This window comes from Daktulosphaira vitifoliae, unplaced genomic scaffold, assembly GCF_025091365.1.
Source record: "Daktulosphaira vitifoliae isolate Bord-2020 unplaced genomic scaffold, ASM2509136v1 Scaffold_3, whole genome shotgun sequence".
Classification (NCBI taxonomy): domain Eukaryota; kingdom Metazoa; phylum Arthropoda; class Insecta; order Hemiptera; family Phylloxeridae; genus Daktulosphaira; species Daktulosphaira vitifoliae.
The window spans coordinates 31,213,151-31,285,239 of NW_026099574.1; the positions used below are offsets into that span (position 1 = coordinate 31,213,151).

Here is a 72,089-nt window from a genome sequence, read left to right on the forward strand (position 1 = left end):
CAGTATAGGGAGTCACGGCACAGTAATGGGAACGCGGTATAGTTGAAGCAAGTATAGATAATATCTAATAGTGATTAAAATAACTATCTGAAAAAACGCTTCGATGAAAATCCGTAGATAATGTTTAATTTTTAAAAGGTATTATTAGATTTTTCCAAAAGCAAATCAGCTCTTATTTCCTTAATTATATTCTAATTACTGGTATGATTTAAAATATAAGAATAAATAAATATTACAACAATTAAATTTTGTGTAAAATTGAATTTCAATAATTTAGTTATGTAATCTTTGGAGAAATGATAAAAATCAAACTATGTAACTATGCCAAACGTATATCAAAACTGATAGTATAGATTTATATAAAATAAAGGTAACTCTCTTAGTTCGATTATGCTGACCTTCATTAGTTAACTATTATTTCATACACGAAGTCAAAATTATAATTTATCATAAGCTATTGATAGCTAGAAAAATTTAATTTTTTTTTAGAAGGGTACGTCCTCTTCCTTTTGATAAATAAAGATTTGATTGACACTTCAAGATACGAAAATTCTCCCTGAAAATATTTATAACTAACAATTACCATTTTGTTTATTTTAAAAAAAGGGGAGATAAATAGGGGTACATATATAACTTTCTTTTATATAGCCATGACGTTTAAAAAATAATATCATTAGGTTAACTTCAGGGGCTGTGTACATGTAGAAGAGAAGTAGTCGGTAAAATGTTTTTTTAACTTATATTATACAGGGTGTTCAATAAGTTCGGAAACACCCATTTTTTAGAGCCNTAATATATTCACATCTTTAAAGACCAGAGTATTTTCTAAACATTTCCAAAAATTATATTGAAAACTTTTTATGTAATAGTTGATATTATTAATCCCCGCTTCTGTGGGCAGATAAAGAGTCAGATTTTAAGTAAATTTATACCTTATAAAAGGGATATAATACATAAGGTATTTCTAAAAAAAATTATTTGACTTCATTAGTTTTTCAAAAAGTTATGATCATTTTGTAAAAAAAGTTTTAAAAGATGTCAAAATTTACCGATTATAAAAATTGTAAATTTTGGAGGATTTACACTTTTTACGGGGAACGAAAAACATTATTTCAATTTTCGAGGATAAATCTTTAAATACGATTTTTGATATTTAATATATCGTTCAAGAATATCAGTTCAGTGAAAGCTGAGAAGAAATGGTAAAAAAAAAAATACACCATTGTAAAATTAACTTCTCAGCTTTACATAAAAACTAAAAAAATATCATTAAATATTTTTTTAAGAATATTTAATCAAACCTAAAAATTATTTGAAATCATAAAATATAAATTGAAAATATAGTTTGAATGGTTTTTAATAAAAACTAAACCATTTCAAAAATCATTTCTTTGATTTATTACATGAGAAAATAAAAAAATAACAGTATTAGGTAAATATAAAAATATTATATATTTATAATTTATAAACTATATAAAATATTATTTATATAGTTTTAATAATAGAATAAAATAAACTATTAATAAAAAGATACTATTTCATGCATTTTGCTAATGATTTATTAATTTTTTTTCATTAAGAAAAGGAAATTTAGGTGACAGTGTATTTGGCCTAATCACTGTGTCATTAATTTATAAGATAGATGCTCTTAGTCTTGACGTTAATCTGATTACTTTAATCAGAATAAAAATATGAATCTATCATGAAGCTACTTCAAATTGCTTCTTAATAATGACTGTTATGACAGTCTACAACTATTGCTACCTAAGATAACTAAACAGTAATTTTCTTAGTTGGATAATTTTCTAATATTTAATCTACTAAAATTTGTGTTTTAAATATTTAAAAAAAAAATATTTTACCCATATATGAGATAACGAATCTGAATAGCATTTAACCACTTATAAATATAACCAAATGAATCCAAAAAAAAATTTTTTTTTAATTATTATTTGTTTAAAAGAAAGTTTCAAAAGTTATCTGTATCATTATGATAAAAAAAACTTGAATTTCTTCGGGAAAAAATTTATAACAACATAGTATAATTGTGTAATCGAAAAAATGTTCGTATTATTATTTACCCTCTTTCGAGACCGCAGTTTATAGTGTATACTTATTTTTTAAATCGCTGCTGATTGAATAGGACCACGTACGCGAGATGCATCATCATAGTTGACACATAATTCTTATTCCTTCACCGTTCATTCGTTCTTTACTTTATTACTACCCTTATATTGGTTGACTTATAGTAAAACCTAGTGCGTACTCTTTAAATGTTTTTTTATCGTACTAACTATAGAAACGCTTACTTGTGGGTGACAGACTAAGCAATAGCAATTAGGTACATTTTTTATCAGTAGACATTTACTATAAAATAGCTCAGGGACATCAATAGATGATAATGAGAAGTATATTTTTACCCATTAAGATCCATCTGATGTTTTATGTACATTTTCTATCTAAATATATTAGTTAATAATTAACTAATATATTATAATAATTATTATTATTGATACAAATTTTACTTATAAATATTATTTAATTGTATTGATTAAGATTTTTAATCGGCTCAATAAAAAGTACCTTAGGATAGTATAACGAAAAATCAATTACTATTGTGCATTATAATAGTAAATTATTTATTTAATTTTGCTCTCATAAATAAATGTATAATAAGAAATAAAAACATTATTAAACTGTAAGATGTATTTATTGAATTAAAAACATTCTATCTCTTAAAAGAGTAAAGTACTGAGTATGAGCACCCGTGTGATATCTAAGAACAACCATTATGCGATTATTTTTAACTGGGATTATAAGAGCTCGTTCTAGAACCTCAGTGTAAGTTTTTTGATCTAATACTTGACCTTTAATGTCCTGTTGTTACATTACATACACGTAATGTTACCAGACGATGAATAGGAATTGAATTGAGTGCGAAAAATATTTATGGTAATTATCGTTGTCAGCCGCGTGTCCGCATGATATTTAGTTCAGTCCAAGGAACACGAACAATATACCGCTAAAGAGTGGCAAGAGCCCTTGGAAAGTCTATAGAATATACTCCACCAGCGTTCGCCACATAAATTTAATTGTATTTATCATATATTATTCATACATATTGTGCGTATAACTCTGTAGACATCAAAAGTACGTAATGTTTTTTCGGTCATTGGACATGTATGAAACTGCAGACTTAAAGGGTCACGCATAATAAACTAACATGTAAATAGTGAGAAAACCGCAATCAGTTTAAACATTCACTATTATTGAAAGTAAAATTATTTTTCAACGAGCTCAGAGTTCATGTTTACCACCCAATAAAGTAATCGGAAATTTAAATCGTTTCCAATTAACAATGTTACTAGACGTTGACTATTGACATCTTCGTTTTTTCGATAAAGTAAAATAAGTTGGTGATAATTTTAACAAACAATAGAATGAAATAAATTTGTTTAATTTTCAATATTGGTTCATTCGAGTGTTTTTAAATATGAGTAAAAGTATTGGACTAAATGGTATAACGAATTCTTACTTTATAAGAGAGAAAAACAAATATTTGACTTTTTATTGAAACTAATGCCACTTTTTTTATCGATTTAAAATTTGTTAATAAAAATAACTAAGAGTACACAGTTTTTATATTATAAACAAATTATTTGATAAATTAAATCATAAATTATTATATTAGGTATATTTCTATTAAAATTCATTAAAAAATATTATTTTATAGAAGCACAATAGTCAAAGTAATCAAGTACGAATAAATTTCCTTAGTTATAATAAACCTAATAATTTGCACATTTTGTAACTAAAATAGCAAATTAACTGTGAAAAATATTTCAAAAGGACTTTTTTCTGTCAAACTCAACCAGTTATTAGTGTTCAAGTAAATCGTCATAACGAATATAGGAGTAAATAAAAAAGAAGTATAAAGGAAAAAATTATCGGTAGGTAGAACGGCAATCGTCTTTGGAGGGTTGAACCCAAAGAGGCGGCAGCGGTTGAGTTGGAAATAAATGAAAAATTAGCCGATGAAAAGTTTGTCGAATCATCGAACGACGGAATAAGGTGGCTGCGAAATGATTACTTGAAGAGGGCAGTGGTGCTGACGATTCTTCAGGTCGTGGAATTAATTACATCATTAGACATGATTGTCACGTCTTAGTGTGTGCTTCGTGTTCAAAGAAAAAAAAAAGAACGGAGGTTTGGTCGGATTTTGGATTGGGCAAAGTTGAAAAAAAGAGTCATGGAGTAGAGAGTAGAAAGAGTAGTTAAGACCTAAGACGACCGGCAAAAATGTTCTACCATCACAGTTTATTTTTTCGTCTCAATAAACTTTTACCGATCAAAAGAACTTTAATTAAAAGAAATCCAAAAACTGTCGTTTACTATGTAACCATTCGGCTTAATTTAGCTCATAAATTTTCCACACGATTTCGTCTTTCGGTTTTGTAATCACATGCGGCTGTTTCGACATCTAAAAATGTCATAATACAATCACTATTGAGATATTATTAGTTAAACTATATACACTTATATATTGTAAAATTAAGCAACCACAATTATTGTTGCACGACAAATTACGTTTGTACCATTTAATCTCCGAAGAAAAAATAATAATTGTAATAGTAATAACAATAATAATAATAATAATCATTTATCACTATTATTTTAAATAATTTAATTTAATTTGTTTAATATTATTGTATACGTAGATATTAACTTAGTAGTTATGAGTCAATTTTTGCATACAATGTGCTCATCATCAATTAGGTCAGATCTTCGTTTATTTTTATAGAATTTAATAGAGTAGCGTTATAAACGATTTGAAGTGTGCACTGCTGTCGTATTTGACTTAAGTGCGTTAAAAAAACCACTTATGCTGCATGCAAATTTTTTTTATATAAATGTTAGTTTGTTTAAATTACTTGTTCCTAAATAAAGTATAGTAACGGAATAATCTTTTTTTAACTGTTTGCTGAAGATTTTATTTAAAATAAAACAGACAATATTGAATACTTTAAAAATAAAAACTATATCGTTAATTTGTAATTTATGATATTTTTTACTTCATAAAATGTCTAATGTTAGAGAATTATTTCTTTTAATTATATAAATATTTTTTCATAAGTTAAAAAAGTCATGGCGTAAATAACATGAAAAAGAATTGATGTAGAAGTTGTTTCTTTAAATACAATATTTCGGTTTATTTGTTTAGTCATTTTTCCATCCAGTATTGTATAATAACAGTATATTATTTTTGTGGTACGTAATGGATACGTAGAGTTTTTTTTATTGAAAACCAATACATATTCCATCTCTTAAATTGACTATAAAGTGCTATTATATTCTATAATAGTGTTTGTTTAAGAAATTATGTTAGTGCAATTTTTTAATGTTAGCCACTCAATATCCCCTAAGACAATACTGAGATGTGTGTTTCTGACTTTTTATGTTTTTTTATTCTACTAGATTTATCAGTTATTATGTACTTATCAGGTCTATCCTTTATTCTTTATTAGGACGCAAACTTTATTTATTTAAACGACAACATACATATTTAAATAACACATATAATGACAAACGATTTAAATAAGAAAATGAATTGACGATAATAATTTCTGACCTATTACTTCAGAAATTATTACCATTGGAAAATACATATTAAGGGCGACGTAAAGGTACGACTATTTTTATTACTATTGGACATATTTTTCGTCTCATCTCTCCTCATTCCTAGGTATAAAAATGTTGATAACATTCGAAGTACTGAACCAAAAGATATTAACGATCAGTCATTTTAAATGTTTAAGATAATCAAATATGAATATTACCTATAAAAATACTAATATTGTACCCTTATAACAGATAATTATCTGTATTAATTATTAAACAACTGTAACTTAGAGGATAGATCTAGAAAATATTAAACAAACTTATAAACCAAGAAATAAATATTAAATTCTCAATAAATTTATTATTTTAGCAGATATTGAATGGCTAATATTATAGTATCATTCTATAAATCATTGAAATAAGTATTCGAGTAGTTCCATTAAACAATGAAAGTTGAATAAACTTAATTTTTACAATTTAAACGTAAAAATAAAATACTTAAGATTAAAACATTCAATTTTCACAAAGAACTTGTGTAGGTAGTAATATTTTAGATTCTTCTAAATTCAATTTTATAAATGTAAAGACTAATTAAAATTTTAAAATCCTACTATTTTATTTTAAGTTTAGTGAAAAAATTATATTTTCTTCGTTCTTAAATGAAAATTATTATATTATAATGTAAAATTAATACTTTGACAAATTTTAAATAGTCGACATAAATCATAACACTTAATACTAAAATGTTATTTTGACTAGACAAATAGCGTACTATTACTAATTTATATTTGATGATTGAATATTTTTTATCAAAAATGTTGCCTACGTCTTCAATTTTCTATGTAAGATGGTAATGTATATTTATTATTTTAATACAATCTCAAATGAATAAAAAAACTTGGTCAAACAACTATAGCGTGAGTAAAAAATAATTTTCTATGATAATAAAAAATGTAAATTCTGCTTCAGTAAAGGTTATTAAAATACTATACACGTGCCAGTCTTTAGACAATTTGTATTAATTGATAAAGATTTGTTTATTCTAAAAAAATAATGATACATATATAAGCTTCTGTCGTTTTTTCTGCATTATTAATTAACTTTTCCTTATCTATAATGTTTTGTTTCCGATATACAATTCAAATAAATCCTTGTTTTAATGTGTACCTACTTAAGTAGTTAAGTGCTGATGAACAAATTTATTATGATTATATTGTTAAAAAAAATTACTAACATATGTTCAAATTTTAAAAGAAATTAAGTGGCTAGCGTTAAAAGAATCACACTGAATATTTTGAATTTTAAACGATTATTGGTCTACGTTTAAGTTTCTCTGAATAATTATCCTTCATTCTTATAATGAAACATCTATCAGGATACATTAAAATAATTGAAATTAATGTGTCAAGACCTATTAGCTATAATAATTATTGATATTTGTACTTCAGTTCTTGTTTTTAAGCAAATTATTAATATTTCCTATTGAGACTAATTGTAGTTGTACATATCATTGTATAAGTGCGCACGGCTGAAGCAACTGACGTTATGACACGAGGCGGTCTGTCTTTCTGTAGGAGGGCGGTGAGAGTGCGCATTACACATAAAGAAACGCCATTGGTCCAACTCGTCCCTTTCTTGTCATAAACATTCCTGGAACCCTAAAATTTGAGCAAGTCCTCGTGATCTGAATGTACAAGTTCAACTGACAGCGAACCGTCTAGTTGTTATTTTCAACGTTTTTCTACCTTAAATATCTCGGCTTGTGTCTAATTTTTTTACCTTGAATAAGGTATAATTAAATAGTATATAGTAATTAGTTAAAAATTAGAACGAATGACAGAAGACAAAAATTTAACTCCGTTTTCTATAGCGGATATATTGAAGAGAGATCATGACCACAGTGCCGAATCAGTTGAAAACACCACTGGAGCCCTAGATATGACCAATAAAAAAGGTTTTATAAAAAAAGGTACGCTACAATAAAAATAATGAAAATTATCAAATTTTATTTAATTTTATTTACAGTTAAATTATCTAGAATCTAGAATTAAATTAAAATAACGATTTTGAACCTAACAAAAACATATATTTTTAATAAAACCAGCTATGTGTAATTATTAATCTACTATCTAACTAATAAGCTACCAATAGTAAAATTTTTTAAATATTTGTCTTGATTTCTGATCAACAAAACTAACTTGTCTATACTGATAAATTGTACAAAGTACGCAATTACTTTTTTTTTTCTTTTTTGCTTGTTACTTCTCAAAAATGTAATATACTAGAAAAATATATATAAATAAAAATTTTCAATAAACCGAAACTTGTCAATTAATAAATTATAGAGGCAACTGAATAAGTCGGAGCGGACTGAATGATATGATATCAAATAGATGAAAACCAGTATTGAAGTCTAGAATAGCTTAGAAATATATTTACAATAGGGGGTTCTAATATTGTAATCGTTTTAAATTCTACATTGAACAATAGTCATCAATTGCCTCTAAATAGTGGAAAAAAAAATTTTACTTTATCAGATTTTTTTTAACATTCTTTATCTTTCTAATTATACATTAAATTTATACCTAAACAGTGTAATTTAGAAAACGACGACCATTTTATCGTTAACTAATGATTCTTTCATAAAAATATATAGATTGAAATTTGATTTTTATGAAACATGGTAAATATTAAGTTTATTATAATAAAAATTATCTATAAAGGTAGATTTTAGGGGTCATCTTCGAAAGTTAAATGGAAATTTGTTATTATTATTTTTTTTGCTATTAAATGGTGAATGGTCTAAATAAAATGTTGACTTGTTGGTTACCAATGTTGTTGCATTACTTTTGAGATATTATCATTCAATTTATTATTATTCTAAGAGTGATTAAGTCCATCTTATTTAAAACTATATCTGTAGTAAAAAGATAGTATCAAATGCAAAATATTGTTATTATTTAACAGTATGACCGCCAGGTAAACAAAATTTAAACATTAAAATTAAATTTTTAGTAATTTTATAAAAGATATCAAATTAAAAAATTATAAATTATACTTAAGGTAGTATATTTATTATAGATATTAAATAGATTTTTTTTCCAAAGTATCATTTTTGATTAAATTTTTTTTTTATTATTTAGTTAAAATAAATGTCTTAAATACATAAATACTAAATACAGTTATTAAAACAAAAGATATCTTTATTTCCACGTAAAAATAATCATTTTATTTTTAATACTCTGCTTACCCATATACGTTACAGTAGGATTTTCAGGGAATTACGGGACATCAGTACAAGCCATAAAAAAAATTAATACCCCAAAGAGTTTACATAAACATTTCGAAAATAAATTAAGTTATGGAGGATAATGTTGGATTGAGTTGGATGGATCTAAAAATTATTTAACCACCTATAAATCGAAAAATAAACACTACTTGAATAATAAAAAAAAAAAAAATTCCTCTAAATTATTTTTATTTTAGCAGGAATCTTGAAATGAGAAATCAATCAGCCTTTTTAAAATATATTGTCACCTTCATAAAAAAAGCGCGTAACGTTTATAAAAAAAATATAATTTTTGTATAGCTAAAAGGAAATGACATTTTCCATGGAGACGACGATATTATGTTTAAGCATTTTTGTCAAATTCATTTCAATTATTTTTCTCACCATGTCCACAATTGATATTATCAAACATTGCTGTAATAAAGATTACTATGTTAATAAATATCTGTAATTATGGTACGACGATTATAATTATATTATCTATATTATTATTAATTAGTAGATTATTTACATTAAAAGTTACAGCTTTGTTAAAAAAGTAAAATATTCGTAGGTTAAATCACTAATCGTCTATACAGATATCCATTATACTTTAAAATTTTTAAGTTAGTTTTAAAGAATAAATAGTTTTTTTTTAGTTTAATAAAAGTTAAACAGATCAACCACTTTTTATAAAAATTACTTAACCGGTCACAAAAAGATTTGAATCAGCACTTTTATAATACAAATTTTGAATCAGAGTTTTATAATTATACAGTTGGGAAGACTATTTAATTTGCTTAAGAGTAGATTCACTTAATACGTAAGAGTTCATTATGAATCGTTCATTATAATTGGAGTCGCATAAAGAAGGGTTAACCATTTTGATAAATTCTTTAGTAAAAGTTTTATGGCGCTGTAAACTATATTTTACCATAGCTTACAATTGACCTGGATTACATTTTAGTTAACAATCTATTGTTTTTCGTTTTTTAATCACAGATCATCGTATTTTGAAAGCCAACGTTTTAGATAAATTAGTTAGAACTATAGAAAATCAAATATTTCTGTTAAATGAAAAATTGAGTAATAAAATTTATTAAGATTTAAAGATACTGTTTATAAACGAGATATTAAAAAAAATGATTTTATTAAACAGCTTTTTCTAATTTTTTACAAATGAAATTTTTATTAAATACTGTTAACGAGAATTGTCATTGAGATCGTATTTTTAAAAAGTAATAACAATGAAACTTTAATATTTTTATTAGATTTTGATACCACGGCCGCCAAATAAAAGTAGATTTTCATGAAATGTTAATTTTAACTTAACCCTTCACTTATTTAAAAAGTTATACTAAATAAATATGTAATACATAACTTGTAACCAAAGGCGTCAATGTAAACAATACGACCGTAAACCTAGGGGTTTTTTAACTTACCATAATATTGAAATTTTTTTTTTACACTTCTACTGAATTGGAAAGGGGCCTTTTTTTGTGTTACAAAATTTGTAAACGTACTCTACTTGTAACGGTCCATTGATCTACACAATCAAAGTCATATAGGCACCACGCAATGTTGTCAAAAATATAAAACAATGAGCACATTAAAATAAAAAAAGTGGTTAATGGATCTTACGAAAACCCATCGTGGGAACGTCGTTTAAGTGTTATTAATCAGTTAATCACCACTTGTTGTAATTTAGATGCACTACCGCCGCATGGGATTCAGTGGTCTGCACACTTAAAATAAAAACGATCATGTACAATGGCCGTCCGTGTCCACAGGAGCGGCGACCGGATGAACACGACCGCTGATCACTCTCTTACTTGTAACGGTTTCAAAAGTGATTTCAAATCTGTTCATCTCGGCAGGAGTCCGCGTGATTATTATCCACTTGAGGCTGTGCCGGCTTAGGCGTGTAATAACGATTGGACGTCAGCTCTCGGGGTGACGAGAAGTGGATAACACTGTACGCGAGACAGGCTGGCGAGGCAGGGACGATTGATAATTCCGTAGGTAAACAAACGCAGCAGGGCTCGGTCGCGCGTAAACAAACAGATCACATATGATGATGATGATGAGGCAGACGGTTTTGTTTGTAAGTCAAGTGATGCATTAACGCAGGTTTGAGAGAGCCACACGCACTTTATAATATCTTATTACCACCGTCACCCCACAATCACCATCATCATGTTGTTTTAAATCAATTAGACCGATAAATGCCTTCCGTTAACCAATTGCGCCCGCGTTGGAGTCGTCTCTCCGTAAACACGTCGGCTATCGTTGATTATTGTAATCGAATAGACTCAACACTTAGTGAATTGAAATCAATAATAAAAAAATCCATCGGAGCGTTTGACCGATTTTGTTGGAAGAACCTCTCTCTAAATATTTATCGTAAAAAAAGGCGGAAATAGAAGAAATAAAAATGTTTTGGTAACGTTTAGAACCCTATTTTTTAATGATCACTATAGAACAGTTCTACTTTACTTTATAAATAACACGAGCACTGGGTTTTATTTTGAAATCGATGCATCAAATAATGTAATTTTATCGGAATACTGAAGTGAGTTTTCTATGGTTTATATTAAAAACAGTTGGTGACATTGTTCAATAGATCCACGCAATTAAACTACTTGTTAGTTACTAAATATTAATATCCCAACAAAGGAAACAATAAATGTACGTTTTATTAATACACCACTATATAATATGCATATAATACAAATTAAATACAAATACATCTTCAATAAACTTCATATACAGTTTAGGGAATCTACTATAATCTAATTTATGTAATATTCTAAACTACTTTTACTTTTTTTATATTATCTGTTGTGGCTTATATCCTTTAGATATATAAATAGTACTTAGTCACTCCTGTGTATATTCAAAGATTCGCGAAAAATATGTTCATAGAGTATTTGTATGGGTTTTAGCTTTTTGATATTTTCTGTTTTTGTACACTTATTATTCATAATTTTTTAAGGAAATGAGTCATTTTATTCTCGTAAATAATTCAAGAAATTTAACTTTAATGTACAAAAATCAATGTTGAGGAATTTAAGTTACGATTACACTGCTCTAAAAATAACTGTTGATCAGAATGTTGAATTAAATATTATGACAAATAGAGCTATATTTTTCAATTTCTTAAAAAACTCGATAAATAATAGTTATTTATTTATTCTTCGTGTCTGTTTAAAAATCACGCAATTACTTTAAAAATATAAAACGTAATATAATTTTCTTTTCTTTTAAAACCTTTATTTATATAAATAAATTTATAAAAAAAAAAAAAATTGGTCCTAATCCCCTCTTTTTCTTATAAAATTGTGTTAAATTTAATTTGTTTAATTGGAAACATATGGAAGTTATAACACTTTTATATAAAGACTAGAGAATAAATACGGATCTAATTGTTTTTATCTCTAAGCATGTCTACAATGGTAAAAAAATGTTGATAATTTTTAAAATACTTGTTCAGAAGCTGTTATCGACGAGTTATTTTTTTAGTTTGATAATTTTTTTTTTTTAACGAATTATACATAATATTTTCAAAACAAAAGTAAGTACAATTTTAAGAGGGTAAAGGAGAGTCAAGATCAATTTTTTTCTCAAAAATTACAAAACAGGATACTATTCACTTTTGAATAGGAAAAATTATATTATGTTTTATATTTTTAATGTTAAACAATCATTTTAAAAAGAAGTTATAAGAACCGAACATTTCATTTCAATATTGTATTTATTTTGGGAGTAATTGAGTGAGTTATGATAAACAGATCTTCTTGTTTAATATATCAACTATTGAAAATATTTTCAACCGCATTGTCATTGTTTGTAGTTCACTATCAGACGAATATGATAAATTATCATTTTAAGCCGTCAATAAGAGTCATTGCATTAACTTTTTTGTTTAACAAATGCGGCAAAGGATCACAGTAAAAACGTATGCATATTAATAGATGCATTGTTATTAGATATTATAGAGTAACGATAGCCCTTCCATTAGTGGTTTCGTAAAGGCGTGTGCTATGCGCGTGTCAAGGTAAAAGCCAATGCGGCCTTAGTACAAGTGGTGCAAGTGCACGTCACCTAGTACGACACCAACAAAAAACCTTTTAACGCTATTAGCTGACACTGTAAAGATATGTTTGGTATAATAGTCTGCACGTAGTGGTACCGAGTAGTACGAGTATAAAAAACGGAGGTTTTCTAATCATAAAATTAGCAAAACGCGCACATCACAATAACGAAAAAAAAGTTCAATCTTTCGTTGGGCACATTTTCGGATTTAGTCGATAGAAACTATAAAACATAAATATAACCTATTGATTTGTTTAAATTAAACCAAGAAAATTATAATAAACATAATTTTCTATCGAAATGGTATCATGAGATTTTTTTATTAATATTTTTTATGAACAAATTAAATATCTGCTTTGTGTTTGCCAAATAAATATGTATTTATTAAATTGACAAGTTATTGTTCGATTTTTCGCGATAATAATACTCCTCAAACATGTTAATTCAAACTAGGTCGAAAACTATTGAACTCGAGTCACCCATAAAAATGCTTGGAATTTTTATTCCAACAACATTAATTAGTAAATTTGAAAGTTATTTGCGTAAAAATGACGAAGAACGTTAAATAAAAATATAAAATTCTGATCTAACCACCATTTAAATAGCAATACCATTACAAAATTTACATTTACATTATACGTTTGACATATTTGTCCAATAAAATACAATTCGTAGTTTTTAAACGCTAAATTTATGGAATAAATATGTTTTTTATACTGAGTAATACTATAATACGGTTAAGATATTTTAACAAACAAATTATTTTTGCTAGACGAAATAAAATACCAAGAAATGGAATATAGAAGACGATTGGAATTTTTAAACGGTGGAAATTTCGTTTTTAATCGCGCAGGACTAGATGATCATAGAAATGCCTTAACCCGATTTTTGAGAAATCATAACGAAAGACCTTTGCACGTACAACAGCGCAAGAAACGTTCTCGAGCGGCGTTTTCGCATTCTCAAGTAAGTAAATATAACACTTACCTTTCTTAATATGCACGAAACATGTTTCTAATAAAACATGTTCAGTGAAAATATCGTAGAAACTGAAGTTGAATGTGTTATAAAAAAAAAAATGTCTTATATGTGAAGTGCACTAGTTGATTTAATTTTTTATCAAAGGTTTTTGAATTGGAACGGCGATTTAACCAACAAAGATATCTATCGGGACCAGAGAGAGCGGACTTGGCTCATTCGCTAAAGCTTACTGAAACTCAGGTGAAGATATGGTTCCAGAACCGAAGGTACAAAACTAAACGAAAGCAGCTGCAAGTTCCCGTAGACCAAACGATGGCAGTCAATACATCGCCAAAAAGAGTGGCTGTTAAAGTTTTGGTTCAAAACGAGTCAAAATCGAATAACTCCATGAAGACGTACCAACCTGACAAAGTCGCAACAGCGGCCGTCATAGACTGCGATGCCGGAAACGATCCACACAGTTATTATCCCACTGCATTCTTTCCGGGCCTGCACGTCAGTCTGCCAACTACGCCCTACTACGGTTGTTACCAATACCGACCTGTTATAACGGCGGCGGCTGCGGCCGCATATCTCCGGGATTTCCCCGGCGGAGGTCGAGTGTCATCCACCACAACTGACGATCAAGAGTCATCGGATGACAGTCAGGGCTTCGTTAACATCATCGATGAATGTCCCACGTCTACAACAGCGTCCGAATAATTTTACTTCATCGATTCGTTTTAGTAACCATATGAGTGGTGTAAACACACGAATAGGTCTTATTATTGTTATTTCTTTTATTTTCAACTGTCATTTTGACGATAAACGCGTGTTTAGGTATTTGTCACGTTATTCATTTTTATGGTTTAAACAAAAAGTAAAACGTCGGAACGTCTTTTGTTTTTAAAACATATATTTAAAACACTTAGTCTGTTCACTATTTAAATTTCAATGCAAAACATTTTATGAAAACGTGTACTCATTTCAAAATTCCGACTGGTTCTGTGCAGTGACTGAATTTGAATTCATAGATGAATTAAATGGACGATTGCGATATCACATCAATAATAAAGGGCACAAAATACACGGACTTAAAATTAAATCGGTCTGTCAGGTTTTTGTCTATCGCGAAACGCCTCGTTAGATATTATATTTTATTGGCTAAATTAATTCGATAAAATATAATATTTCTGACATTCTGCAATTTTACATTTAAATTGAATAACAATGAGCAGTAATTTTAAGAACTGGGCATTATATAAATCTTATTTTCATTTATATACTCTTTATTTTTAAACAACGACATTCCGCAATTTCCTTATCCTCTCATTCTCAGTAACACACAAGAGAAATGTACTGTAATAATATAATTAAGAGACGATTTACAAAAGATAAATTTAACTTCTTTTTAAATTATAGCAAATGAGTATCACGTTTATGTATAGAGAGAGCGTGCATTGCATAAAGATGAATCTAATCTATTATCAAACCTCTTTAAAAAAAATTTGAACCCAAAACTTTTAGATTACACAATAAATATTAAATCATATTTCACTAATCAACCTACATTTCTAATTGTTGTTTATTTAGAAAAAGGTAATTTGAAACAAAATACGAGTGATTTTTATAGTTAGTTGAAAAATTGTTTTAATCGTCAAAAATAACCCCTTTGAAGAAACTCTAGGTACGGTGTTTTATATTAACTCTAGAACATTCAAGTTCTAAATTTCAGAAATACTTGAAATATTAATTAAAACTTGAAAAGAGTCGATCTCATAAGTATTTGTAAGTGTATATTATTGTAAGATAAACTTAAATATATCTAAAAATTTAATTTGTTTTTAGATTACTATGTAACTTCTTGCATTCTATTTTTAATAATTAACTTTAGAATATTACTAACAGATCATGTTAATTTTATACCATTTTTTAAAAGTTTTATTTAAATATTTTGTTAATACACGCGTTAATTGTTCAAAAATGTTGGATTTTAATGTTTTTTATTTACACATGTAGAAATTATATTAGCTTCGATGTTATTATATTGTAGCTGGTCACAGTGACAAGGTAACTTTGTAAATTATAATAGAAATAATTCATTTGTAAAGGAGAAATAATAAACTAGACAATATAAAATCTGTCCCTTCGTTATTTTGAAATGCGTAATATAAATGTTTTCCTTATATAATTTATTTCTAGGTAAAGTTAAGTATATTTTTTATACACTAGATTATACACTAATTACATACTTATTATAATACAATAAAATTTAAGTTACAACATAGCAAACATTGTCAAGATTCAATACTATATGCTTATTTTATATTTTATGATCTTCGATTAATTTCTGTAACAATTAAAAATATGAGTGTCATAGGCGAGTAATAAATAATAAAACTACCGAAGACTAATTACAGAGTATATATTTAGCGAGTATTATATCAGATCCACCAATTAAAAATTATGTAATTAAGGGTGTGAAGAAAAATTTTCATGCACGATTTTAACTTTGAAATATTTACATTTTTGAAGTAATATCTTTCAGAAAACATATTTTCAGTTATATTAACTCGTTGCAAATTATCAAAAATTATTACCGTCTTAATAATTTTAGTCTGAGTGAATTATTTGAATAGAAAAATACAAATCGACTTTAAATTTGTTGTATTTGTAGCTGTATAATTGTTGTGTTGGGTTATAATTTATATTTGTCTTTTCACGACACACCGTTTGACTTTTTATTTTGATAGGACGTTTTACCACGATTATTTCACTTTATAAATAGCAAATATTATATGTGAGCTAAAAATTATAAGGTTTACAAGGATGGAATTCGAAACGGTTTAAGCTTAAAAAGTAGTATCAAAAATACATAAATAAAAAGTTGAGTTTGGGGTTAAAGTCAGTAGTCGGCACGGGTTAGCATTAAAACTGGTTTTCATTTGACGATTCATATTAGACAATATAGATTCAAAGTAAGATTATGATTACGAATATTAAACATAGGTTTAACTGAGCTTAACTCGACTCACCATATGGCGAATTTGGTACCGACATACTATCGCACCCCGTTGATATTACTGCTTCTCATAGTTAATATACTAGAGAACTATCTAAAAGTGAAAACACGTGAGAAGTTTGTTTGAGAATTCTGATAATACCAGAACATATAATACTGTAACAATATCCTAGATAGCGCCACTACATAAATCTATTAAAAATTATCACTTTTTAAAAAAAATTTATATTTATAAATATTGAACAGATTATAAATAAAACTGTTACACAATAAGTTAGATTATACAGAACTATGAAACGATGAGTGAAATGCTCACATTGAAGCCCCTTAATAATGATAATGAAATTTAAAAAATATATAATACTTAAGCAAAAACAAAATACAAATATAGGTTTAATTAACGAATAATTTTTCTTATTATGATAATAGGTTGGGTTGGACAACGAGTTGGATTTCTAACAAGGCTACAAATTGAAATAATTTTGATTTTTGTCAATTTTTCTTATATCAAGTAAATTAGATCATCTATATTAAAATTTATTTAGTACGTGTTGAAAAAATTATTACAGAAACTAAAAATACTATAAAACACTATCCGAAACCATAATAGACATACAATTTGACTTCAAAAAAATTTAAAAACGAAAAAATAATTTTTGATTTTGGTTATTAAACGTTATTAAATCAAATTATAAGATTGGTTAATGTTTTTAAATCGCTTTCTACAAATATTAATCTTAGAAATTCTTGAAAAAAATTTGATCTAGGTCAACTAACTTACTTAGATATGGTAAAATTGTCGAAAAACGATATAATTTTTACTTTTTCAGTTCAATTTTCAGGAAAGGTTTAGAATTATAAGTTATAATCGGGTAAAGTACTTTGCAGTTAAATAATAGTAATATTATATTTTCAAGAATTTTATCTATCGAAGGTAAATAGAATAATAACTTATTAAATAAGCTCTCAGGTGGTTTGCAATAAAATGTTTTCTTGCATTCAGAAAATAAGAAAGGCTTAGTAAAACGTTGTAATAATAGCACCGGCACACACAAAAAAAAAAGTTGTTTGTACTTTTGACCAGACCCACCTATGGACATGTATTTTGACCCGATGAAGTTCGTTTGGCCCGGTCACACTTCAGATTTGAGTAAAATGCAAAAAACCAAAAAAGAGAAAAAATTGCGAAAAACTGCAGTCACAGCGATGAAAAAAATTTTGTGAACCCGGATTTTTATGTATTTTAATTTACTGAAATTGAACCTGAACGTTAATTAGCCCGTTGAGCCGTCAAAATTTGAAAAAAAAAAAAACGAAAAACCTAAAAAATTGCAATAAATCATGAAAAATCGAAAAAGATAAAAACAATTTTTTGGATTCCGATTGAGTATGATTTTTATGTACTTTGTTGCACTGAATTTGAATCTCTCTCTTCGTCTTGTTCATTTTTCCTATAAAATTTGCATCCTGAAATAAAGTTCGAATTTAGGATCCATTAAAAATCTCTTATGATCGCTTTTTCCTACAACCAGGGCAGTTCCACGTGGTGACGGTTGGCAACAGAACCATTTAACGGTTCAGATTCAGTAAATTGATATACATAAAAATCATACTTGATCTGGGTCCGCAAAAATTTTTTCATTGCTGTGACTGCAGTTTTTTTCCCTTTTTTGGTTTTTTTGCATTTTACTCAAATCTGGAGGGTGACCGGACTTCAAATTCAGATTCAGTGGGTCGAAGTATGTGTCCGTGGTGGATACGGTCAAAAGTACAGACAACTTTTTTTTTTTGTGTGCCGGTGTGGTATAATAGTTCTTTTAGTAAAATTTTCAACTAATTTATTAACAATAATATGTTAAAATTTAATATTTTTCATATTTCTATAATGAAGTTATAATTGATAAATTTTATTTAACATTTTTAATTTAAGATTATTACATAAGTGTAAGTTATGTGTAAAAAAAGTAAATATGCTTTAAAATTGTATTAAAAAAAAAAAGTAAGCCTCTATAACCAGTTATCAAAAAAGAGCTAATTAGTGAACATATATTATAAGACTAAAGAATATTACTGAAATTATATATGAAAACTAGGTTATTTAATATTATTTCTAATAAAAAAAATAATGATTAAATGATCACAAAAATATATGGGATTTTACTATAATTAACTGTTTTACACTCTTAAAATTTATTTTATCAAACAACAATAATTTATTCACTCTAATTTATAAATTTTAAGATAATAAGACTTACTGTTATGTTAACAGTATTCACTATGGTTTTGTAATAATTAAATATTAAAAAAGAATACCAAGTGGAAATGTATTCATCTATTTTACAATTTTTTTTTACTTTATAATTTTGTAAATACAAAAAAAAAAAAAACGATTAGTTACATTTGAAAAACATGAAAAAATAAATAAAAATACATCAGAATTTGATAAACAATGAAATATTTTTGCAGCTATTGAATTTACTTTGCCTTGCGTTTGTCATCAGAATCATTAACTCGACTAGTACGCCAGTTACCCTACAAAAAATGTTTAATTTAAACTACCATTCAACATAATAATTCAGAAATACCAATAACAACAAACCTGATCATTATTAGATGAAGGGATCTCACGTTTTCTTGGAGTGTCTCTATCAAAAGCTGATCTACCTCCCTCTCTGCTACCATCTTTGAAAGATTTATCAAATGCACCACCGCTAGAACTACCACCTCCTCGACTCCAACTACTACGTTCTCCACCATCTCTTGCACCAAAAACTCCTCCTTTTCTTTCATCATTACCCCTGTTGAATACAGGACGACGCTCTGAAGGTGGTGCATCATCTCGGTTTCTACCAAAACCATCTCCTCGTTTATCTTTATCTCTTGCACCAAAAATTTTGGAATCTTCCTTGTTTTTATCAGCAGCTCTCCACGAAGATGTTGTTGTTGTAGAAGAAGAAAGAGTTTTATCTTTTTCTTCAAGTTTTCTTTGAATTTCTTCTTCTTTTTTACGTTGTATTTCAGCTTGTCTTTCAAGTTGTTCTTTGCGGGCCCTAAATAATGAATCAAATAAAATAAATAAATAATTTTAGTATATTAGTAAAATAATAAAATAGATATAACATTATACTAACAAGTTAGCAGCTCTTTCTTCTTCTTCTTTTTTCTTACGTTCTTCTTCTTTTCTTTTACGTTCTTCTTCTTCTCTACGTTGCTTTTCTTCTTCCTCTTTACGCCGTTTTTCTTCTTCACGTTGCTTTATTAGTGCTGCTTTTCTTTCCTCTTTTCTCTTCTTTAACCGTTCTTTACGAATTACTACTAATTCTTCTTCAAATACTTCCAATTTTGTCTACAAACAAAGTTATATTAATTTTCTGTCAATAAAAGTATCATATAATATAAAATAAAACATTTTTCTTACTTGGAATTCAACAGTACGACGGGCCTTAAGTTCATTTAAGAAGATATCCATATCTGGTTTCATACGTGCTAGTCTTTCGCGATTCTGTTCGGCTAATTTACGTTCTTGAATTGCTAACTGTATACGCTCAGCCTCTTGATGCTCCCAAAACTTCTTGTCATGAACTTGCTTTTCTTTCCATGCTTGATCTAAAAGTGGAATTTCTTCAATTCGTTTAGCCCTTTCAAAATAATCCATCTGTTTCCTGCGATTCTTTAGCTTTTGAACTAATTCTGCTCGTTCTTTGGCAAGCTCTTCAGCTTCTTTGGCTGCAATTTCGTCAGCATCCATATTTTTAAGAGCCTATTAAAAAAATCATACATTAGGAATCTAACAATAGGTATAATTTTATTAATTTAGAGAATTATTCAACATTTTTGTTTAAATACATGAAACAATAGAAACTTATTTAACTAACTACTAAAAATAAGAATGTTAGGATAAGTTTAAAAAATGTTAACCAACTTAAAAAATAGTAGTTTGAGAAAAAAAGGAAATTAAGGTAAAAATCGACTGAATAGTAATTTAAACTGAATTTTCCAAATATATTTTTATAAAAAATATCGTTGGATAGTATATATAAGTAAAAAACTAATAATTGTTTACTGACATCTTCATTGAGTTTTTTTAAAACTTTTTGTCCATGGGCAGTTTGAGATATTTGCTGCATTTTTTCTTTAAAATTACGATCTTTAATAGCTTGCATTTCTGATTCTTGTCGTCTTTTCTCTCTTTCTTCACGTTCAGCTTCTAATCTTCTTAATTCAGCTAAAGCAGCAGCACGAGCAATTTCTTCAGCTCTTCGAGCTTCTTCTTCTTCCTACAAAAATAACATTCACATATTATATTATAAAATTTGTGATAATAAAAAAATTAATTTATACTATTTCAAAAGATTAAAGACAATATAAATCTGTATATTAAAAAAATAAATAAAATTAATGATTTTGATATATTAATAAAAACAAATATTAATACAAAATGACCAATATAATAGTAAAAAAAATTAGCCTTACCCTGACTGTGTTAAGTCGTTCTAAATACTCTTTACGGTCTTCAATAATTTTATGACGAGCTAATATGCGCTGGTGCTCGTTATCTTTAGATTCATGATGATATCTAATTAAGCTTTGATGGACTTTTTTATGTTCATCCTAAAACATGAAAAAATAAAAAAACTTTGTATATACAACTTTCAAAAACATATAATATTAGTAATTATGATATAACCATTGTTTAAATCACAATTTAAGGTAGGTCTACAAAATATTTAGGTAATATAAATTAATCATGATCAAAATTTGTAAATTATATAATATAATATTCAATATCATTCCATCTAACACAGATCTCATAAATGTTAAATTTATAAATACTTCAGTTATTTCATTTAATCACAAATATCATTCCGATATCCGCAAAGATTATAATCATCATTGTATAATTAAGTTAAAAACAAACATGATTAAAATAGTCATAATAAATCAGAAATAAAAATAATTTAAATCAAATAAATCATATATCCGCAAAATGAAAATATATTCACCATAATGCCAAAAAAAATTGTAAATTTATATATACTTCAGTTATTTCATTTAATCACAAATATCATTCCGATATCCGCAAAGATTATAATCATCATTGTATAATTAAGTTCAAAACAAACATGATTAAAATAGTCATAATAAATCAGAAATAAAAATAATTTAAATCAAATAAATCATATATCCGCAACAGAAAATATATTCATCATAATGCCAAAAAAAATTGTAAATTTAAATATATAATCTCATAAATGTTAAATTTATAAATACTTCAGTTATTTCATTTAATCACAAATATCATTCCGATATCCGCAAAGATTATAATCATCATTGTATAATTAAGTTCAAAACAAACATGATTAAAATAGTCATAATAAATCAGAAATAAAAATAATTTAATCAAATAAATCATATATCAACAACAGAAAATATATTCACCATAATGCCAAAAAAAATTGTAAATTTATATATACTTCAGTTATTTCATTTAATCACAAATATCATTCCGATATCCGCAAAGATTATAATCATCATTGTATAATTAAGTTCAAAACAAACATGATTAAAATAGTCATAATAAATCAGAAATAAAAATAATTTAAATCAAATAAATCATATATCCGCAACAGAAAATATATTCATCATAATGCCAAAAAAAATTGTAAATTTAAATATATAATCTCATAAATGTTAAATTTATAAATACTTCAGTTATTTTATTTTATCACAAATATCATTCCGATATCCGCAAAGATTATAATCATCATTGTATATTGATAATTAAATAAACGTTTTTGTGCTATCTAAGTATATCTTACCATATTAGCTTCTGGGTTTATGATATTAGCAGATTTTGACAAAACTTTATAAACATTAATGAGATATGTGCGTATTTGTTCACTAGGCATTGTTTGTAAAGTTGGTCCTTCTGGTTTATCTTCTCGCTGTGACTCAGACAAGTCCATTCCAAACTGAATACATCCTTTTCCATGATCAATTCTGATCTAAAAAAGTGGAGCACATATAAAATAAATTATGTTTATATGTACATTGATTTTGATTCTATTCATTTGAGACAATTTTAAACATTTGGAGATTAAGTCATTTGTATCTATATGCATTAACACATATTTTATTCAATAATATATAATATATATTATAATCTTCAGTAATAAGGAAACAGGTATCTTTTGTTTTTATTGTTTGTAACAATTGACTTATTTCCTTACCTAACCTGTATATTAAACATGTTTCCTATGATTAAATTTATTAGATTAATTATAAATGCGTTTTAAACAGATTTTACCTGCAATTGATCTGGGGTACTCTTAAAATAGATAAAAAAATGTAAATAAAATACACAGTAACAATGTACTGATTTAATAATTATATATTTACCTGCATGTCATTATGTCTAACTAGATCAACCAAAATACGTTCCATATGAAATGGTTTACAATATGATGCTAATTCCAACAATCTTTTGTATTCAATTGTTTCATAAATTTGAGAAAGTTGTCTGATAAGCCGTGCTAGAGTAACTTCACGCACGGGTACAACATAACCTTCTAATTCACTACCACTACCAATGAGTGATTCTGTTACAGATTCAACACGTTTGCATAACTCTAAAGGTTGGAAATCAACTTCAAGCCAGAAATATAAATTTCTTAAATCTTCAGAAGCTAATTGAATAACATTATGACGAACCTAAATAATTATATAAAATAATTTATAAATTAAAACATTGTAGAACAAAATTACATACAAAATAAGATAACATACAACTTCTTTCAAAAGAGAAATTCTGGTAGGTGGTGCAGGTAAACTCAATAATACTGCTAATTTCTGAGCTTTCTCATAGGGACTTTTATCAGTTTCAATAAAACGATCAAATTCTGGATGTGCTGATGGTAATGGTACAGCTAGAGTAGCCAACAATACACGCGAAGCCATTCTATAATAAAATTATTTTCTTAATGTAAATAATGAACAATCTGAATATATATCAACTTTATTACCTTTGAAGTTCTTCAGCAGTTATATTTTTTTTCATTTCCTTACTAAGCTGGAATAATTTAAGTAGAGCAGCAGCATGGAATAAATTGTAACCTGCCTTCCAAAAGACCATTGCTAATTTTTGATAATAATTAGCCATAGTTTTAGGTACAGGTGACTTCTTAGCTAAAGTCATTAAATTATGAATATCTTCAGTTGCTTTGTAAGCTTCCTAGTTATAAATTATACTTTTTAGAATAATATGCATAAGAAATGCTTTAAGTACATTTTAAATAAAAATAATTTTTACCTGCCATAATTCCATTTGAATTGCATAGTCTAATTGATATAATCTAGTTTCTAAATTATATTGTTGTGTTTCTGGATTTGAAAGACTAACATTAACAGTTTGTGCTGGAAGTTTAGCAATATCCTCTAGATGTTTACGTAATTTATCACACAATTTTCTAAATTCAGTTTTACGATTGTATTTTAGACAAAATTGATATGCCTAAAAGAATAGTGAAAATTTAAGTTGATTAGTTTCAGGTTTTTATTTTATTGTCAAACAAATGCATACCATTTTAGCAATATCATGATATAATGTCTCTACATGAGCATTAGTTCTCAATAACTCCAAACATTGGCAATATGATTCCCATAAAAATTTAACCCAAGGTGTCAAAATTGTTCTATCACTACGATCTTGAGCATCTTCTCCACTCACAGCACTATTATAAAGATATTTTATTTAAAGATAAAATATTAAACTTTAACTAATCATTAATAATAACATTACCTCAACAGTATACTTTCTGGAGTAGCCAAATTATCTAAATCATCTATATCAACAACAGCTTGTTGCGATTGTTCTCTAGCTGCTTCAGTACGTTCTTCAGCACTTCTTAAATATCCTCGAATAACATTTTCAAGTGATCCAACATTAACCTGCAGTAATGTTTTAATTAAAATAAATCAAACAGTAAATATTAAAATTAAATCTTACAGATTGAAACATATTTCTATATTGAAATAACCCCTCTTTGGCAATATGTGACTTCTTGAGGTCAACGCAAAGGTCCAAATACTTGAACATGATAGGTTCGAGAACACTTTCGCTCCAGTTGTAAGCCCATTTTTTATTTCTAAATACTTCATATAGGGTGTCAAGTGCTCGACCTGGACGACCAACTTCCAAAAATTCTACAAACAAATAATAATGTTAATATGCACACTCACGATTTGCCGGGTATCACTAAAAAATCATATAAGTACTTACCATTAGCACGTTTCAAAGCATTTTCTGGTCTTTGACTGTATCGAGACATGTTGACAAATTATTACAGTAATATTTAACTCAAAAATGTGTTAAATTTTTTCACGCCTAAGAAATCGGCGATGAATTGAGAAAAAACGTGGCGTGACCGCCTGACGCTCGTTGTACATAACAAGTAGAAAATCGCATTCAGTGGTTACCAAGCCGGTTCATACAAATCCACTATATTTCTAATACAGTGACGCCAATTAGTTTAAAACTTTAACGAATAAAAATATTTAGTCGTTGGTAAGGCTGTTTTTTTATCATATATAAAAAAATTGAGATTAAAGATGAAAACAACAACAATATCAGCAATCATCTTTTTAATTATTTTTAAAACATTTATAACACAAGAATTTTTATAATAGTACTCTTTGATATAAAACAATTTTATTTAATCTTTGCAATGGCATAACTAGGCATACGACTTTTTTGTTGGCTTATCATATATTCTTACTAGTGCCGATTCATATATTGTAAATAGTAATAATTTACCAATTGAGGAGACTATAGTTTTATTAGCCCGCTTGGCTACGTCACTCGCTTTCTGAAAGATATAAAATAATAATTTTAGAGGAGTGCTCTCCTGTATCCACCCAGATCACTATAGCCATGATTGTATGTTATAACATACTATAAATTAAATGCATATTGTATATACATAGTACATATCACATACATAATATTTATAATTATTATAAATTTTATAAAAAGATAATCTTATAAGAGTTATAATAAAATTATACAAAGTAAATTATACTCTTTGTTTCTTAAGTGACAAAACATATTTATTATTCATGTTTAAACCAATCAACAACAAAATGATACGAGTCCTAATTTTTCAAATAATTACACAATCTTAACGTTTGTTAGACTTGAAAAAATTCTAAACTGTTTTAATTTTACAAGTTTTTTAAATATAAACGTTCTTAATGTAAGTGTTGTCAAAAGTGATTTAAAAATGTATGATGAAATATATATTCCATCGTATATGTTTTATATCAAAACAAATAAATTATAACCAGTACATGGAACCCTACTGACGGCCAGTGGTGCAACTTAATCGTAAAAGACCACATAGAGAGCATCTCAAGAATGGTCCTTTCAACATAGAAATCTCTTAAGACACTTTAATGACCTTTTTTTTTAATACAAATTTTTTTAATTTTATATAATTTTTAACAATAAAATTCTTTGCCAAATTTTTGCTATTTTCGCCATTGTGAACGACTTTAAAGAATAACTTACTCATAAAATTTCTATTGATTTTTTATAATGAGGTTATTTCTTAAGTTTCTCGTATTTTAGTCTATCTTTTAGAATATATCTTATATATCTTTTTTTGTAAAATACTAATCTAAAATACTCAAACTTATAATGTATACTTTAATACGTATGATGTTTATTCATATCTACAGATTATTCATACTTCTAAGTATAAAACAATTTTAGTTATTTTAATAATAATTATAATTCTTATACTATAAGTCAAGGATTAATACGCAATAAATTTTCAATATTGAAACAATAATACATCATAACACGTTTTCTAAAGAAAGTCGATATTACAATGAACAAAAATTATTATGCACCCGCTGTATACACACTTTGCCTCTACTTTTTCTCAAGGTTCGATACAATTTGGATATTTATCCCTAAACATTCAAAACACATAAATATGTACTAAACATTGATTACGTTCTCCATTTTTTTGTTTTCTTTTTCCAGAGATTTTTGTGCTGACAAATATAAACTGTGATTACTCTTTTCATTGTTGCTCTTAAGTTTTTCTTGCATTTGAGCGAGTACATCATGCATTCGGCGTAACTATTATGAAATAAAAACATTTTATATTAGTTGTATCATATATTATTATAAATTTAATTTGATACCATACGAGTAGTACTATATTTTAATGGAAAATATGGATTATATTTATCTTACATCATTTCATGTTGATTGTATGATTGATTTAGTTTTAATACTATTAAATTTATTATTATCATAATACGTGTTTTATAGAACTAACAAAGTTTTTGTTAGAATTATATTAATTAAAAAATTACAAGTTGATGATACAGGAAATCATGTAGACATTGTATAAACAAAAAATTGTTGCATCACATATTTTTTCAAATAAATAATCCTTCATCTTATATTTAATACAGTATACATTAAATAGTAAACCGTTACAACACTAATCATAGTTTATATTTATTTTCCAGGAAAAATAAAAATTTAAGTAATGATATCATATGTTATGGCTTTATAACAAAATAAGCTGCCAATGTAGTATGACTGAACAAAACTTTGTTTACATTAAATATTGTTTTATATTTCATTTATTATTTGTTTTATAGTGTTTTAGAATTTAAATTCTCAAAATAATTTTTATTATTTTATTAATATTATTATTAAAAATTATATCTGTTAGTTCAGATTAACAAGCAAGTGTTTACTTGCAATTCAAAGACAAATAAATACGTATATTAACAATAAAATGGCCATTATAATTTCTTATAATTGAAATAATTAAGTATATATATTAAATATAATTTAAAGAAATAAGAAAAAAATTGTTAAAATGTAAAATATGTATATACCCATTACTGATTTTGCTAGTTTTAGTATAACTATAAATTGTACTTACTTCCTCATCTTTTTGAAATAGTAAAATGTCAGTCTCGTCAAGCGCTACTGGTAATTTTGGCACGGAATCTCTTTTTATTTTTCTATACATAAATCAAATATTGATTATTTTAATTAAAATTTGTTTCCTTTCAATATTTACCCTCTATCTTTAAACGCCTGTTGTGAAATTTTCGAGATCAATTGTGTACGGTAATTTTCATAATGAACGTCCTCAGTTACTTCTTTTAAATCGTGCATGTGTGTAGATATCAACATATTACGCAGTTTTCCAAAATCGCTATGATTTGGATTATCCACTATCATAATTCAACTTTTTTATTTTAAAGTTTTTATTGACTTATATAAAAATATGTATGTACCAGGGATGGATCTAGAATTTTTTTTAAAGGCAGTCGCGTATAATATAGTTGATCAATTTTATCTTTTATTAGATCTATTTTTCATTTTTTTTTTTTTTTTTTTTTTTTTTTTTNATTAGATCTATTTTTCATTTTTTTTTTTTTTTTTTTTTTTTTTTAGTAGTTGACGATACTTCAAGGTGGGGATGTTCATTTCTGCTCCCTCCCCTGGATCCACCACTGATATACACAAAATGTTGAGAGTTTTATTGTACAATTTACCTTCCACTAATCCCCAATCATATTGTCTACCTCTCATTTTTTTACCGTTTACCTCTAATATCGTATTGCTACCAACTACGGCAAAAGGCAAACATGCTTTAAGTTCTTTATCTTGTTGTTTGAAATCTTCGTCTTCGTCACTTTCACAGTCTGGTAATTGATAAACCTATTAATATAATATACAATTTATATAGAACGCATTAGATTTCTAGTAAAATAAAATTTATTAATGCATGGACGTAAAATAAAAAGTTAACTGTTTATTTTTTTTAATTTTACTTTTATTCCATTTTCTTTGATTGAATCGTTTATTTTTTGCTTGACTCGAGCCTTTTCTTTCTCTGTTAACATGTCTGCTTTGCCTATGACCGGTATAACATTGACTTTTTCATGAATACTTAACATGAACTCTATGTCTAATGGTCTGAGACTATTGTTTAAAAGATCAACACAAAATAATGTTAAATTTGAATACTAGGAAATAAAATGTAAAAAATAATACGATACACACCTATGGCAATGAGGTGGAATAAAATATAGACAACAGTGAACGCGATTGTCGACTATGTTCTTTCTGACGACTCCACTTTCTTCGGAGAAATAAGCTCGGAATTGTTCATCAATATACTCGCAACATGTTGTAATGCATTCGTCGCTAGTTAAAGAAGAACCGAAACCTGCAATGAGTCAAATTTAATTTCAGTTTTTTCAAGTATTTTAGTTAACTTAGGCTATGTTCTTACCGGGCGTATCGACAACAGTTAATCTTAATTTCACACCTTGTTCTTCAATGCATAACGTTTGTTTTTCAACTTTTGCAGTCTGGGGAGGAACTAAAAAATAATGAGATATTTAGGTTAGGAAGAGAGTGTAACTAAATCAATAAAAAAGTATTACATAAACGACATGAAAAACAATTTACTTGAACACTTAATGAAACAAACAGTTATTTTCTATAAAGAGATCTTACAATTTATTCTTCAAGTACATACCATAATCAGACGTTTTTCGATCTTTGTAAAGGTCACTAAGGAATAAAGTGTTAATTAGAGTAGATTTTCCCAGGCCAGACTCGCCTACTACCATTAATGTGAATTCGAATCCTTTTTTAACTGTCTTCCTATGTACTATATCTGGCAAACTAGCAAATCCGACGTACTCTATAATATGAGCAAATTTATTGATTATATCAGAAAACGTTTTATTTTTGTTTAAAACATTTTATTATATTTCTAAGATAATATTTGTTAATTCATTATTTTGTTAATCAATACAAAAATCGAAAGAAATATTTTATTGGGATATACTTTTTTAAAAATTTAACACATTTGCTTTAAATACAAGATATTCATTTATTAAATAAATATTTTTACTTAATGCAGCCGATTGACGAATTCCAGACTATGTGGGAGTAACCATAAACAATAAATTGTATAGCTAAAAAAGGCGAGGCTATATGGTTTATCAGATATTAGGTCGTTAAAATGAAATTATAAGTAATACAAATAGATTTGTATAGATTACAATGAAAAATTTAAGGGATAAAACTTTTATTGTGTAATTTTTTAATTAATTATTAATTTATATGAATTTTATTCACTCAATAAAAATAACTGGGTGTCATAATATAAATATTATCATAATTCTAGTAAGTAGTAACATTTGTTGTTTACATTGGGTGTATAAATAAAACTCGTAGATAAAGTAGCCATATGAGCTTGATATGCTAATTGAACTATGTTATCGAGAAACATTAATTATCCATCAAATGACACAATAAAATTGCTATCATTGCAAAAGGGAAAAAATCGAAATTGTTAATAGCTGTTAAATATTAAAGGATTTTATTACTTACCAGTCATTTTTTATTATAGTAGCAGAATAATAAGTCTATATTAACCCCATCATGTATACTTTACTAAAAAGATTAAATGGAATATTGATTGACGATCATAAAGTCTCATCAACACCTAAAATTTATTAAACGCTAAATTTACTACAAAAATTGTTTAATTAATTAGTAAATTGTGAAAAATAAGCAAGTAATTATAAAACCATTAAATTTCATAATTATTCATTTAATACCAAGTAATAAATATTATATAATATTAAGTTATAATAGATTTGTAATTACCAAGTCTTGATTTTAATACTTCAGTACTCCCATGTGAACTAAATTTGTAATACAGCCTGTGTTGGTTAAGAATTGTTATTTCGATCAAAGGTTTTTGGTCACTTGGAGCTAAAGTGTATAATAAAGCCTTAACAGATATGTATAGTTGCAGTTCTTAGCGCGCACATATGCACCCAGCGTTAAGTTATTATTAATGTTAGTTTAATAATAATAATAAAATTGTTCAATAAATTTTGACGTTTATTACTTGAGTTAATATTATTGTTTGCATACGAAGTAGAAAACGAAGCAATTCACGAACAGCACAAACGTCTGCAGCGTTGTCACTAAACGGCAATCGATAATTTGGCGCGCCGGTCCTGAATACCAAACTGCACGAACATGAGAAAAGAGGGGAGACTACTACTATTACTACTACGCCCGCCTCTGAATGAAAAGGGTGGCCATACATTACATTTGTTGTTATAGTTCAGCAGTAGTAGGATTTGTACATAGATAATTTCTCATAGAATAGTAAGGGTGAGGAAGGACTTTTGCTATAGTGTGTGAATAATATTACAAATGACGTCATATCGAAAAAAATAAATAAAAAAACGATTAACCTTAATTTATTGCACACGTTTTCAAACACCGTATTGAATTATTTCAAATTAATTATTGAATATTGAATATAGAAAATATTTTTATTTAAATTAAAAACAAATAAATAACAAAAATTCGCATAAAAAGTGAAATCGGGTATTTTCATTACTCAACCCGCCTAGATTAAGTCCATAGTGTCTTTTAAAGACTACAAATGGTATATTCCTTGTAAATAATCCTATTTGATTAATTTATCTTGTTTTTATTTTATTGTAGTTTTATTTTATTATTTTCTCAGTGTTTCTCTTTGAATTTTCTAGTCTTCATTAGGCAACTTTTGGTCAAATTATTTTACAACAATATTTGTTTACAAATAAAACAAATGTACTGCGTTTTTTTACAATATTACTTATTCAGGCTCAAATTAGGGGCAACAGTGTCGGATTTACGTGGAGGGTACAGGAAGTCTGGACCCCCAGATAGCGATATATTTATGTTATTTAATATGTAGGGTAAGACTCTGATACGTATTCCAAGTAAATTTTATTTTTAGAACCCCCAGAAAATTGTTGAAAATCGGCCACTGAAGAGGGCTAAGAGGCCTCATGGTTCCTGGATAATAGTGGCCTACATAGAAAAATAACCTCTTCTTGAATTGCGCCTACTTCGTAAAATAACTTTAGAAAATTACTTTGATGATATATTTTTATACCCATGCGTTATATTTTGTATTTATGTTTTACCTACCAGGCTAATGAACTGCATTTACGAGTTGGCTATTATTAGGCCTATCTGCAACGAATCAGTTATTTGTTATGTTTATAACATAGCGCTAGAAACATAGCGTAGGCAGTTTGTTATACAATATCTTAATACAACACTTTAAACGTGCGTCAATAATTGCCATATAATGTAAATAGAATTAATTGCATTTTTCAAGTAGACGCTCATTAATTAATCTCGATACATCAATTTCCAACAAATAAACAATTTTGAATAATTCACTTAATTAAAAGTTATGTTTTACTATATATACACTACCTTGGCGATTATCATTTACCCAAATGCTAACAAAGTATTTTGTTTTAAACCACACTAAATTACAAACTAAAATTATAGCTTATAAACTCTATATCTTTAAAATCATATTTATAGCATATTATAATGATGTGAAGTAGTTTTAAGATTGAAGACGTCAGTTATTATTGTAATCATATCAGCAAAGTCTGACTAACTGTTACCATTGAGTGATTTTTCTTACTAATTAAATAGTTTTGTGTAGTATTTAATTAAATTTACTAACATAAAACTACCATAATCTACAAAAGTAACATAAACTATAGTAAGTAGATAGCAAAATTTAAATTTTAAAAATCAATCTAATAAGAACAAGAATGTATAAGAATCCTACAAAATCACAAATGATCCAAAATTAACGTTTATCAATTTGATATTTTTGGTATACACGTTAATTGTAAATACCGATAGTGTATTTATGATATTAAGTATCAAAAATTTCGTACACAAATATAACATATATATCACTATTTATCCAAATTTTCCTTTACTTTCTATGGGTTAAACAAATCCAATATATGTATGTAAAAATTCGGATATTTTTTTTAAAGTGTGTAGTTCAAAAAACACTATTATTTTAAGACAGATCGCCTATAGACACGAATAGGTTGTTCGCAAAATCCACCATTAATAAAACTTAGTCGGATTAAAACAACTTTTTTAATATTCTAGGTAATTTAAAATCATTAATTTAATTATCTTAAAACATTAAAATGGTTTAAACATTGCGCTAAAAATAAAAATTCCAATCAAAATTTCGGCCATTACATAATTAATCTGAATCGTATCGGGGTTTCAGATAAACTTATCGTTTTATAATTTCTTATGTCCTTTTAAGCTTATAACCACTGTAAAAAATAAAATTGTTAGTAATTTTATTATTCTTTTAATGTTGGTTTCCAAAATATTTCAAAGAATTATTTTAACTAGTTAAACATAGTGACAAAATGTAAAGATTACTATATGACAATAGGGAACTATTTTACAGACTTTTTTTTTTATCATTTAAATAAAATAATAAATACACACTTAATAATGTTTTATTTGACATATTGTATAATTATCAATTCTAATTAGTATTCATTGTTAATGTAAAAATACATAAAAAATATATAATTAATGCATTTATGTAATAATATCTTAGAAATATAGAATAATTTTGTTACTATGGACCACTCAATTACTCGTAACTCTCCATGTTTAATTTTTTTTCACAATCAGCAGCATATCATAAAAAAATTCGAGTTAAAAAATTTTGATTAATTGGCGTAGTAATAATGTTAACATTTATAACTCCTACTTTCATATATTTGCAATTTTTAAGTTGATTTTAGAAATTTTAATTTTCGTTAACAAAAAAAAAAAAAAAAATACTTAAAATTCTTTTTTAATTCTAAAACGTATTCAAATATATATATATTTTTGTAACTTAGTAAAATAATTTGTTATAACAACTAAAAGCAAAACTTAAAATATGTTTAATAATAGATGTAAAATATTTTTTATAATTCGATTTTATACATAAAGTTATTCAATTAATAAATTATACATTTGTGAATAAAATTAAAGTTAAAATTAATATGAATTTTATTTTGTAAGTAATTGAGAGATCATAACAAAATCACTTAGTATACGAAGACTTTCAATAATTGGCAAATTAATCAATAAGTAGTATATTTAATTTAAGAATTCTTTCTTATTTATAACCTAGGTTATAACAACAAAAAAATCTAACACAGATTGTAGTTCTACCACTGTGGATGATTTATGTTAAAATAAATTAATCATAATCTTTACATAATAAATTAATAATGGACAAATTATTTATTATTTTTATATTATTTGTAGAAAACACTTACGATGGATATACATTAAATTGGACAAGTCGTTTGATGAACATTTTAAGTTCAAATATAAAAAATAATATATTTTCCGTTTTTTTATAAGATAATTTTATTCTTCCCAAAAATATCCACAGTTGCATCTATGAATGCAACCACAACATTTTGCCCTTAAAAATTTCTTATACTTTTTTAATGTCCATAAACCAACTAAAAATATTACTGTAAAATAAAAGTATGTTTTAATCAAACCATGCAAAATTTTTTTTGAGTATATTACCCAATAAAACAATAGGACAAATAATTGGCATAGTAGATGAACTTATCTGGCTAAACTGTTGAATAAAAACATGAGCACTTGTATTTTTGTTTATTTTATTTTTCATTGAAAATTTATGAGTTAATTCATTACAGTTCGTTGAAAATCTTTATTTTATGAAATTATAATAAAAAATTAAATATAATATAACATAAATTATTATAAAAATATTTGCGAAAGAGTATTTAATATGCGTTAATACGAATCAAAGAAAATTTTTAATACTTTTAAAAATATATATTTTAAATAATAGTTTAATAATTGATTTATATTTAATTATATTACATCAATTACTTTAAAATTTCCCAACTTAATTAATTATTTTTAAATTTAAAAAAAATTGTTCATTACAATATTTTTTTTCATTTGAAATAAGTTGTGTTTTAATTAAATATTGTGAGTTTCATAATGCAATGATTTAACATTTTTTGTATACTGTAAATTAAAATATTAAAAGAACTTCTCATATTATTATATTTGTATTAAACATTATAATCACTATATCTTGTATATTTATATAACGTAAAATTTATAGTTGTTCTAACACCATTAAACTGACGACCAATCGACCATTGTGGTGTGAAAAATTCCACTGTGTCCAATAATAATTAGTAGAGCTTAATGTTTTTAATAAGCAATGTGTATTAGTAAATTAAAATAATTATATTTTTTAATTAAATCCATAAAACATTAAAGCCCATTTAATCAAATATTTTTGGGACCCTTATTCATGTTCTTCCTTTTGCAGAAAACGTTATATTAGTATTATAAAAATACTTATAATTTATTATATTTTTTGAGGTGCTAAAATAATAGTTTTTACTCTAAATCCCATTTTCATCTCTTTAGATCGTGCCATTAATCCAAAAGAAAAAAATTTGCCAACTATTTTTAAAAAGTATTTTTTTCGTTATTAAAAAATATATAAGTATAAAAGTTCAATAGAAAATAAAGTAAATATTGAACATAAATTTAATATAATAAGACCATATCATAGTAAAAAAAAAACCCAGCACAGTGGGGTCGCGGCATAGTGGGGATGTTGCATAGTTGGGTCCAGTATAGATTTAATCTGACAGTGATTAAAATCACTATCATAAGAAACGCTTCGATGCAAATCAGTAGATAGTGTTTAATTCTAAGAAATTGGTGGATAATTACAAAAGCTACATTATCTGCTAGTTTCTTATTAATACCCTGATTAAGATAAAGTATGTCGAATGAAAAAGGGATTATTAAAAAATATTATTTCTCATAAAAAAATTGTGTTGATTCGTACACTTTTCAATGAGTTATAGCATTATAAAGTTAAAAATGTAACCAACCCAACCCAACATCAACTCCTATTTCCTTAATTATATCCAGATTAGTAATTATTTTAATTATATATTATATAATTTTTATAATTAATTATTTTCAAATTATTATTGATTTTTAATATGTTAAAAGTAATCATTTTGAACCTACTTCTTTTTGTTCTTTAAAGTGAAAGTTTTAATAAAAAAAAAATGAATTTATTACCATAACTTTTAACTCAACTTGCAAGTTTGAAATAAATATTATTAAATAGAAAAAAATGAAATTGGTAGATTATTTCAAAAACAACAATAACACTTATTCCCTTAATTTTACCCCGATTTATAACTATAATATATGAATACATAATAATTACAGTAATTAAATTGAGTATGAAAGTGGTATTCAATAATATAATATTGTAATTTTTACGGAGATATTATAAAAATAAAAAGGAGTTGTATATTCATATACTTTTAATGCGTATACAAATTTAAAGGAATTTATGCAATACTTTTTAATAAAAAAATTTTGTTACTTATGAATAAATACACTAAACAAAAGGAACTTTCATCAGAAAAAAAATATACTTTTCTAAATAAACTTTTCGTGATGTTTTCAAATGTGCAATTAAACTTTTTCTATTACTTCTAAGTTTTAATATTATTACTTATTATTAAAAAATAAGTATTTACATATAAAAAAAAATAATTAAGAACAAAAAAAATTGTATTAAATTAATACTGATTTTGATTTTTAATATGTTAAAGGTAATCATTTTGAACCTATTTTTTATTGTCTTTTAAAGTGAAAGTTTTAATGAAAAATACCTTCTCAGCTTCGCATCGAAGCTAAAAAATGAATTTGTTACCATAACTTATAGTTCAACTTGCAAGTTTGAAATTGACATTATTAAATTGAAAAAAATGAAATTTTTAAGATTAATATGCAATCTGGAAATTTTATAATTACTAATTACAGTACATTTGTCAGAAAAATTCGATTTTTTTACATTTTTATCGTAATAGATAACTGAAATAGAAAGAATAGTAATCATATCCTAATAACTTTTGGTGTTTAAAAAAATTCTGCAATTGAAATATTCAGAACTTAATTAATTTTAATAATTTACTTTAATTAAATGAACCAATCAAACCAAAGTAGTTAAAAAGATTTACTCAATTGAGCATATTATCAAAAATATAATTATAATTGTAAAACTCCATCGTTAACTTCAGGTGAAACTAAAAATCATTTTTTTTTTAAATTTATGATTTATATAGCAAAATATTACTAAAAAATTTGGCATATTATAGACTGGTAGTAGCACACAGAAATAGAGTTAAAAAATTAATAAATTATAAAGTAAAATTATTTACTTTTGTAGTTGAATACTTTTATCATATCAAATTTAATTCGACAATAAATAATTTAAGAATATTAAAAATTAATGATTTTAATTGTTTGTATGGACAAATCTAGTTAAGCTACTTTTTATTTGAATAAGGAATATTTTTTTGATTTTTAAGAGTAATAACTTAAACTAATCATTAACTTAAATATCATAAACTTAAATGAATCATTTGACGTATCGTTGAAAAAAGTAGGTCTAGTGAGGGTTGGCAAAATAAATCGTAGCCAGAAAAAGAACCACATAGTAAAATAATATTAACATGAATATCAATTTCTTCTCACGAGGGGAGACTATAGTGATAAGATCCTTTATATTTATTGAAATTATTGAATCTAAATGAGATAAATATCAAATGATTTGAAAATTCTATTCTAACTCAAAAAAAAAATGCAAAATTTTAGAAGCCACAAACGGATTTGAACCTCGTACCCTAGGCGTTAAAGATCAAGGTGTTACCCATTCGGCAACTATTCGTTGATTTTTGTTGCATGATAAAATTGGCTATTTAAGCTAACTCAAATTTAAAAATTACTTTTTCGACTTTAAAAAAGTAAAAAATGTTAATAAGTATAATATCATATGTCTTATGAACTTTATTCTATGTCAATGAAATTATATAATATTCATGAAAGTCAGTTTATTCCCCTAATAAAATATTTTAAAATAAAATAAAATACAAAACCTAGAATTTTAATAAAAAATAGCATATTTTTAAATACGGTAGCCTTTTGCGCATAGAAGATAGGTCGTCGGGACAAATTTTTTTTTTTCATTTAGTAGTACATAAAATAAGCTTTAATTTGATATATGTTTAAAGGACGCAGTATTTCCGGAACATTTTCAAAAATTAAGTTGAAAAAGTTAGTTTTTGTAAAAAAGTTGCTATTTTAAATCCCCCCTGTGAGCAGAATAAGTGTTAGATTTTCAAAAAAAAATGATATCAAATGAAAGAAAATTACCTAAGGTTTCAATATAAAGAAATATTATTTTGATTAGTTAATATTTGAAAAAGTTATGGCAGTTTTAAGTACAAAAAACATCGTTATAAAAGGTGATTTTTATCGCAAATATTACATTTTTTTTATAATTTCGACAGCCATTTGCACATAGAAGATAAGGTGTCGGGACAAATTTTTTTTTTTCATTTTATAGTACATAAAAAAAGCTTTAATTTGATATATGTTTAAAGGACGCAGTATTTCCGGAACATTTTCAAAAGTTCAGTTGAAAAAGTTCTATTTTTTATACAATGTTTCAAAGTTTGAACCCCCCCTATATAAGGGGAAATTGTCTAATTTTAATAAAAAGTATGTCAAATGGAAGATGTACTTATAATGTATTTAGAAAAAAAAAAATTGTGCTGATACATGCATTTTTCGAAAAGTTATAGCATTTTTAAGTTGAAAATTAAAAATTGAAAATCGAAAATTTTAACACAAAAATAGTGTTTTTTTAACTACGGCAACCGTTTACATGCAGAAGATAAAGTGTCGGGACAAATTTTTTTTTTTCATTTTATAGTACATAAAATAAGCTTTAATTTGATATATGTTTAAAGGACGCAGTATTTCCGGAACATTTTCAAAAATTAAGTTGAAAAAGTTAGTTTTTGTAAAAAAGTTGCAATTTTAAATCCCCCCCCATGAGCAGGTTAAGTGTTAAATTTTCAAAAAAATTATATCAAATGAAAGGAAAATATCTAAGGTTTTAGTTTAAAAAAAAATTATTTTGATTTGTTGATTTTTGAAAAAGTTATGGAAGTTTTAAGAAAAAAAAGTGAAAAAAATGACAAAATTTGTCGATTTTTAAATTTGTAATTTTTTTGGATATTTCCCCCATTTGCGGGGAACGAGGGAAAATTTTTAAATTTTTAAGGGTAATGTCTTCAACTAGATACAATTTGTGATCTTTTGACGTATTGTTAAAAGAAATCGGTTCAGTGAGAGCTGAGAAAAAGTAGTGACAGACACAAAAAAAAAAAAAAAAAATAAACACATCATGATAAAATTAATACCTTCTCAGCTTCGCATCGAAGCTAAAATGTGTTTACCTACTAAAATTGTGAAAACTAAACTACCTCATTGAATGTTTTGTGGATTGATACTGTAAATTTAACTTTTTATTTGTGATCCCACAATCACAATCTGGATCATAAACTTCTGTTGTTTCTGTATGATGAGTTGATGATACTTCTGGTATTGTTATATTACAATCACATGGATCTGTCGGGTCGTAAGGTTTAAATGTAGGGATTATTGGAGGTGTCTCTTTAATATCGAAGGTTGTTTTTATTTGTGTTGTCTTAGAAGGTAAAAAGGTAGATATTTTGTGGGGTGTTGTAGTTATAGGCTTTAGAGTAGTAGCAGATGTGGATATAAGAGTGGTTTTATTTTTTGTTTTATGTGAACTCGTGATACTTTTAGTTGTCTTTTTGATATTAGTGGTTTTTTTTATTGTTGTCTTAGGAGGTAAAGGAGTAGACTTTTTATGGGGTGTTATGGTAATAGGATTTATAGTACTTGTCATAATAGTTGTAGTAACTTTAGTTAAAGGTTCGAGAGTAGTTATGCTTTTGGTTGTAGGCTTTAATGTCGTCATAGTTATAAAAGTTTCAGTTTTAGGTGTTATGGCTGTGATTGTTTGAATTTCAGTAGATGTCTGAAGAGTGGCTTCAGTTGACAACCCTGAATTCGTTGAATTTTTATGTATGTATTCTGGTATTACATTAGTTGAAGTGTTAAATATAAGTTGGGTTGTAATATTAGGTTTTAATGATAAATTGGGTGTTGTAAAACTATTTACTGATATTATTGTCGTTTTTGATCTTATTACAGTTGCCATAGATGTAAATTTAGGTGTAGGCCGTATTTTAGGTGGAGTGGTTTGAATGCTAGTATTATATCCACGAGGAGTTATAGTAGTTAGTTTTTTTGTTGTTATTTTAGGTATAGATGGTTTTTTAGTCGTTGAGCGAATACGTATCGTGTAATGTCCTTGAGATGGTACAATCAATTCGATTTGCCGTTTAGTTGAAAATTTTCTTGTAGTACCAACATTTGATTTTGTTGTTGTTTCAACTAAAGGAGGCGTTCTTGAATCTAGGCGTGTTTTTTGATTATTTTTTACTTGCGGTGCCTTGTAATTTACTATAAATAAGGATGATACACAACGTCCATTTACGCATAATATTCCACTGGAAATAATGTGAAATTCTGAGATACAATGTAATTTTAATTAGTAAACTATAAAAAAAACTTACTCGTTATACGCACTATCAGAATATATTGTATAAGCAGTTGCGCCAGACCAAAGTAATATATAAGTTTTCCATAAATTAATAGCTAATGTCACAAATGGCAATGGATTCTAAATATTTAATATTTGTATATTATTAGAATTAGGAATTATATGAATTATAAATTTTGTTAAGTCATTCTGAAAACACTATTAGCCAGTAAAAACTTTTATTAATTGACTTAAAAATTTGGTAATGTGTTGATACTATGGTTATAGTTTTGAGCGGAAATTAAGGGGGTTAATCCTACTTTAAAACAAAAATTATTTCTACACAACTATATATGACAAAGTTGCACAAACTTAGGACACTCCAAAATTTGATGAAACAAAATATATAATTCCTATGCATCATAGATGAAATTACAATTATTTTGTATTTAATTCAAAAAACCGCAATACTTAATTTTATGTTATATATTTTCTAAGATAAAATATCCTTGTAAAACTATAATGGTTAGGAATTGTACAAATAAAAACCTTAAAACCAAACAAACTTTAAGTAAATCATCGGAACCTAGTATTTTAAATATATAAATAATAAACGTTAAGTAACACTTATAAAATTTACAAATATTCTGAATTGTGTCCTAATTTTAGTACATAATTTCGTAGAAACACATTATTATAATTTCATTAATTAAAATACTAACTGAGAAATTTAACGCCATTAACCAAGTTCCAATCATCAAAACATTAGAACCAAGTGACATTGCTATGAAAGCTATAAAAAAAGAATAGTATTTTTATTAACATTCTAATTCATTAAAAATTTACAAATAAGGGTCACATTAATCAATTTGTAAGTCCTACGTACAGTGTCTATAATGTTTAAAGGGTAATACAGCCTTGGTAGTGTTTATTTAATAAGTATTTATTTGATAAACTATCAATTATGATATTTGAACATGACTAATATTTTTTTTCGAAATGATTAGTAAATTGTTATATAAGTATAATTATGCTCAAAGAGTTGGTATAAACCAGAATTTAAAAATTCAAAGAAAATTTTACTTTAAAATTATTTAAATAGCTTAATTAGTTAATATAAAATCAAAAATGGTATCAATTGTAATTAATTATTATTTTAATGTACATATACATAGTGGTCTGCCATGTTTTGACAATTATAATAACTTATGATCTAGTTAATATTTAGCATTATTATTATTTTTTCTTTTGTAACTATATAATATATAATAATTTTTCCGCTTATTGAAAAAAATATTTTTTTTTAAATTTACGAAAAATATAAAAGATATAGATTTTAAGAAAAAAAATTGGTAATAAATATCTTATTAATGTTTAGCAGTATATTATCTATAGAATTTTAAAATTTGAGAAATTGTCAAGTGTTTTTTTTTTACGATACGAAACATTGAAATATGTATTGAGAAAATGACAGAAGAAAACAATATCTGTTTACGAAATATATTTGTTTTAGGTATGTAACTTTTTCCATGAAAATTATGTACGCGCTAATGAGCACCTGTAATTGAATTTAGATATTCGAGTAGTAATATTATGTATATCATAAGATCTCTTTGGAATTAATGTATTACAAGTCAATGATAATTTAAGTAAGTATACGTGAAATTATGANATATCATAAGATCTCTTTGGAATTAATGTATTACAAGTCAATGAAATTATGAGTTTTTAGATAAATATTAATAACATCTTATAAACTAGAATTAGTTGTGAGAACATTAAAGATATAATGTTATTAGGATTTTAATATAAAAAAAGGTTCGCATTTAATAATTTTTTGTATTATGTTTAATTCCAGTAAATATTTCAGTTAACCCAATTTTAAACAAATAATATTAATTATCAAAAATAATTTTATTATAAATGAATATTTTCTCAATTGAAATAAAGATTTGCTTCTTTATTAAACTTGAACGCTTATATTTATTATTCTAAGATAAAGTAATGTATAATCTATCATTTTTACTTCTATTACTAATTAAAATTTAATTAATATCTAAACTAAATTTTAGTGTTAATTAATATTAAATTTACTTTAATTCATCTCAGTCAATTCTTAAAAATAATTTTTAATAATACTAATGAAAGATTATTTTTTACAAACATTTACAATTAATTTCTATCATTTAAAAGTAAGTACTTATGAACATTACATTTGCTCGAATAAATTATAGAATATAAGGCATAGTTAATAACAAATACCTGTTGGTGCTAGGGTTATGAATATTCAAATTTTACATAGTAAATTTTTCTGAAAATAAATTTAAACTAACATTATAATGAGACGTCTTCTTAAAAAAAAAGTAAATTAATATTTCTGTTAGATTATAAGTTTTACTGTATTATATTTTTCATGTTTAATCACAATTATCTGAAAACATTATCAACACCCAATAAACACTATTATTATTTGAGTGTAGCCAGTTATATGCTTATATGTTATATATGCTGCACTCTATGTGCGATACTGACATCTTCGTCGTCCATCCAATGGGGCTAGGTTGCTCTTCTCCCCAGCTCACCTTCTCTTTGTCATTAGAGATTATGTTACAAAGTAACACTAAGTAGGTCATTTACAACAAATAATGATTGTATCTGCTGGATCTATTATGTTATACTGAAGATCTCGCAACTGAACATCAATTAAATCATACATAGCTGTTTTGTTAAATATAAATGATTATAACACCTCGTGATTTATCACCACAACTATGGTAATTGAAGTTGTATGTTGTTGATATGTAAAATATACCATAGTCTGTGGCTAAATTAAGGAACAGTAATAAAATACAAGTGAGTTCTTAAGCTCTCGCACAATAAAAAAATATTTTATAATTAAGAATAATTTTTGAAAAAAATTTATGAAGTTAAACATAGAAAAAATACGAATGTATCAAAAACCATTGCTATAAATAAAGGCTGACAACAAAAGTAAAATAAATTATTTAAATAAAATCACATAATACAAACAACAGAAAGTTTGGAACACATCTGTTAATGTTAATTTAATGCTAAATTGGAAATTAATAAAAAATACCAAAAGTCGTCTGGACACTAGCTCCTTAGCGTTGGTTAGAAGAAAGAGAAAACACGTACTCTCCACACATAAATAAAATTACGTAATTAATAAAATGCATTACATAAATATAATTATAAAGAAAGAAAATGATAACTGATCTTCGAAGAGACCCCGCGATGATATGGATGCTTTGCCGAAAAGATCTGGCCGTTCGCCATCATCGGCTATATTCCATCATTGAAAACAACTGTGACAAATAAATAAGAACACATGTACATTAGCATAGTCAACGGCAGAATGATAGAACAAGAGCTAATACTGTTGTAATGGAAATTTCAAATCGATATTGCCCAGTCTTTTTGGAAGGGATCAAAAAAAGGTTCACGCATTCTCTTGTGCGAAAAAAAAATAGATAAATAGACTAAAAAAATTATAAATGATCTACTATCGAATTTGTAACGTTACACAATAAAAATAAATATAACATTCCAAAAAGAAATATATATAAATTTCTCTACAATTTTTTTAAGGACCATAAATATTTCAAAAGTACACTTTTCATCTCGTAAAGGTGTGTTAAATCAAAGATTTGATACTATATTAGAACCCCAAAATTTTCCTGACTGGAAAAATATTTTTTGAGTTAAAAATTAGATAGGAATATGGATGTTTAAAAGAAGTTTTTAAAACCAATAGCTTATAAATAGTATAATAGTCCTATAAATATTATTTTGTAAAGCAATAAACAATTAAATATAATTATCTGTTTATCAAACATATTTGACTAATTATTATACAACTAAGTTAAGTTTAATAAAACAACATTTATCGATAATATAGATAAAATATAATATTTGTTATTAAAATAATTGTACAAGTATTGTTAAAACCTACTGCTTTTAAATCATTAACTTCTTAAAAAGAGTGTTTATAATCAAGCAGTAACTAGTAAAATTGTATGTTAAACACCAATAAAAAACCCAGCACAGGGGGGTCGCAGTACAGTGGTAACGTGGCATAGTTGAATCAAGTATAATGATATCTGATAGTGATTTTAATCACTATCAAAATAAAACGCTTCAATGCAAATCTTTAGATAGTGTTTAATTTTAAAAAATTGGTGGATTATTCTAAATGCTACATGATCTGCTAGTTCCTTATTAATATCCTATTTAAGATAAAGTATGTCAAATAAAAAAGGGATTATTAAAAAAAATATTATTTCTCATAAAAAAATTATGTTGATCCATACACTTTTCAATAAGTTATAGCATTATAAAGTTAAAAATGTGAAAAGTAAAATCGAGAATTTTCACACAAAAATAGCATTCGGTAGCCATTTTCACCATGAAAACAAGTCCAGAGGTCAATTTTTTATTTTTCGTAATAAAATACATTACATTAGCTTTAATTTAAGATATACATAAAAGTGTCAGACCTTCCGAAACATTTTCAAAAGTTAAGTTGAAAAAGTAAATTTTTTGTGAAAAAGTTGTCATTTTAAATCCCCCCCTGTGGGCAGATAAAGGGTCAAATTTACAAAAAAAATATACCAAATGATAGGTAAAGACATCAAGCATCTATAAAAAAAAATTATATTGATATGTTCATTTTGGAAAAAGTTACTGCAGTTTTTAGTAAAAAAAATTGAAAAAATTTTGAAAATTAGCAATTTTTAAATTTGTAATTTTTTTGGAGGTTTCCTCCATTTACGGGGAACGAGGGAAATTTTTTCAATTTTTAAGGGTAATGTCTTCGACTAGATACGATTTGTGATCTTTTGACGTATCGTTGAAAGAAATCCGTTCGGTGAGAGCTGAGAAAAAGTGGTAACAGACACAAAAAAAAAAAAAAAACACATCATAGTAAAACCAATACCTTCTCAGCTTCGCATCGAAGCTAAAATAGATATAATTATTTTACATTGATTTTAAATAACATAAGTAAAATTGATCGTTTTGGTAATACTTTTATGCTTCATTTACTTTAATATAACCTGGGAACTAATAAACCATCTTTTTACCTTTGATAATAACATTAGGATTTGTAAGAATGACATCAAAAATTTCTGACTGAATGGTAGAAATATTCGAATCAAGAATACTAATTGTTGTTCCTATAAAATCTTCTTTTTTTAGTCTTTGAACTAAAACATCGTCATCGTCTTCATCAATTTTTGTACCAAACATACATATTTAAAGTTTATTCTTTTTCTAGTACCTCTTAAGAAGTCAACCAATAAAAATGAACCCAGTTTTATATTTGACCATGTAACAATTTGATATTCAATTTCATTTATACTTAGGTATAAATATATAAATAATCATTATGAAAAAAATGAACTTGTAACTAATTTTCACATTGTAAATGATATTTATTAGATATTTACTAATAAGCAGTATAGTCCTTTCAATTCAGATAATGGAATTTAGAAAAGTAAAAAAACAGCAGTAGTAATCAGCAAAAGAATATCACAAGTTTATATGATTAAACACAATTTAGTGATTAAAAAAACCAATAATGTTGGTTATGATAATAATCGACATAATACTAATGTAAAATTAAACCCAAATATTTACCTGTTTCAAACTGTTAAAAAGAATGTGTATTTTATAATGTTACAGCTGTTTTAGCTAAGAACGACAAAAACTATAGCTTTATTAATGAAGAAATTAAACATTTATAAAATATATTTATTATAATAGATTATAACAAAGAGTATGAAAATAATAAGCTAATTTCGATTTTATATGAAAATTAGATTAAACATTAGAATTTTTTACTATTTTATATAAATTAAAAATTTGTTAATTTCAGTAAAATATTAGAAAACTAATGATGGTTGTTATATAAAATACATTGTCAATTGGAATAACTAATTTTGACTTGTAATAAATAAATACTTAAGAGGTTTAATATCTTCTATTTTTAATGTTTAAGTTCAGTATATGTGCTCATTTAAGCATAAATAATTTTCGTGGAAAAAATTACATACCTATAACAAAGCTTATATACCGTAAAGAGATTTTCTTTTCTTTTGGCCTTTTCTCAATACATATTTTATTGTTTGATATCGTAAAAAAACACCCTAAAATTTCAAATTTTCAAAAATTTTAAAATTCTATAGATAATTTACTACCGAACATTAATAAGATATTTTTTATTAATTTTTTTTTCTTGAAATCTATATTTTTTATATTTTTCATAAATTTAAAAAATATTTTCAATAAGCGGAAAAATTATTATATATGATATAGTCCCAACGTATAATATTCACAAAAAAAAATTAATGCTAAACATTAACTAGATTATAAGTTATTACAATTGTTAAAACATGGTAGACTACCTTATATAGGATTATTGGGGTCCTAAATTTAATTTCCCCTTCTTAAATAAATAATTTCTATGTAACAATGCATAAAATTTTACTAATTAGATGGGAGGGCTAAGCTTCCTAGACCACACGCCTAAGTATACATAATCTAGTAAAATTAGAAAATATAATATTTTTTTATATTTAAGACATACTTTAAATATGGTATACTTGTATGCTTGTATGACTTGTGATAATTGAAAACAATGTCAGGTATCTTATAAAACACTTACGTAATACATCATCTGAGTACATTGTCATAGACATCATTTGTGATACCGCGCCTATAGACTAAAAACATTAAAATATATTGATTATTATAAAAGTAAACTTTAGCTAAAATTATATAATTTTAATGAAATGATTAATTCTCCTCTATCTGCAAAGCTAATTGCACTATTTCTACAAATTTTTCTTTAAAAATAGTATCAGTAAAACATGATAATTTTCAAGTTATAGTAATCAATACTGAAGTTATAAAAAATAATTATTGTATTAAAAAAAATTATATTGTTTACATAAATTTAGATTAATGTCAAGGAAAATTTGTTTAAAATAAAAATAGATCTTCCCTAAAAAAAAATAAAGAAACAAAAAGTTAATTCCCCTCCCGAATATTATCAACAGTAATGGAAACTTTATTCCAGTGTGGTTTACTATTACGTAATATAAATTTTAACATGTTGAAATTATGTTCTTTCACTCACCACAATCATTCCAGCACAAACGGACACTCCACTTTGTAATGATGCGCCACCGAAAAATGTTGTCATTACTTGTACCCAAATGGAATAACTTGAATGAATATAAAAAACAAATACAAATATACGATAAATGAGTTGTAAATAAAAAAAAATGAAGTTGCTAAGGAATAACAATACGTTTATTCCAAATAAAAAATAAAAAGTCCAAAATAGGAAATGTTAGTATATAATATTGTTACTAGATAGCGCTGCTAATATCACAAGTATTCTAAAATTTTAATTATCATTTAACAGTGGCAAAGTAAGAAAGCCCGGGCCCCCATTGACATAAATAATCATTTTTAAAATGAAATAATGAACAAAATAAATATGTATTTTGTTTTTATTTTTTACTAGGCACTCCTGCATTATGAAATTCTGGTTACACCACTGCCATACAGAATGTTCAATAAGTTCGAAACATCGATTTTTTAGAGACGCTATTGATTTTTTTAACAATTTTTATTTAGAGGCTAATTGAATAATTAAATGCATTTTTTACGATTAAAATTAAAGTTCAACTCTAATGCAAAAGGGAAGAAATCTACCCTAACTTAAGAAATTTAAATGGCAACTATTATTTTTTTTTTTTAATTTTTGGTTAGATAATTTTATTTAAAACAAAAATACATTTAAAATTTTAAAATTGGACAAGTCATTTCTGAGATTTTGTTGTTTAAAAGTATCAATTTTGAGTTTGGAAGCACATTTTGACACAGTAAAAACTAATCAATGTGTAGTTCTGAAGACACAATAAACATAAATTGCCTGATTATTGTTGCTTGATTTATCTTAATGATCATATTTGAGCATGAAACGATCAATTAATATTGTTAGATTGATAGTGTACCTTATCAATGGAATTCTTAAATATCAATAAAAATATGATTTACGATTGCATTTTTTTCACGTTTACAAGTGAAAGTAGATTGTTGTTGAAAAACATGTGTGTTATCAAATTAAATATTTTAGTCAATTATAAAAATGATTTTAACGCGTCTTTATCATTTTGAGGAATGAAAATTTAAAGGTTCTATGTTAGATATTTTTAAATTAACTTTTAATTTTTTAAATCTTTATAATTTTCTGTAAAAATTAATCAATTTGAGAAATTATTACTTATAATAACTATTGTACTATTGTTACGTTGTGCTAATTTTTTATGGAGAGTTTTTAATTCCTGTGTTTTTTTTTAACCAACTTTTTTTTAACAAACATAATATTATGAGGTTGTTGTGTGAATTAACAATTTTTGTTGGTTAAGTATTTTTAAATGTATATCAAAATCAAAAATGAATGTTACATTTATTGTTATGATTACCGAATATGAAACTATTTATATTTTTCAGCTATATAAAAAGTATAATGTAATCGTAATAATAATAATTATTATTAAATAAGAGTAAACATACTTATTCATTTACATATTATTCATACTTGGTGAAAATAATGACTTTTTTGCTGGCAGGACTTCCCTGAAAATTTAGGATGAACCAAGTCTATGGCTACTTGTTTGAACGAAAATCTAATAATTTTTNTTATAGAAAATTTAGGATGAACCAAGTCTATGGCTACTTGTTTGAACGAAAATCTAATAATTTTTGTAAAATTATGTTATATCACCTTATAATAGCGATAGCACCTTTATTTTAATCATCTATACATTTTCTAATATAATGTTATAATTAGTATTTCTGTAAAATTTTATAGTGTTTTAATAGATTTAGAGAACATGTTTATAAATAAAAATCTGTCAACTTTATTTTATTATATAAAAATTCTAAATTTCTTAATAATATCATTGTGTTATTAATGTATCTCCTGTTTAAACTTAAATTTTTTTTAAGTTATTTATTTAATAACTGATAAATAAACAAATATGCAACTAAAAAAAATCTACAATTGTTTTAAAATTTTAAATCTATTTTGCAACTAATTGAATGGGTTATGATAAATAGATTCTGATAAATATATTCTGTATAAAAGTTTTCAATTGGTTACAAATATGATTTTTATTTGTGGACAATTCACTTGTATCTCTTCTAAATGTGATGAATACGATGATAAGTATGCTTTTTGGCAAAGAATTATTTAATAAAGTTAAAAAAAATTCATGAAGGATATAATTCTAAAAGAGATTCAATTATAAGTTAAAATGTTGCAAAATCGTAACAAAAATTTAATATGTAAATAATTTAATTTTAAGTTCATGTATCCTACATATTTTATTTCTAAAATTCTAAAAATCTTAAATTACATTGTGAATAATGTGTTAATCGAAACTTACATGAACGAATCGTACAACTTGTATGTTTAAAATGATTTTATCCATCTATATTCAGTTTTTGGTTTACATTGTCATAAATATTGTGAACATTTTCTTTGTATAAGCTACTGGTAAGATGGGTATAGGTGATAAAGATAACATAAAATGTTTTCAAAACTAAAAAAAAAGGAAAAATACAACTCTATATATAGTAATTTTCGACCCTTACGTGGCTGCTTGTCGTAAAACAAAAGTTAAAAACAATTTCTAGAAGCTAATGTACGTTGAAGATGGTGTGAGCTTTACAGTACATTTGATTTAGTCGTTCTTGATGACCATTAATGTAGGAGGAGGGTAAAACAATGTAATAAATATAAAGTAATATGCTGTAAAGTACACCATAAAATAAGTGACCTAAATTAATGTGTCGTTTTAATGTAGTGTGATCGATAAACAAAATGCTGCAGTTTTTCTAACTTGATTTTCGTTGACAATAGTTGATACTAATAATTCATAACTTTAATTTCCATCAATAATTTTATGAAAAAAAGTGTTGACAGGTATTTATAGAATATTTACCTAGAATGTTATTGTAGTATTTTTAATAAGTAATGTTAGTGTAAAATTAAAGTACACCACGAATTTTATAACAAAATTGTGCTACATTGCAACTTATACTATTAAAACATCATAGATGTAGTATCATTTAGCGCAGAAATATCCATACAAACTATCTATTGTTATACGAAAAGAAAAGTGACATTCGAAATCTGTAACTTGAATATCAGTTTATATACCGGATAAAGTTTTGAGACCTGTATCCATTATTAAATACTATTACTGATATCCACACAACTGTTATTCAAGGCAATAATCGTGTGGCAACGACCTTATAAAAAGTTCGTATCAAACAATTTGATAAAACAATATTATGTTAAAGTCTCTAAAATTTGTAAAAATATTCATATCTTCACTTATATTCTTAATTTCTAAAAGAAGTTAAATAATTATAGTTTTTGAAAAAAAATCTTATTGTATATAAAATTATAATGTAATAAAAAAATATATTTTATAGCTCTTTTCATTTCAAATAAATTTTGTTTACAAAATAATTTTGATTGAAGTGTTCAGTTTTTTATTAGTTTTATTTGAAATAGAATTGACAAATTATACTTATCAAAATTGTAGTATGTTCTTTAAGTAAATAACGCTTTTAATTAGGATGAGAACCACTAGTTTTTTTTTAAATAAAGGATGAAAAATAGAATTTTACATTCAGTTTTATAAATAATTTATGAAATATAAATTAGATGAAAACGTTTTTTGTACTAGTATAGTATATTACCTAAATTTAGCTAATAACTAGTTATTTTTCAAATGTGTACCGTGAAGTATGCTTTTAAAATATTTAGACAAATAAAAATTATATTACTAGACTTTTATTATAAAAAAACTTTTACTGCTATATATTATTTATAATTAGGTATATGCATACTATGTTCTTATAGGTATATTGTTGAACAGAAAATAATGTTTTTGACTGTACAGTGTACATTGATGTAAAATATGTATATTTTTGTTTGTAATTTTTTTTATAAAATGGAATTCTGTAGATTTTATTCATAGAGTCGTATTTTAAACTAGCTTTGTATTAAATATATATGCATTTGATCTAATACACCAGTGATACAATTTTTACAAACAAATAATGTAAATTATTAATATAATATTCGAATTTTTTTTTTAAATAAAAGTACAATGCAATATTAAAGAATACTTTTTTATCAACAATAGTTTATGCTTCCACTATAAATATAGATAGTAACAGCATAAAAGAGATAAAAATTTGAAATTATCCGAATTATATCGAACAATTATTTTTTATATGCGTCCGTTAAGCATTGCTGTGAAGTTCAATTTAATGTAATTTGAGCAAATTATTTTTATCCAAAACAAGGTCAGTTAAGCGTTATTTTCAAGCAACGTCTTTTTTTTTTTTTTGTCATGTTTGTCAACTTAAGTTTACCCACTTATGAAAAAACAAAATAAGTGAATACACTCATACACACCATCCATACATAAGTGCACAATAAAAGTGAATGTACGCGCTGTGGTGGAAAAAACGTGTAAAGTTTCTTGGTTACAAATAATCTTTTGTCGTTAGTAACCACTTTGTAATTTCTGTTCGTATTCTCACTTCTTCCATCTAATCTAGTAACAATTCTTTTATGTTTTTATAGTTATAAGAAAAAAAAAGATGCTATATAATTCTGAATCAATAAAATATATTGTACAACTAAACCATTACAAAGTAAAACTTTCAAAAAATACATAAAAAATAATTTTTTTTGTAGTTTAATTTTAAATTTGTTAAAGTATAAATATTTTTGCATAAACTTTCGTTAGTATTTTATAAATAAATTTAAAAAAATTGTGTTATAAACGAAAACTTATAAATAACGGTAAAAACAAAACTGTAACTATTTCGTATATTTGTTAGATAAAGTGTTAGAATTAATGAACATTAGTTTGACTAAAAGCACTTTCGTCATTAAACTGTAAATTATAAACTTATTCCGAGTATTTTCTTAAAGGACATTGATTTATATAACTCAACCTTAATATTCTACTAAAAAATATAATAATAGATAGAAAGTACAAAAAGTGAGAAAGCATTTATAATTTTTTATAATTATTTTTTATATTATACTATTATTTAATAATATTCAAATTTAAAAAACACTACATGAGTAAATTATTTTGTGCTGAACATATATATTTAAATTTCTGTGTTTTAAATTTTAAAATTTCGCGATGAATGAAAACTACTATTTGAACATTGAAATTTAAAAATAACTTAATTAAATTGTTCTTAGTATTTGACAAAATTCTTCTTAAATACAAAACCATCATCGACCTTACTTCTAGTCTACCAGTTCTTTATTCTTTAGAATAAAATCCCCTAGAGTTAAGGTACTAAACTTAGTAAATAGATCATTGATATAATATTATAATTTTAGTTGGTATCATTTACATTTGTATTACTCCTATCTGAAAAAACCTTGGCTAGCGGTGAATCCAACTTTATTGGACTTATAGTGCTTTTATCGGTAAATGCCTTAAGGCTAACAATCGGTAAACGTCACAAGTTTAATCGCATAATAGTAAAATTAAACATTTTTGGTTGTAAATTTTTATATTTAAAGATTCTTTTTAATTTTAAACTACAATAAAAAAATAGTTGTCTAGTTATTATTATTGTATGCCATGTATAATAACGGATCTAACCGACTTCAAAATAATTTTTGACCAGATTACTTTTTTTTTATATAAAAATGAGGTTCAACTGGAGTAATTGTAAATGATTTTAGTATTTTAAACTAAATAAACAAATGTAGATTTAATATTAAGATTGTATAAATTTATATTTTTTCTTCCATGAAATATAATGAATAAATTAATTTGTTGGTTATTGAAATAGCGGTTTGAAAATGCTGTATTTAAAAAATAATTTGATAAATGTTTCCTAATAAGTTAATTTTTTTTTTATATCATTCAAAGTGTAAGTATAAATTTTTCATAAATTTAAGACTGTAATTATAGAAATTATTTAAATTATTTATACACCTTAAATCAATTATTTTTCTATTTTTGTAATTTTTAGATTTACCTCTAATAAATTTTATTCTGAGGTAATTGTAAACATGCATTCGGGGTAAATATTAGCAAATAAAAATATTTAAATTTCCTTTGTATAACCATTACAATACTTTTATAGGCTTAGAACATATATTAAGAAAAAATTGATTTATTATATGATGGTTATTTCTCACATATAAGTGTATTCAATTAAAAAGAGTTATTAAATTAGCAATAAAATATAACATTATTTCATTCAATTTCCCTTGCCATTTTACTGATAACTTCTTGATATGTATGTTTTTGGCCTTTTAAAATGAATGTACGAAAATAATGTAATTTAATGCGGTAAATCAGTAACGGGGAAAGGATCTGGTAGAATTACTAAATCAAAGTTTTCAGAAATAATCGGTGTTGTGTTTTCTGAAGGAATAGAAATAGAGAATATAATTTCAGGTTTTACAAGTATCAATGTTTTTCCTATGAATAAAAACAAATTTTCTTTGTCATACTTTGATCCAATTGATTTAAACGATTATCTAAGGTATGAATCTCAACAAATATTATATATCTTCATCATTAATACTTTTAAATACTCTATTAACTACCGGTATATCTTACTTATCCTACTATTTTTTGTTATCAAATAATAGCCGATCGGCCTTTGTGTAGACATGTTAGTGTATGTTCCACCGTAACAAAAGCGTCGCGCACTTAAATTTTTAAGTTTTTTTTTTTTTAATGATAAAAATAAATATATATATAGATAGTGATTTATATTAAATTTTATTTGTTAGTATATTAAAAATCAAAATTAACAATTTAAAAATATTGAGCGTTCGTTCGATCATTAACACTTAATATCTAACTCACCTAATTAACTCAACAGCAAGAATTTGGTTCAGCCGTATTACTCTCAGAATTCAGGTAGCACAAAAATATATTGAAAATGAAGTAAACTGTGACTTACTATCTATTTTTTTTTTAGTTTTTCTAAAAATCAATTTTTAGTTAATAACCTAGACCAAACGGGTATTATAGACATTTTTCTAAATAAATATGCAACTACCAATAAGTGTTAAATCAAACATACAAAAGTAATTCCTAGATTAAAAATAGATCAATATAGAGAAGTACTTACTACAAAAGAAGTTATGTGTAGATTAGAAGTGCAAAGAGATAAAACTATTTATTATTATTAAGCTTCGCACTCGTTTCATGACGTATCTGATGATTAAGATTATTATAATGATCCATAATACCTAAGTATAAATGAAATTGAATATCAAATTGTTACATGGTCAAATATAAAACTGGGTTCATTTTTATTGGTTGACTTCTTAAGAAGTACTAGAAAAAGAATAAACTTTAAATATGTATGTTTGATACAAAAATTTGATGAAGACGATAACGATGTTTTAGTTCAAAGACTAAAAAAAGAAGATTTTTTAGGAACAACAATTAGTATTCTTGATTCGAATATTTCTACCATTCAGTCAGAAATTTTTGAAGCCATTCTTACAAATCCTAATGTCATTATCAAAGGTAAAAAGATGGTTTATTAGTTCCTAGGTTATATTAAAGTAAATGAAGCATAAAAGTATTACCAAAACGATCAATTTTACTTATGTTATTTAAAATCAATGGAAAATAATTATATCTGTTTTGTTTAATTGATAGTAAATTTGTTTATAAAATACTGTTAAATTATATCATTTGTTAGAAATATTCATTATTATAAATTAAAACAAAAATTAAAACGCTAAAATACTTATTCACATTTTTCCCAAAATCGTAGGGCAACTGTAAACACGCAGGGTACAGGTAAAATCAAATATAAAGGTACTTAATTATAAGTTCCGACTAAAATTTTTTTGTATGTTCATTTATGCATATTTTCAAATAATTTTAAATGTAGAAACTAAATCAGTTCACACAAAAAAGTGTAAAAAAATTACATACAAATTTTCAAAAAGAGTTTACAAATACCATATTTGATTTTATAATTATATTTTTGGAAATAACCTCCTACGATTGGAATTTATTGGTTACGCCATCGCTAACTTTGATATTATTATTAGAATATCTTTATAGTATTACAGTTTAAATTTTTAAACGTAATATACCATAAATATTCGTTTGCAAGTCTTATAAAATATCTAATAGTAATTTTTCATTTAAATTTAAATATTTTTATTGATTAATCTTAAATTTACTAAGCATATAAAATGTTAAAAAAACATTAAAAATATTAAATATTAAAACGTCAATACTTTATTAATCTATATGATTTATTACAATTTAAATATTTATATTTCAATAGTTAATAAATATTTACCAATATACATGTAATAATCAGTGTTATATGGGAGTGTCATTTACTTTTTCTCATCTTTTGACGTATTGATGAGCAAAATCGATCCAGTAAATGTGGAATAATCATGTATTGTGACACAAAAAAAAAAAAAAACGACAGAGTAAAACCAATAGCTTCTCAGCTACCAATCGAAACTAATATAGAATAGAATTAATGAATAAAAATGCTTAACGTAACAATCTGATTGAATAAGAACAGATGTCAATATTTCCCGTAACTTTTGTAAAATTCGTGCAAAGTTAACATTAATTTAAATTATTTATTATTCATTTCACTTAAATAAAACTTATTCAGTATTGACTTAAAATATTGTTCTTAAAGCTTAGTTAAATTATCATGGTAATACTAAAAGAATCATAGCATAATGTTAAATTAAACTCAAAATGGTGAATATTGAAAATTTAATTACACATGATGATTCACATTGACTTTTTGACCGTCTAATGAAAATTTTTGTACAATAACTCAAATCGTTAATTTTTTTACCACTATATAATATAATTATTTAAAAAAATATTCCTTTTGTTAAAACAAAGTTATTCACTGTTTTCTTTTTACTTGTACTTACTAATTCCTTACTAATTCTACTAATTACTTAATATACTAGTCTTCATGTATTGTAATGGATGTGACCATTATAATATATTATATTATTTAATATGTAGTTTTTTAATGAACCTGGAAACTTCGTTTATCTAAGAAATCTTACAATCTTTATAATCTTAGAAATCTATTTTCAAAACTCTTACATAAAATATTTCAAAATGAATAACATGTTATTTTCTGTACACAGTTTTGAATACATTTATTCATATATATTATTTAAATACATCCGGTAAATGCCGGAGGGAATCGACCATTTTGACATTGTTTTCTTGCAGCTATCGATGCAATTTACTGAAACAACAATACATTTGTTTAAGATGATATTAAATATTATTTAGACATGCCTAAAATTATATTGATCTATCGTTTTAAAATGACTTATTTTGCCAAAGGCACTTATGTAATTCTTATTCATTAACAAAAAATATTTGTAAATTTCTGCTTAGATGTTTCAATTATTTTTATATGAGAATGGGAATTGCTGTGCGATATGTATTATTTAAATCCATAATTTTAGTAATTTCATACTATAAATATCAAAGGAATTAATTTTTCTATAAAATTAAAATAATGAAGTTGAATAATTCATCTCTTGATAATAAATTACACATTTATATGGTATATTTACATTTCAGAGGAGAAATTAGGAAGGCGTTATGATTGTCATGACCTCTCCATCAAAATAGGTGCGAAATCATAAATTATTTTTTATAAGTATTATGCTAGTTTGTGAATCGTATCGGCACATCTTATTTATAATACAATTAAAAAAAACTTTTTTTAAGTTTACTAAATTTGACACATTGAAAAAATTACTCCCGTGATGAAAGTAAGTAAAATACCTCTTATAAANTTGTTACTAAATTTGACACATTGAAAAAATTACTCCCGTGATGAAAGTAAGTAAAATACCTCTTATAAATAATGTTAGTAGATTCGCGTTTGGTATACAGAGTGATTGTTGTTTAACTAAGAATTGCGTAATATCTTTAAAAGTATAAAAAGTACTATAATTTTTTCTTTTTAGAAATTATAAACATACTATGCACTATAAGTTTAAAAAAATTGTTGCTGTCCCCTCTCTCACCCTTATTAAATATTATCAACTTAGGTTTCTTAAGTGCGAACATATACAAAGTATTCAATAAGTAAGGAAACAAATCAATTATTACAAACAATGGGAACAATAGAAATCCGTTTCCTTAATTACTGAACACCCTTATGTTTAATTAGCTTTAAAATATGAACTAACTAAGAACTTGATTGTGATCGATAAGAAAAATTCCCAAAAAAATTACTTTTTGTTGTTTTACTATTTCTTATGAGCTATTTAGAAAGAAATTTTTTTAATGCTTCTATCATTTTCGCTACTTAATTATATATAAATATAACTATGAATATAGTGAAAATATTTTTATTATTATATTTTATAACTAACACTTCATTTAGTGGATCTAAGTTTTTAGAGTAACATATTTCTGGGTTAAAAATTGTAGCATAAAAATAATTTCCTTTTAAATGCCTTCTAGTAAATTATAAAACAACTTAAAGTAATAATGTAAAATTTTTTCGAACTATTTTTTATCGGCAAATCAATATCTTAACCTTTAAACAGTTGCGTGGGGGTCTAGCATACCCCCACATAAATAAAAACGGATGTATTATATTGCATAAAAGGTTTACATAGATATAAATTTAGAAGATGGTTTTTATAGTAATATTGAATCGATTTTCATAAATAAATACCTTCGAAAAAAAAATGTATGACTTAAAATATCCATCAAAGTTGAAATGGGTCATATTGACCCCCACGCGACTTGTAACGTTATAATTTTTTTTTGGACTTGTATTTTTTTTCAAAATATCGTTTTATTGTAAATGCAATGTTATAATCGATATAATATTGTGGAATTGGGATTATGTGGATCTGCCACCGACTGTGCAATTAAGTTTTAAAAATAAATAATCTATTGAGAATTTCCACTACTCGATGATACGGAACAAATTAGAACAAAACATGTAATAAATACATCGCGTCACAATGTGGACACATTGATTATCGGTAATCGATGTGCTACTACGAACGAATAATTGTATATACTCGTATCATAATAATTAAATGTATTGTAATATTAATGATAAAAAATTCAATTAAGAAAAATGATTATATAAATGTAAATACACATAAAACTAATAAATATAAGCCGTGTTTGAGCTCAAAGAAATACAAGAAAAATTAATAAAAATACATTTTTTAATAGTAAAAGCTTTTATTTGCCGTCTTAAAAATAAAATTTTGCAGTTAAATAATTTTTTTACAAACCAAAATTTTTTAATGAAATTTTGAAAATTAAGTATTTTTTTTTTTTTTCGTAATATAATTTTTAGTAATGCACATAATTTTGTCATTTATTTATTTTTTAATTTAAATTTTTTAATTTTTATCCATATTTATATATCATACGGTAACAAATAATGTCTTTGAATTTAAAAAAATTAACTTTTTTATACATATTTTATACTTTTTTAGAAATGGGGTCTCATAGACCCCCACGCGACTATGAACGTTAAAAATAGGTACGCGCCTGCTTAAGGGTTAATTGGATATTTTCTTATTTTTAACTAATTAAACAAATATTTACGCACTCGAAAAACTTAAGTTAACTTAACTTAAGTCGAAAACACAAGTGAATAAATAAGGACTTTTGTAGTATTTATAGTAACAATTACAATAAGTACGTACTGATTTTCTATAACGAAAGATACATTATAATGCAACCAAAACAAACATACTTTTAAATCGTTGATTTATCATTTTATAGTCTTATCCTTTATCTCTTGAGTTTAAGTATGAGTACCAAAAAATAATTCACATAAATGACAATTCTATTTTTTTTATGATAACTGGCTATAATCAGAAAAGATTATATATTTTCGACATTCTTAAGACTTGTATAAATAAAATAAATTAAGCCTTCCATACGGAATTCCTCGAAAAAAAAATTGCACACTATTTCTATTTAAATTATATACTATACTGAAAATGGGAATTAATTATATTAATTATCAAAACTTTCATAGCTACGCTAAATATATTATTTAGTTAATTGATAATTGCTGAAGTTTGTTTTCATTAGTGCGCATAAAATATTTTTGCAATATCTATTTTATTCTAATGCTCTATACTTCTACATTTTTGCTTATAATTCTTATATATCTTCAAATATATAAAGTTTTGTATAAATTATTAGGTTATTGCCTTACATTGCAAAACTTCTTTGTATAATACACAAATATTAGAGATATTATCTAATATTCAAAACATAAATTTTGTATTAGCTAAAATGTCTATTTCTATTCAACAATAATATATTCAATTCCCTTGAATTGAATAGTTACCTAAATATTATATAGAGATGAATATATCAAGTTTTTAGAATAAAGTTTTTTATAATGAATAAAAGAAAAAATTCTATGCTATAAAATTATTCATGTTTAATTTTTTATATTATTCATTGAACGTTTTTTAAAGTAAAAATTACCAAGCATCATTCAATGTTCAGAATTTTCAAATGTTAATAACTAAAAATAACCTAGATAAGGAGAGAATAAAAAACCCAAGGAAATACGTTTAAAATAATTTATTTGAACTAGATTAATATATGCGTACCAAACATGTGTAAATTTCATCGATCAGCAAATTTTATTATTTGCTTCTGTGCTAAAAGCATTTTTATATTATTCTTTCTTTAGTTAGTAAAATTAAATTAAAATTATTTTATTAATTAACTTATTTAAACATTTATTTATGTTATCAATTATACGAAATATACATTATGTTCAGTAAGCAAGGAAACAGATCAATTGTTACAACAATGAAAACAATAAAACCTCGTTTCCTTACTGAACACTCTATACATACAAAACTATAAAAGTATTAATTTGCCCGATTGAATTTTTTTTTTTAAATCCCATTCATGTTACATGAATTATATACTTATATTTAAGACGTGCTAATATGAGAAAACGACAGGTGTTTTTATTTAACGATACATTTTATTTATAATATATATATTGAAACATTATTTCAATAATTGATGTCGATCAGTCATTTTCTTAATTGAAACAAAATTTAATAAATTAGCTAGTCAATTGTGTTTCCCTGTAGATAGGGGCTAAGAATACTTCCACGGCCCCTATGCCAGTAGTAAGAGGCGACAAATGAATTGTGCCAGGTCGACAGCCGGCGTAAAAATGGTTGTCCAAAAAGTATGAGGAATCCTGAACAATACTTAGGCGGATTGTCCCATCTCGGATGTACACGGGGACAACAGAAAATAGTTAAAAACGGAGAAGGTCTAAGGAATAAAGTGTTTGATACCAACCGGACAACTTGTGTGGCTGACCCCAAGTAGTTGGGATTAAGGCGAGGAAGAAGAAGAAGCTAATCAATTGTGTACAATTATGTATGTTGCCATTTAAAATAGATTGATAAATTTTGGTATATGGAATGAACATAAAAATACTTTATAGATAACTTAGAAAAACATGTAAATAAAAAACCAAAAAAAATAAATGTATTTTATTTTTTATTAATTAAGCAATTCATGATAAAAAAAATAATTTTGTATAAAGAGTAAACTATTAAAAGTACTACCCTTCTCATTTCGTTAAATAATGATTTTTTATTCAAAATATACCTAAACAAACACTTGTAAGTTACGCGCTCTTTCTCCTCTAATCAAAAATTATATTAATTAAAAAATGTTTTTATTATTGTATAATATAATTTCTATTACTTAAACAAGATTAAAGTCATACAAATAGTCAATAAACAACAAAAATCACATTTCAATACAGAATAAATTATAATTATTTTTTACATATTATACAATTGTATACTATATATAAGAATACAACGAAAGAAGAGAAGAACAACTTTTAGCTTCGATGCGAAGATGAAAAGTTATTCATCTTTTAATGATGTATTTATTTTTATTTTATATTTGTTAGTGAAATTCATATTATAAAAGTGGACTTAAATTGTCATATGGACTATTTTTTTTAGAAATGAAATAATTAGTTTAGAACTATATGAGGAAGAAGGAAAACAAATCCATTCGACGTAAATAAATATTGATATATGTTATTGATATATATTACTAAAAGCTAATTATTAGCCCGTAATTGGAACTAAGGAATTTATTTTAAGTTAAATAATAAAATATAACGGCATAGTTTTTAGTTATACATAGATTTAAATATGTATAGTCTCAATTTCATTTATATTATGTTAAAGAAATGTTCATTTGGATACATTATGACTACAATAATCCAATTTTTTTAATATTATTTAATTTATTGAATTATGTTCAAAAGAAATGACTTTTATGTTAACATTAATTTAAAGCAATATTTTTACAAAAAACCTTTTACCTGAGTGATATTAGTGTAGATAGTTAATTGCACCTTTTACGTACTTCATTCTTTAAGGTTTCATGGGGAAGTTAATGGACGAACCAAATATTTGATTTATTATTATTAACCCTTAAAGTTATTGACGTTTAACACGATATATTATGCTGAGTCATGTTTTCTCTGCTGTGATGGGTCATATATTATTAGTGCGATAATGGTCTTCTTTCTATCTGGACCTTTTTATACACGTTTACGTCAATACAACATACGAATGAACTAAATGATAATATATCTATCCGAAATATATTCTAAAACAAAGTTTTGTTCAATTTCCAAAAGTCTATAAAAATAAATTAAAAAATATATAATTATTGTTAATTTAAGCTTATTCAACAAAAACGGTAGTATAGTTGAGTCATAGCACAGTGTGGACGTGCCATAGTTGGGACATGTATAGATGATATCTGACAGTAATTAAAATAACTATCATAAGAAACACTTCGATGCAAATTTGTAGATATGTTTAATTTTAAGAAATTAGTGGATTATACCAAAAGCTCATTTTCTTTATTATTCCTGATTTGTATTTTTTTGATTTAGAAGTATAATATATGAATAAATATTTATTATGGCATTTAAATATAGTATGCAATTGATATTTAATTATTTAGTATTGTATTTTTTTGGAGAATTTATAAAAAAATGATAAAGAAGTGATTAATTTTATGGAAAACGTGTATAAAAATTGAAGGGCTTAACACAAAACTTTTTAGATAATAATTTGCTATTAATTACGAATAAATGGTTGACAAGAAATTTTCATCAGAGTCAAAAGTATACTTTTATTATTCACTTTTTCGTGATAATTTTAAATCAGTAATTACATATTTTTTATCACCACTAATTTTGATATAATTACTAACTAGTTAAAAACTATAGGATGTTTGTATAAGGAAAATATTTCTAAATATTTAAATTGTATCATCTACAGTATTTCCAGAACATTTTCAAAAATTAAGTTGAAAATGTACTAGTTTCTACACGTGTGTTTAAAGTTTTGGCCCACCTGTATAAAGGAAAATGGTCTGATTAAAAAAAAAAAATGTCCGATGAAAGGTTTGTACATAAATTATTAAAAATCAAAAAATTGTACTGATCCATACATTTTTCTAAAAGTTAAAAAAATATAAAGTTAAAAATACAAAATTGAGAATTTTAACACAAAAATAGCATATTATTGAATAAATTATCATTTTGAATGTCCTCCTGTGGGTAGGTAAAGGGTCAATTTTCCAAAAAAACATACTAAATAATAAGTAAATATCTAATTTATCTATAAATAAAAATGTTTCTATTAATCTAATTTTCAAAAAGTAAGGGCAGTTTTAAGTGAAAAAAAAATGTCGAAAATTATCAATTTTTAAATTTATAATTATTTAAAAAGATTTACTGGAAATGAGGGAAATTTTTTCAATTTTTGAGGGTAATGTCATCGTTTAGATACAATTTATGATCTTTTGATATATCGTTGAAAGAAATCGGTTCGATGATAGCTAAGAAAAAGTGGTAACAGACACAAATAAAAAATATATCATTGTAAAAGTAACAAACTTTTCAATTTCAAATCATAGCTACAAAAAAAGAATTTTAATATTTAAATTCATGTTTTTACAAAAATAAATTATAAATTGATAATTATTTATAGAAATATAAATTTTTTCCATGACAACATGATTGTGCATAAAATTAATATAATTAAAAAAAAAGAAAAATATAATTTAAATATTTAAAATTTCAGTTTATTTTAGTTTAAGACCAACACAATTTAAAAATAAGAGATAATGAAGTGTGGTGTATTTGTAATTGAAAAACATAATTTTTTTTTTTTTGTAATAAAATTAATTTTTATTTAACTGATTGTTAATGTGAATATTTCCCGGCGCATAACACTATTCATCAAAATGTAGCTTTTTATTGTAACAAACATTTATTAATATTGATTGTGTAATTTTAATTTTCTTATAGAATAATAAAGAGCGTTGTAAACGTAGTGAAAGCAATAAAAAATATGCGTCTTCGTTATAAGATACCCTGAGAAAGAAAAAAGATTTAATAAAAATATTACTTTTAAAAATATTTATAATAATTTCGAAATTAAGAAAACTGAAAAAACATTATAAATTGCATTATTATGGTATACTTTAATAGTTAATAGCTAAAAGGGATGTTTGAGGTGCTGAAATATTTTATAAATTTTATCTAATTAGTATTAGTACATTAAATACACGTAATTTAGATTTAAAATAGTTGTCTAACATAAAATTTGTGGTTACCAATAAATAACAAACGTTGTGCTATAATTGGAATGCATTACCAAATTTCTTATAAATTTTATCTCAAATTTACATGGTTAAAAATTACTTAAATCTCTAGTCCTAGTATAAAAGACTTCATCAATTTTTCACATTATAATAATAAAATAATGGTTGGTTCAATGTGGAATCTAAATTGCGCGTTATTTACGTAGTAACAAAGTCTAAAATATTATCAATTTTTATTTAAATCCGAAATATGGTACATGTGTATGCACTTATAAATTTATAATTATTAAATAATTATAAAAAAAAAAAGTGTCTAAATTATTTTTTAAAGTAAAATTTAAATTTTATAAAATTAATTTTAATTTTTAATTTTTTATGTATAATAGTTTAAATTACAAGACAGTTTTTATTATAATAATAATTATCTTCTTTGTCATTTTTAAAATAAATTATTCACTTTATTGTACCATCACATTTTCTAGTTGGCACATCTACAATTTATTTATTGTAGATAAATTATTATTTATTTATAATTTCTTAAAATAATAAAAAAACGATAAAAGTTATTTAAAGTATTGAATCCCACTTGAATTTAATTATAAATTTTGAAATTTCTCATAGGCTATATACTAATGGATTCCGATTGATTTTGTACTTCATACGTCCCTGGTATAATTGATATGAGTTTAAGTCGCACTAAATTAGTTTAAGTGCTAAATAGTGGTTACCACCGGTCTAAAAGAATGAAAAATTTATTTTTATATATACATTTGACATACATCAAAACGAATAAAATAAATATTCGTTTCGACTTAGGTAAATAATTCATAAATATTATTAGTATAATACGGAATACACAATAAGTCGGTTTATATTATTTTTAATTGAGTAATGAATTTATTATTTATTAAGCAATCATTTTATTGACATTGTTAAAAACTTAAACTTAGTCCTAACTATTATTGCATATATGTTTTATAATAACATAATTACACTAAAAATATGATATATTACGATCTTTAAGAAAATTTCAGCTAAACGATAAGTTTCCAGTTTATTGAATAAGGCAAAAGATAAAGCGTTTGACGGTTAAATAATTCCTCCTAGGTCAGGTTTTTGTTTCTCGAAGGATTGTTTTTGTCATTTTTTATTGTAATATACAAAATGATGTTTATTTTTCTCTTATAAAAATTATTGTAACCGAATTTCATTTTATTTAAATAAATAATAACTAAAATTTTTTGCCATAACTATTAATACAAATAAAAATGCCTGAATACTTCTTTTTATCTTCAATAAATGACCAAAGAAAATTTAAAAAAAATTTTAACAATGAATGTTTTTTCAAATTATAAGCAAACTTTATATAGATATTAAGAATTACACACAAATTATTTTTTTAAATCATTTATGTCCTTTGTGTAAAAATCAGTAAGGTATTTTTAAGTAAATAATTTATTTGAGGATGTTGTGCAATGAAGCATTATTTTGTCTGTGTTTTTTTTATAAAAATATTGCATTGATAAAAAAAATTTCACTTTTATTTTTATTAAATATTTAAATGCTAACATGCTAAAACGTTTATGTTAGAAAACTTTTCCTACTTCCAACTTCATTATGCGATTATTGTAATTGCGACCATCTACATTATTTTAAATGGAAACGATTGCAAATAAATCATTAATGCTTCCATGTGAGGTGTTTTATTTTTTATTTAAAAGTTGTTTATGCCTTTAGGGTAAAATAACCTTACTAATCTACACGTAAATCAAAGGGACTTTAATTAAAAGCAAACGGAATTTTAAAGCGGAACGTGCCCGACAAACAATATTATTTAACTATTTTTTATAGAAAACTTTACCTTATGATTTTTTTATTGTAATCACTAACAGTTTTCACATAACACCTAGTCGATTAAGTCAGTTCGGATGCATAGAAACTACTACAGTAATTGTATGTTTTTTTCAAAATATAAAAAGTGTAATCTGTGTTTGTTCAAACATGATAAAAAGATTATTTATTTATTAAATTAAAACTCGTCGAACATTTTTTAGGCTACCATGTTTTAGGTTATAAGTAAACGNAAACATTTTAATACAATGAACATTTTTTAGGCTACCATGTTTTAGGTTATAAGTAAACGTTCTTTTTTGTATAGTCGTGATATTTTCCGAAACCAAGGAACTGGTAAGCCTTGGTATGTAACAAACAATAAACTACACAAAGATTTGAACACGAAAACTGTCAAAGAACTTTCTATTTTACCTATACTAGTTTTCACTTGAAACTGAACATAAGCATAAATCCTTTAATTAATAAAATATACAAGCACATGACTTCAATACCTGACAACCCATCACGTAGACTCAAATGCAACTGGAACTCAGATCTTTTGACATAACAAAACAATAACGAATCATAACTAAAATATAAACTAAGACCAATTGTAGTATAAGCAATAGGTGACCTCCTTTAACGCTAGCAATGCTATGTAATATGATACATAAAAAAAGAATAATTTTTATTTCAGACTGTTATTATATTTATAAAAAACGGAAGCACAGTGGGGTTGCGGCACAGTATGAACGTGGTATAGTTGGGACAAGTATAGATGATATCTGACAGTGATTAAAATCACTATCATAAAAATGCTTCGATGCAAATTTGTAGAGTGTTTAATTTTAAGAAATTGGTAGATTATTTCAAAAGCAATCATAACTCTTATCCTGTTAATTTTATCCCGATTAGTTATTTGATTTATAATTATAATATATGAATAAATAATAATTATAGTAATTAAATTTAGTATCAAATTGATATTCAATAATTTAATATTGTAATTTTTACGGAGATATTATAAAAATAATTAAGTAGTTGTATATTTTTTTATTTTTAACGCATATAAAAATTTAAAGGGCTTGATGCAATAATTTTTAATAAAAAATTTTTGTTACTTATAACAAAGTAATAAGTTTTATACACTGGACTACAAAGAGCTTTCATCAGAAACGAAAATATACTTTTCAAAATCAATTTTTCGTACCGTTTTCAAATCTGAAATTAGACTTTTTCTATCATTTCTAAATAAATTTATCGGAAAAGCTCAATATTTTTTTTGATTTTTATTGTAATAAATAACTTAAATAGAAATAATAGTAATCATTTCCTAGTAACTTTTGGTGTTAAAAAAAATTCTACAATTGAAATATTAACTGAATTAATTTTAATGATTTACTTTAACTAAAAAAACCAATCAAAAAATTTGTTAAAAAGATCTATTCAACAGAGCGTATTATAATATTGAATATAATTGTAAAAATCCATTGTTAATTCAGGAGAAATTAACTATCATTTTTTTTAGAAATGATTTATATAGCAATATGTTATCAAAAAATTTAGAATATTATAATCTAGTAGTAGCAAACACGAATAGAGTAAAGAAATTATTAAATTAAAAAACAAAATGATTTAATTTTGTAGGTAAAACCTATCGTATCAAACATGATTCGTCAATAATTACGAATTGTAATCATTTGACGTATTGTTGAAAGGAGTTGGTCAAATGAGAGCTGAGAAAATAAATGATAGTCACAAAAAATACCTTCTCAGCTTTGCATTGAAGCTAAAACCTAAAATATAGTAAAATCATTTTAATATGAATAAGAAATTTCTTCTTGCGAGGTGCGACTACAATGAAGGCATACTTGATCTTTATTGAATCTAAATGAGATAAAAATCAAATAAGTTGAAAATTTATTCTAACTTAAAAAGAATTAAGAAAAAAATTTCTTTCCATACGTGGGTTGGAACCTTTTACACCAACTACGTAAGACACAAGTGTTACCGGCTCATTAACCGTACGTCGCTTACACCAACTGAAAAAGAATAGCAATTTAAGCTAGTTCAAATTTCAAAGTAATGTTTTAAGTAATTGAGGGTATTGTCTATGACTATATACAATTTGTGATCTTTTGGCGTATTATTCATAAAAATCGGTCCAGTGAGAGCTGAGGTTGAGTGGTAATAGACACAAAAAAAATAAATAAATAAAAACACATCATAGTAAAATTAATACCTTCTCAGTTTCGCATTGAAGCTAAAAGACGTAATATCGATCATAATATTAAATTGTTACTAATTGAATTACAAAATTATTCATTTTTCATTTTTCTTAAAAACTAGTGTTTTCATAATTAAAACACGCATTCAAACACAACTTTTAATATCCATAACGATTTAGCGCCTACATTTTCCAATATTCATTCGGACAAAAATGCTACATCTCTCTTAACGCAATTCTCCTATCGCATTCGAGATCTATTCAAATTATAGTAACATAATATAAATAAAAAATTAGGTGTAACTAAAAAGTCTATAAAAATATTTGAAAAATTACTTTTATTTTGTAAGTAATGGATTGACTTCTGATTAACAGATTAATTTGTGTACGTACATCAACTACAATAACATTGTGAATAGTAACAGTAATTTTTTGCATTCACTAATTTTTACATAAAAAACTCTTTAACTTTTCTTCTTTTAATCTTTTGGTAACTTTTCTTACTCTAACAACATTTGATGATGCAGAATTTCTTTGAAATAACCCCCAAGTAGTGGTCCTAATTCACCGGATCACATTAAAAAAAATTAACGATGCGTAAAACGTGTTGTCCATATAAAGGCAATTTGTAGTATTATCTGTCATGTCATGTGACAAAAAAGGACTGTACAAATTAAATATATTGGAAACGTAAATCTTAGTACATATTTTAATAATGTGAAGAACTATACTCAATAGATAAATAATAAAAATGAACATATTATACTTTTAAAAATATCTTGGAAAAAATATCATGTTAAATAATAAATAAAAATAATAATTCAAATTTAAACCACAAATCTCGATATTTTGACATATTATTATTCATATATATTATATCATTATAATTATTTATTTATATAAATCAAATTAGTAATTAATTAAAATTAGTAAATTAATAAATAAATTTTAATAACTCCCTTTGATTTTTTTAATTTGTATTCAAACAATACAAAAATGTTTAAATACAATTTAAATATGTAGAATATTCAGTAAGTAAGGAAACGGGTAATATTCTTATTGTTTGTAAAAATTGATTTGTTACATTATGAATATTCTGTATTTTACGCTAATAAAAATGTGTTAGAATGTGTAATTTATTTTGAGAAATATTGAATTAGTCATCTTTCCCCCACGCTTTTTTTACCAAACTAATATTTACCAGTAACAAAATCTATTGTAAATAAATGGATGTTTATAAGTTTATATAACACTTAAGTTGTACTTTTGGAATATTTAAGTGAGAAACTTGAAAATTTTCCCCTAGAATACTAATATTTAACGATGTGTTGCTATTTGCGATTGATTTTGAGAAAAACTGAATTCATTATCTTACCCTGTCTTCATAAATTATAAAGAAAATTTTTTAAAAATATACAGAAGAAATTAGTAGAAAAAACTCAAGGTTTTATGGTATGAGTAGAAATGCACCAAGGTTCTGATTTCAGACCTTACTTATTTTCTATAATGATGGATGGAAATTACTAGAAAAATACTAGGAGAGGTGCCGTGGTGATGTTTTCGCTGACGATATAGTGTTAATAGGATTGATTAAATAAAACAACTAAATTTGGAGAGAAGTAATTTTGTATACTTAGTTTTAAATTATAAATATCATAGTAGGAGCTGTAAGATATTATTTTTTTTTTAAGAATAATTCAGTAAGAGATAAAATATCCTGTAGGATTTTTCACTGGTAATTTAACGAAATAAGCTACTAGAGATATTTTTTGTTACTTTATTATTATTATTAATTTTAATAATGTGATCATTTATATCTATTATCTACGAAAAACTTGATATTAAAATCTTGAGCGAAATTCTTTACAAGGTTTATTTATTTATTACAAACTATAAGGGTGCATTCTCAAATCGCATTTCTAAGCGAACTTGGAATATTTATTAATTTTAGAAGATTAATCTTCTAAAATTATATAGTTGATATACAATTATATAATTATATAATTGAACAATTATGGAAAGTTTGAGATTATATTTAAAAATCTGCATTTCATACAAAAAATTATACATTGTATTACCTGAATAAAATTTATAAATATAATTTGTAAAGTTCAATGATTACACAAAACTTACATGCGTTTGATTCTTTTCATTATTAAAAAGTTCAGCAGTTTTTTCAGTCATGTACAAATTTCAATACAGTAATATAGTTCAAAAGTTAATTTAATATTTAAATTCTACCAGATTAATTAGATTTAATTTAGTTTCAAGTTTAACTCTTGTTTAAATAGTTCTATTGTTAGTTTGAGGGTTGTACATATCACATTCTAATATTATACTTGTAAATATATTCAATAATCTTTTCGTTTTAAAACCATTTAATGGCCTACCATGTATTTCTAATTCTGAATCTCCAACCATCTGTCTTTTACGTTAATGGAGGTTTAAAAATCTTGTTAGAGATGTTATATGATTGACGTTTGTTCATTATAGCAATATGATTTATGTATCTTGTACAATGATGACGTTTTAAAAATAACAATTTAATTTTACATTTTAACGAGTATGTTTTCTTGTGTTACTAATAGTAATTAATACATTAAGTATTACGATTTAAATTATTTGAGTCAATATATAGTATATTATATAGTTAACATATTTATATAAACTAAAATTAGATTAAATTGTTAAATATAAATATTCGTGATTTACACACGATAATGTTCCGCTTGTAATATATAAGTAATTACTATAATTATTAATTATGAACAATTTTAATATATTAAGAAAAACAGTTTCAGTTAAAATTTTAAATGCGTTACACTAGTTACGGTTAGAATTATATAGAATGTTCAGTAGGTAAGAAAACGGATTTCTATTGTTCTCATTGTTTATAACAATTGATTTGTTTCCTTACTTACTGAACACTCTGCATTTCGATATTTACTTCATTATATTTTAAACCATTAATAATATTATAAAAAATGTTAGAGTTATAATTTTTTTTTGTTGAAAAGTAATAAGCATTAAAGCTTAAGAAAAAAAAAAAAGTGCGAATATAGGATGCATTGTGTAAATATAGTTAAAAATATATTTTAACGAAATGGTAGTTTTACTGTGAAAAGGTTTTTTGTCGAAATTTACCCATTTTACACATAAAATCATTGACCTGAATTTATTCTGATCCCAGTTTGCCTGTAAAAAAAAGATCCTCGAATATAATCTACCATGTGTAAAATCTTTTCAGTGAAAATTTACTTACATTCATGTATATTTGTTATTCAACTGCATAATTAATGTACACATCCGCTATACATAACATAAATAATTATTTACCTTAGATATTTGTTTAATAAAATAAATTAAAGTTTAAAAATTAACTTGAACTATCTTAACACTATGTTTTCAGTTATAATTATAAATGAACTTTATAATTTCAACAAAAAAAGAGTGCCAATTTATAACCAAAGTTGAGCAAGCTAAATGATCTTAGATAATGATATAAACAATAACTTGGGATAATTTTGTCAAACTCTCCGATCATTTGTGTATTTATAATATTTTAATGTTATCCGATTTCAAAGTCCTTACTGCTTTATACTGTTTGCTGTGATAACAATATAATTTACGTTGAAGTAACCGCAAAATATTAGTGAATTGATCTATATACAGTTTGAAATAGGTAGTAACCCAAAACTATAAGAACGAAGTAAATGAGCCAATCAAATATAATGTTGATTGAAAAATGAACTACAGGAAATCGTAT

At 25.0% G+C, this 72,089-nt stretch overlaps 4 protein-coding genes and 1 long non-coding RNA gene across 6 annotated transcripts in view; 1 reads left to right on the forward strand and 4 right to left on the reverse strand.

Moving 5' to 3' along the window:
* The first annotated feature begins 7,334 nt into the window (after positions 1–7,334).
* LOC126902849 (homeobox protein Nkx-3.1-like) lies at positions 7,335–16,130 on the forward strand. The gene is made up of 3 exons (XM_050680516.1): positions 7,335–7,588; positions 13,755–13,948; positions 14,108–16,130. The coding sequence occupies exons 1-3, from the start codon at positions 7,453–7,455 to the stop codon at positions 14,663–14,665; spliced, it is 888 nt and encodes a 295-aa protein (XP_050536473.1). The 5' UTR covers positions 7,335–7,452; the 3' UTR covers positions 14,666–16,130.
* Positions 16,131–19,274: 3,144 nt separating this feature from the next.
* Positions 19,275–25,419, reverse strand: LOC126902825 (eukaryotic translation initiation factor 3 subunit A). 2 transcript variants are annotated; one of them, XM_050680458.1, is made up of 16 exons: positions 25,243–25,419; positions 24,970–25,166; positions 24,763–24,911; positions 24,544–24,694; positions 24,274–24,474; positions 23,987–24,195; positions 23,751–23,922; positions 23,364–23,675; positions 23,272–23,292; positions 22,784–22,969; positions 21,438–21,575; positions 21,032–21,241; positions 20,383–20,724; positions 20,096–20,310; positions 19,564–20,014; positions 19,275–19,496 (listed from the first exon to the last, which is right to left on the reverse strand). In XM_050680458.1, the coding sequence occupies exons 1-16, from the start codon at positions 25,289–25,291 to the stop codon at positions 19,440–19,442; spliced, it is 3,060 nt and encodes a 1,019-aa protein (XP_050536415.1). In that variant the 5' UTR covers positions 25,292–25,419; the 3' UTR covers positions 19,275–19,439. The 2 variants fall into 2 exon arrangements, with proteins under 2 accessions (XP_050536415.1, XP_050536416.1); XM_050680459.1 differs by lacking the exon at positions 23,272–23,292.
* A 1,242-nt stretch (positions 25,420–26,661) lies between these two features.
* LOC126902838 (septin-2) lies at positions 26,662–31,025 on the reverse strand. The gene is made up of 10 exons (XM_050680495.1): positions 30,688–31,025; positions 30,409–30,523; positions 29,546–29,713; positions 29,297–29,386; positions 29,065–29,230; positions 28,833–28,983; positions 28,554–28,719; positions 28,073–28,229; positions 27,932–28,013; positions 26,662–27,108 (listed from the first exon to the last, which is right to left on the reverse strand). Exons 2-10 carry the CDS (start codon positions 30,413–30,415, stop codon positions 26,965–26,967), a joined length of 1,131 nt encoding a protein of 376 aa, XP_050536452.1. The 5' UTR covers positions 30,416–30,523; positions 30,688–31,025; the 3' UTR covers positions 26,662–26,964.
* Positions 31,026–34,213: 3,188 nt separating this feature from the next.
* On the reverse strand, positions 34,214–48,025 carry LOC126902836 (mucin-2-like). Its single transcript, XM_050680493.1, has 7 exons — positions 47,601–48,025; positions 47,049–47,184; positions 41,164–41,234; positions 40,476–40,582; positions 39,267–40,409; positions 34,468–34,613; positions 34,214–34,409 (listed from the first exon to the last, which is right to left on the reverse strand). Exons 3-5 carry the CDS (start codon positions 41,221–41,223, stop codon positions 39,290–39,292), a joined length of 1,287 nt encoding a protein of 428 aa, XP_050536450.1. The 5' UTR covers positions 41,224–41,234; positions 47,049–47,184; positions 47,601–48,025; the 3' UTR covers positions 34,214–34,409; positions 34,468–34,613; positions 39,267–39,289.
* Positions 48,026–71,058: 23,033 nt separating this feature from the next.
* LOC126902866 (uncharacterized) overlaps positions 71,059–72,089 on the reverse strand; it is a 3,266-nt gene continuing 2,235 nt past the window's right edge. Inside the window, exons 2-3 of the long non-coding RNA XR_007703364.1 lie at positions 71,586–71,632; positions 71,059–71,518 (exon numbers count right to left, since the gene is read on the reverse strand). This is a non-coding gene — a long non-coding RNA (uncharacterized LOC126902866). The remainder of the gene's footprint in view (positions 71,519–71,585; positions 71,633–72,089) is intronic.

Coding starts and splice junctions, on each gene's coding strand:
- LOC126902849 (XM_050680516.1), top strand. CDS start 7,453: ATGACAGAAGACAAAAATTTAACTCCGTTTTCTATAGCGGATATATTG. Junction 7,589..13,754: donor AAAAGGTTTTATAAAAAAAG/GTACGCTACAAT, acceptor TATTTTTGCTAG/ACGAAATAAAATACCAAGAA. Junction 13,949..14,107: donor CGGCGTTTTCGCATTCTCAA/GTAAGTAAATAT, acceptor TTTTTATCAAAG/GTTTTTGAATTGGAACGGCG.
- LOC126902836 (XM_050680493.1), bottom strand. CDS start 41,223: ATGTCACTTGGTTCTAATGTTTTGATGATTGGAACTTGGTTAATGGCG. Junction 40,583..41,163: donor TAATGGCGTTAAATTTCTCA/GTTAGTATTTTA, acceptor TTAAATATTTAG/AATCCATTGCCATTTGTGAC. Junction 40,410..40,475: donor TCTGATAGTGCGTATAACGA/GTAAGTTTTTTT, acceptor CATTATTTCCAG/TGGAATATTATGCGTAAATG.
- LOC126902825 (XM_050680458.1), bottom strand. CDS start 25,291: ATGTCTCGATACAGTCAAAGACCAGAAAATGCTTTGAAACGTGCTAAT. Junction 24,695..24,762: donor CCAGAAAGTATACTGTTGAG/GTAATGTTATTA, acceptor TCTTTATAATAG/TGCTGTGAGTGGAGAAGATG. Junction 21,242..21,437: donor AACGACTTAACACAGTCAGG/GTAAGGCTAATT, acceptor TTATTTTTGTAG/GAAGAAGAAGAAGCTCGAAG.
- LOC126902838 (XM_050680495.1), bottom strand. Junction 29,231..29,296: donor AACTGTTGTCGATACGCCCG/GTAAGAACATAG, acceptor GACTCATTGCAG/GTTTCGGTTCTTCTTTAACT. Junction 28,720..28,832: donor TCAAAGAAAATGGAATAAAA/GTAAAATTAAAA, acceptor TTATATTAATAG/GTTTATCAATTACCAGACTG.